At 45.6% G+C, this 61,325-nt stretch overlaps 7 protein-coding genes across 7 annotated transcripts; 3 read left to right on the top strand and 4 right to left on the bottom strand.

Moving 5' to 3' along the window:
* Nucleotides 1–6,702: 6,702 nt before the first annotated feature.
* Nucleotides 6,703–7,020, top strand: N7539_008598 (uncharacterized protein; the record flags this gene model as incomplete). Its single annotated transcript, XM_056938193.1, has 1 exon — nucleotides 6,703–7,020. The coding sequence occupies one exon, from the start codon at nucleotides 6,703–6,705 to the stop codon at nucleotides 7,018–7,020; it is 318 nt and encodes a 105-aa protein (XP_056786575.1).
* Nucleotides 7,021–9,511: 2,491 nt separating this feature from the next.
* N7539_008599 (uncharacterized protein) lies at nucleotides 9,512–9,910 on the bottom strand (the record flags this gene model as incomplete). The annotated part of the gene is made up of 1 exon (XM_056938194.1): nucleotides 9,512–9,910. One exon carries the CDS (start codon nucleotides 9,908–9,910, stop codon nucleotides 9,512–9,514), a length of 399 nt encoding a protein of 132 aa, XP_056786576.1.
* An 11,628-nt stretch (nucleotides 9,911–21,538) lies between these two features.
* On the bottom strand, nucleotides 21,539–23,090 carry N7539_008600 (glycoside hydrolase family 18 protein; the record flags this gene model as incomplete). Its single annotated transcript, XM_056938195.1, has 6 exons — nucleotides 21,539–21,631; nucleotides 21,689–22,224; nucleotides 22,284–22,377; nucleotides 22,426–22,485; nucleotides 22,540–22,914; nucleotides 22,983–23,090. 6 exons carry the CDS (start codon nucleotides 23,088–23,090, stop codon nucleotides 21,539–21,541), a joined length of 1,266 nt encoding a protein of 421 aa, XP_056786577.1.
* Nucleotides 23,091–31,017: 7,927 nt separating this feature from the next.
* On the top strand, nucleotides 31,018–32,169 carry N7539_008601 (Tryptophan synthase; the record flags this gene model as incomplete). The annotated part of the gene is made up of 1 exon (XM_056938196.1): nucleotides 31,018–32,169. One exon carries the CDS (start codon nucleotides 31,018–31,020, stop codon nucleotides 32,167–32,169), a length of 1,152 nt encoding a protein of 383 aa, XP_056786578.1.
* Nucleotides 32,170–35,034: 2,865 nt separating this feature from the next.
* Nucleotides 35,035–38,417, top strand: N7539_008602 (tetratricopeptide repeat protein; the record flags this gene model as incomplete). Its single annotated transcript, XM_056938197.1, is given in 5 exon segments — nucleotides 35,035–35,296; nucleotides 35,354–35,516; nucleotides 37,224–37,452; nucleotides 37,522–37,641; nucleotides 37,656–38,417. The coding sequence occupies 5 exon segments, from the start codon at nucleotides 35,035–35,037 to the stop codon at nucleotides 38,415–38,417; spliced, it is 1,536 nt and encodes a 511-aa protein (XP_056786579.1).
* A 5,410-nt stretch (nucleotides 38,418–43,827) lies between these two features.
* On the bottom strand, nucleotides 43,828–44,193 carry N7539_008603 (purine and uridine phosphorylase; the record flags this gene model as incomplete). The annotated part of the gene is made up of 1 exon (XM_056938198.1): nucleotides 43,828–44,193. One exon carries the CDS (start codon nucleotides 44,191–44,193, stop codon nucleotides 43,828–43,830), a length of 366 nt encoding a protein of 121 aa, XP_056786580.1.
* Nucleotides 44,194–50,687: 6,494 nt separating this feature from the next.
* On the bottom strand, nucleotides 50,688–51,465 carry N7539_008604 (uncharacterized protein; the record flags this gene model as incomplete). Its single annotated transcript, XM_056938199.1, has 3 exons — nucleotides 50,688–51,128; nucleotides 51,243–51,399; nucleotides 51,446–51,465. 3 exons carry the CDS (start codon nucleotides 51,463–51,465, stop codon nucleotides 50,688–50,690), a joined length of 618 nt encoding a protein of 205 aa, XP_056786581.1.
* Between the last annotated feature and the right edge of the window lie 9,860 nt (nucleotides 51,466–61,325).

Below are 61,325 nucleotides of genomic sequence, written 5' to 3' on the forward strand. Positions count from 1 at the left end.
GTGAGACTCTGCCTGGCTGTTTTTCGCTGTGCATGAAGCACTATTCTTGGCCTCAGTCGAATTCGGGTGCTGCCAGGTCCTATGGATTGTCGAAAATTTGAAATCCATTACATCCTATACTAGACTGTATAAAAGCAGATGCTTCATAAGAGAATGGCCGATACAGCAAGGTCTGACAGACCATGTGAGGACTAAGCCATTTGCCGAACACGATTGGGAGTAAAGTAGAGTGTGAGGCTTTGTCACTCCAGAAATTTGCTAATTCTATTTGAAAGAGATCTACCATCTGTTGTCATTTGGTGAATGAAGCCCAAAGATCGTCTGACCAAGTTCAAACATGCCCCTTTTCGATGCTGGGGTTCAATCGTTAACTTGATAAGTCATGACTGTCTACCCGACGGATTTCACTTTTATTTAGTAAACGACCATTATGGGCTTGCAGGTAGTGAAAAAGACTTCCGTGGGATCTGCAAGAAGTTTGTATTTTCTATCGATAGACTTCACTATGCCTGTGCAATTTAAAATGTTTCACAGATAATATGTAATACTATTGACGTGAATACCTTTGTGTTGTACGTAAAGTTCACACTTTAAAGTCTCTCGATCTGGTCAATTGGTTCTCTATCTCCGGAATTTACCTGTGAAGTTCACCCAAAGCACGGATGGACATGGCTCTTGGTCGTCATTGATGGGTACTTGTAACGACGAGGACCTGGAAGTGATTCCCTCGATGACTTGATCCCTTTCACGAACCAGTCAGGTAGTATGACTTGCGCCGTGACACATTCTTTGACGAGTCATGTCCTTTCTTTAACCTCCCCCGTGCCACTAGCCACTGGTGTTTCCTTGTCTTACAGATCGATCAACTCACCGAAGAAGTAACCATTGAATTCTAACGGAGCGATCGTAATCTTGGTGAAAGTTCTAGCCCGAGGCCTGGCCTAAATGTCCGCTAATTATGCTGTAAGCCCCGGCGGCTTGCCCTGTACCGGAAAATGCTCCCCTCAAAGCAAAAAGTCCATGTACCGCGCACGCTACTTTTACCAATACCGTCATCACTACGCAGAGACCAATTTATTGTCAGACTGTTAACAACGGCTCGATCGAGTCCGCGCTTGCTTTACATGTGGGTATTATCAATAAAGAAGATTGTGGAAAGACTGCAACAATACGCTATAATGGTGTAGCTAAAACGGGGAGTTCCGTGGAAAATGTCCGCACTGTGACGATACCCATCTCGATCTTTCCCGTGCTCTCTTTCAAGCTATGGGCGTGTCATTGGACAGCGGGGTGACACACGGCTTGACCTGGTACATCAACTAGCCAAACGGCAGATATTTGGACCTTTCGGAGAGCAATTGATGAGGCGCGATTGGTGTATGCTTGATATCTTGCGTTCTCCATAAGCAAAGATATTGAGTTTCCAGAGAAGAAACAGAGAAGTCTCCTTCAGTCTGCCTTGTTTTGTGTGCACGTATGATATTTTCTAACCCCTTTTTTGAAGGGGCATCCAGGGCTGAATGAAGATGATTCATTGTTGACACATCAGTTTAACATGGGAGTCAATCCAACGACGAAGAGACATTGAATCAATATTTCAGACGCCGTCGCCACGGACTAAGTAGTATTCCTCGGCAAGAACAAGCCCATAGCAGTGAAGTGCGAGCCTATAATAGTGCTCCAGTAGACCTTGCTAACGAGCCGAGCGGGCTAAACTTTTAAGCTCGCGCCCGCGCGCGAGCCGCGAATCAGAGATTTAAGCCTGTACTCGCGAGCTTGTGCAAGGTCTATGCTCCAGTACAAAAACCAGGAGAAGCTCGTCCGGTGTTGTGAGCATGGAAGGACTAAGCAGACTCAGGACGAGAGAGAGGATGGGACATGAGAGGATAGGAGACACGCGTGCCACGCCTACCACGTGTGCCACGCACACCACGCGCACCCTCTCAAAACTCAGGATGAACTGTAGCCTCTTCTCTTTTCTTTTTTCCTCTCCAGCCTTTGAGATTCTTGATACCACGCAGCCAAATTGAATGAAAGTTTATGAGTCCTTCTGAAGCTTTTCCATTGCAGCGTACAACATCCGGCGTCTCAATTTCTTTTATAGTTGATCGAAAGTTATTCACTGCAAATATCAATCCAGCTGTTGAAGTTACGCCCTCGACACCAAGCACGGGAGGGCAAGACCAGTACGCAAACGAAATACTGTAATATCGTGATTGGAATTTCTGATCCTGTATAATCGATGTATCCGATAAATATACCATGGAAGAGCCTGCGAGCTCTTTCAACCGAGCGTACATTGAATCGAAAGAGATCAAGGATGACGAAATTTGTTCATTGGCCCATAACTCACGGAGGATACCTTGACAATCATTTAATTGGTATGATAAACAGCAGCACTTAGAAATGCCTCTACGCCGTTCCATGCCATAACAGACACTTCTAGGATTCAAAACCCGAGTACTGAAACACCATCGACGTACTGGAACAGATAAACCATTCTCAAAAACACAGAGTATGAATCCCGTGGTTCAGAGTTCTACTTAGTGGCGAGTGTCTAGGGCGTCGCACTGATTGTGCGGCCCCGTCAAGTCTTATAATGATATTACATCTCTGGCTCGATACGTCATAGATATGACTTTTGAGTGGTGAGCTATATATTAGCTCTGGCATTCAGATCACCCTCTTGGTGATTTCATTACCCGGTGCAAGAACGGAGTAAGATCACCGCGAAGCTTATTGAGCTCCTTACACTAAGGTACATAATGACCACCGTCGTAGTAGTAGGCCTGTGCGTCTTCACAACTCTCTATGAGATCGATCGCCCGACCCGAGCAGATCACTGCATCTGAACGCCCGATCGTGTGAAGGGTGGGCGACATAACTTTCGACGAGTCGAAAGTCTCTGTAACTTGTGTGCTCCAGTCTGAATCCACTGAGGCATACCGCAAATTGAAGTTGCGGATGGTTGATGTAGGATTCGCTTGTTACCTCCGCGTCGATTAATCTCAACTGAAAAGACGTACCTAAGGAAATGGGTCGCGGTCAGAATTTGCTTTTTCAGACGGCTGTTCTAGTAGCGACGTAACAATCGCAGTCATAGCGGTACCAGAGGAGGATCCGACTATACCACTAAAAGGGCCCTTTACTTCTAGCGTTTACCGAGCGCATGCTAAGGAAACTTCTAGCCCTCGGATCTCATCAGATTCGGGGTCGCCATGCCCCCAAACCCAATGATCTATAACATGGGTGTCGCGGAAGACTTTCCAGGGCGCAGACAGGTAAACAAACTCCACTTCCTTCATTACACAGCGCCGGATCTCTTCCACCGTGAAGTAATTTAGATTCAAAGATCTTAGCAGACTGACCGTGTCCTACTCCTTCTGTTAGTCGATGAAACAAAATACTATCTTGGGTAATGTTCCTTGTCGTGGAGTATTAGAAGTTTCTGGTTCATTTTGGGTTTTCTAGCCTTTCGAGTCCAAATCTCTGGGGAAGTGCTTCTTCATGAGTGGGGGCAACGAACCAACCGGTTTATATGGCACTTGCCCCCAATTAGGCTGTATGTAATCGTAAGTAGTACAGGCACTCACTCATACTTCGTCAAAAGTAGTAGTTTCGCCCCGCCTGTCTTGTGGCTTAGGTCCGTGCTCCCACTTCCTCGCAGAGAAATTTTGTGGGCCACCCAATCAGCGTGCTGTTGACTGCGAAAGAAGGATGGCGGACCATCTTGACCGGGAAATTTGAGAGTTCCGTCCATTTTCCCAACCTGACGAGCGGGGTTATCACCTAGAGCGTTAGGTCACCGGGGTTAGAGGGTGGCCCTCCTTAAGGAATCCAACGCCGCTAGGACGGGAGCGTCTAGAGAATATCGATGCGCTTACAGAAATTCATCATGTCATTGATGAAGTTGGCGGTAGAAGATTGCGCGGAACAGATTCGAACGGGCAGTCTGGTTGTAAAAGACCACGAGCAAGGGTCTACCCACCGCTACCCGGGCGCAAAGGGACCATGGAAGACTGGTTTCTGTCTCGTCAAGGTCGCGGAAAGCGGGGCAGAACGTGATATATTATCAGGTAAAGTACCCGTATGCTTCAAAACTCAGCCCTCTATCTCATTGGAAGGAAGTAAGACATAATCTGCTGATTAGTCGTAGGGTGAAGTTGCTGATTCCGAAGTGGCAATTGCACTTAAATCTGGATTCACGACACACCGGTCGGAGCGCCCATTCGCCCGAAATGGATCTGGTACAAGTGTTACAAGTGTCGAGATAGGAGTGGAGACAAGAAGGGAGATCCTAAATAAGGGAAACCATGGGGACAGCAAAAGATCCCTCTCTCTTGGAGCTAGGACCCTGGAGACGGAACGTCAGTTGGTCCATCCCTCGCTCATGGGTCATATCACCACAACTAAAACAATTGGTCCCATGCTGGCTAGTAGGTCGAGTATGATCACCCGGTCGCCCCATCTGGTATCCGCCACCTGCGGATAGCAGCCCCGCTGCTACCTCCTTGTCGCCTTTTTCCTTTTCATCTTTTTAAGCCCCCAAAAAGGGCCATTCGAGTGGTATGGTTTCGGCTGCCCCGTGTGCTTCTTTTCACCTTTTTTTTTACTTTTAAATCTCGGGAAACCTGCGGTTCGCGGGATATTAAGAGACGAGAGATATCTCCAGAAATGAGCGACGTGGACTACCGGGTCACTCTCGATAAGGGGCGAAGATTCAGCCTCGGTATAAATGATAAACGGACAGATAGGTTGGCCAAAAGAACCGCGGCGGGGTACAAGTAATGTTGCAACGTGCAACTGTGAGAAAAGCCAAGCCCGTCGCATGCGTCCAAGTAGCTGTAACCGAGATGATGATCCACAACCTGGCCGCCCGTTGCCGGCAGATCACCAAAAGTTGTTTGCTTACCTAAGGGCCAAAGGGAGATGGCCAACTACCTCCGCTCCACACTTCAGTCTAGGCACCTACCTCTTGGGTGCCTTTGCCTCTGGGAGCTGGTCATGAAATCGAGCGAGGCCCACACATGTGTGATGGGCTGCAGCCCCACAGGCTTTCGGCGGCTATACGGGGGGCCAAAAGGGGGCCATTCCGCCTAATGCCCTTATGTAACGGCGCTAAAGATCACCAAATCTGACCGGCCAACATCCCAAACTCTGTGATCAAAAACGGCCCTCCCCTTCTCTTGTTCCTTGTCCGCGTTAGCCGTAATGCATTAGCAAGGATATTTCACGGGCAGAGACCTCCAGAGAAATGCGCTAGTCCAGGCTTCTATGTATGGCTTTTCAGCGCCATTCCCACCTCTACTAGTCAGGGGCCTCAGAGTCAAGGATTAGCGCCCAAAACCAGGAAATTTGATCTCGTTTACGTGGCCACAGGTGTACGAAAGTCAAGCCAGCGAGTCCTACAGGCAGGCAATTCATTGGATGTGATTTTTTATTTGTTTAAGTTTTGGCTATAGTTGTACAAGTAGTTTTAGTGAAAGTAGTACTAGGCCTGATACTCTCTCTTCCATATTATTCTATTAGTAGTTTGTGGAACTGGATAACCTGGCTCCCTTTTTCCCCTTTGAGTACGTCTTCATTCATATGAGACTGCAGAATTATCTGGGTGATCGCAGAGTCTTGAGTCTGTGGAATACTAGTCATTTTTGCACAGGGACGAAACGTACAGGAGAGACCTCCGAAAGATGATCGAATCGCCATTTATGAATCTTATCGGTGGCCAGGATCGGGTACATAAGTTAAGCCATGACCAAAAAGGAAGAGCTGTTTATGGACATAGAAGGGGAGCATAATTCAAAAACCTCACGTAGTCCAAAATGAGTTTTATGAATTAAAGCACATAGCCCGAAGATGAATTATGTTCATTGTGAAAGAAAGTCAGTCAAATTTAAAAATTGAAACATCTGTACTGAAAATTGGAACTGACTGATGTGACGATTGATCTCTTCGTACGCGACGTAACCGCTGTCTCGGCATGTTTGATGTTTACGAGTTGTACGCAACTGCGAATCTAGACGGCAGGGCGCCTAGGATGCTGTAGTTCTTGCTAGTGGGTGTTACGTGCCAGGGAGTTAAAAGTCAACTTGCGCATTCCACGAAGGTAAGAAAGAAAGCCTGAAGAGAAAAAAGACAGAGAAATCTAATCTGCAGAAGACAGTGAGGTGATGAGGCAACTGGAACATGCCCTCATCCCAACTTCCCTTGCCATGCAGTCGTTTAGTCGCGTGGTTATGGTACCCCTCTTGTTACTAATTTCCCTTGCAGAAGAAATCATAATCCGCCACTTCGTAACAGTGGGCTATAATCTCTACATTCACTATTTCCCCTCTGAAACGCCGAAGGCAAATGGCGGGACATCTGCTCTCCTTGATATCGTTGTAGAATGTCTATTTAACACACGACTTTTAACCTTAAAATTGGGCCCTGCTACGCTCTTTTCCATCGATTGACCTCGTTCACATATATAGCTGTTGCCTCAAGGGCGGAGAGAAGAAGATACGAGTTGAGCTTTGGTTTCTACAGTGTGACCAACAAATTAATGGAGTTGTGATTTTGAGAATATTGTGCGCATTTCATATAGCTTATTGAGATGGGCCTAAGAATAGTACGGATCTCGAAAGTCTATAAAAGAAGCCATAGTACCATTAAAACCCCATGAATCTCCAAATAGAAACATTCCTTCATCAATCTTCTAACATGCCAAGCTCTCGCTACGACCTCAGAAATTTGGGACCATCACCTTCTATAGCCCAAAGATCAAAGAGTAAAACGCCAAGCTCCGACATCATTGCGCAAAATGATGCAGACGAAACAATGTCAATGATTTCGCTTCAAGTGCTTCGCGAACTATCAAATACCCAAACCTTCTATGCTCTGAAAGACTTGCAAAGGTTCACGATAGCGTGTGGCGAGGCGACCAAGATCTTAAATGCAGCACTGGAAGAGTTGGCCTTCAAGCTTTCTGAAACCCTGGACTCGGCTAGTCTTATGAAACCGCTCCAAGAAATGGAATGAACGTCTTCGCCGATAGTTCTGTCGCCAGATGTATAAGGATCGCGTATTCTTACCGGACTACTTCCCTATTTCTTGATACCTGTTTGCATGGCATGTGATTCTGCCACTCACCACAGTCCATAGCTTAGGTAGAATCTCTCCCCCTCAGCAATCTCACTCCTCATCCTCCTCACACATCGATATTGCTGCCCCTACCGTAGCCGTATCTCATCAATACCGCTCGAGATAGTCTAGGAAGACGTTTTTAATTGCAAAACATATTACGTGAGACCTCTTGGTCACATGAGATTGACAAGACAGGGCTAGTATGCCAAAACGGAAGAAGAACATATTGTAATATAAGACCCTTTTCAAGAACTATACAGCGAGTTGGCGGCCTGCCTTACCACGATTTTAAATATGATCGCCGTACAAATTTGTTCTTCCCTTGCTCTTCGTCTTTCGTTTCCCTGTGCCTATTTGAAAATTGACCCGGCCCGTAGCTATAAGATTGAAGATGATCTAGTACCGTAGTGAAGTTATTTGATAAAGTGACGGTAAAAGTCTGACATAATTCCACGCAACTTGTCCGTCCCCAGCAAGCCACCGAGCCGGGCTTTAATGCTTCAGTAACAACAACGCAAGGCTTGTGCATTCCTAGATAGCCACTACAATGGCAAGCCATTTCCTGTTCCGAAATAACCCACGAGAACGTTTCAAATCAATAGTACATAGCGTTTGTATTGTTGTTTTGGTACGAAAAAAAAGATAAATGAGGTCTCTAGACAAGTAGGCTGCATAGCCTGTGTTGATCGAATGATTGAAGGGGGCGAAGCCGATGAGTTGAATCATAGTTGTGAGCAGTTCCGTGGGAAGTGTAGGTATATAGCGTTCCAGTGCATGAAACTTGTCTCGGCCTTTTGCTAGCCATGGTGAGCACCCTTTGCAATTAAACGATCCAGCAACGCTATATCGAATCTGAGAGAGGGAGTTGTCTATGGGTACAGTACTGTATTAGTATCCATTCGTTCCGCGGCAGGGATCCAGAAGAGTCCGAAACTCCTCCACGGCCCTCACACGGCCCGAGTACTGTACCGCACATGAGACCCGAAGTAATATTACTGCATTGCCATCAATACCCGATTGATGCCCATTTGAGATCAAACCCCCCCCCCGCCCTCAACATCTCCGCTGCCAAAACGAGTGTAAAAATCCTCTCAAACTTATAATCAAAACTTAAGTCTTCGCCAGTCGCGATGCCACGATATTTCATTCGTCCTTGGAATGAGCATGGCTTCAAACTCGACTCGCCACAGCAAAAACGATGTTAAGAAAAAATCTCGCGTTTCATCTCTATCTCATCAACCTAAACCAAGCACCCAGACGGGTTCGCTGTGGAGTATCCCTGTGGAGGGCGTTCTGCGGGGGTTTCCATACAGTACCTGTATACAGACAAAAACCCTTCACGATACACCCCATCATTAGTTCCTTCACAAAGGGAATGTGGCACGTAAACCTGAAGAGGATGGGTGTTTCCCACAGAGACAGAGAGACAGAGATCAAAATCCTTTCAAGCATCAGATCAGACACAACGCTCCAATGTCTATCATGACCTTGGGAATACCCCTGCAGAAAATGTTTGTACGGAGATACATACTGGTGTTGATGTAACCAGTGGTAATGGGTTCCGGTAGGTCTATAAACTGTATATTAAATGATCAATGCTTGATAATACGTCTTGGTCTCACCCGAATAAGGCATCATGCCTTAATGCCTTAATGCCTCACAGATACCTGCAATATAACTGCAGAAAGTCTCATGAAATTGGAGCAATACCATTGGAAATGTTTATGTCAACCTACTTCTTTCATTACTGTATACTAATCGGGCAAAAGTGAGATATGCCGGACTCCTGTGACGCCCGTGCGATTAGACTTTACTGGACTAAACATACACTTGACCAACAAACTACAGCTTATACCGGTAAGAGGCCACGCCTCTTTTTGGATACTACCACTGCTACTCTGTAGCTACTTGTTGCTCTCAGAAATAAGTTACTACAATATCGGATCCAAGATCCGTCCAGGGCTATCCGCAGCACCACGGGCTTTACGTTGGTCGGACCGAACTCAAGAGGAAGCTCGATCAAGCCCTTCAGCAAGCCGCCTTTCCCTTAAGCTTCTATACAGACCCTCGTGTTTTGAGAAATCAATAATTCAGATGTCTTCTTTCTTAATCAAACGCTGAAGCAAGATTCAGTTCAAGGTAAAGAAGCCACAAGTAGTTGACCAAAGACTAGAGTGATAAGGAAAAGAATACGGGGGAGATAGCAGCGGGGAAGAACAAGTGATCACTTGGGACGAGCTGCTGATGGATAAGACCAGGTCATAAAGCTGCAAGACAGAATCAAGGTTCCCTTCTCAGTTCTTGAAAAGGTATCAGCGCTTTGTACCACTATGTAAAGGATGAGATGACATTTCAAGTCAGAAAATTATGGATTGGCTTCTTCCATTTATCCCATCATATTGATTGAAAAGCGTTTGCCAGTCGTCAGGAGTGTAAAGTGTGCCAAGGTATCACTTGCTGGCTGTGAAATGGTGCATTCATTAAACCAAACATCTGTTTTCTCCTTCAAAAATTCAACAATGCGTGGGGCCAGCTCAGCCTCATCAAAGTTGACAGCAACAGTTGTCAAGTGGGCATCGCTATCGTCAAAGAAAAGACTTTGAGCGCCAGCAATACTACTGATCTCTCGCTGCCATATCTCGAGAGTGCTTCTCTTGATCCCCGGCGACACCCAGGCGAAATCGATAATACGTGACTCGTATCCACGAATGCACTTTGTCCGGAATCCGGACAATCTCTGTGCATCTGCGAGGTTTCGCTGTGCAGCTTCCAATAGTATTCCCATTCTTGATGAGGAATGTCGTGAAATTTTTCAAAAGATATTGACAGAAAAAGGATCCACCTTTCGGAGTCGTATGGCGCTATCGAGACCAGTGCCCAAGGAAAAGGAAAACGACTTCCTTTTGAAGCATTTCGAGAGGAACGATCGCCACCTTCTATCTTTTGAGGAGCGCTGAACATGCACAACTTTGACAATTGTTAGCTAACAAGTCGTTCTAATCATGCTTGGGTGACAAAATAAATCCATAAAGAAAGCCATGACAGGCATTTCTCGATACATGTTTGATCTATTTGATACAGAAGTCTCGTCAAGTAGCTCACTTTTGCTCTCGCCGCGTACATACACTTAACAGTGAACTTGGATCGGGTTGATTCTGTCATCCGGGGACGGTCACAACTCGGTTTTTATCGGACGCACTACATGCGCATGGCTGGCGGTCTAAATTTCTGGGATGCTGAGGTGGAACTACAACTCTTTCATTGCCTTTGGCAGCTAAGCGACACAAGTCTCACGGCATCTCTGATATCACGTTGAAAATCACCTATTGTGAAAGTTAGGAAATAGGCAAATACCGCAAGGGCCTAGGCTTAGGCCTTCGCTCCTATCTTCGCAACTCTCACGACTCGCAGAAGTCGACTCAGATCACATAATGCCAGCAGTCCTCGGCCAGGTTCCCCATCTATAGACCGGAAATCTTAGAAACGATTGAGTAGTAAAAACAAGAAAGAATAAGTTAGTAAGGGCCTGAACAAGTCAGCAAAGATATTTACCTGCCTATGCAATAAGTGTAGAAGTGATTGTCTTGTGATATACAGTAAACCCGAAGATATCTAGGAACGGTAAAGCACGGAATCAAATAATACTCTTTCGTTTGTTATGCTCTTTTTGCCGTTATGAGTTCCCTGGAAACTCAGTACGAAGACATTGTCAGCGAAAGTATCTGCCTTGTCGGCGGCTTTTTAGCGGTCATGATGCAAATTGCGCAGATAGCCAACGGAGTGGCTAGCCATAGCGCGTTCAGACATAACCTACGAGGAAGACACAACTGAGATCTCCAGACGGGTGGGCCGGGTTCATAGAATGATCCAAGGGGGCGGAGCGGATGGATCATACAGCGCGACTGACCCGGACTTACAAAAATGGGTGGCTAGGACCATATATTGGGAAATGATTGGGATGTACGAAAGAGCCTTTGGCAAACTCTCTTTGGAGGCGTCCGATTATGCATACCAGAGATTTACAAAGTTAGGAACTGTACTGGACATGAACTACTACATGTGGCCGAGTAGTAGGGCTGCTTTCTGCTCATGGTGGGATGAACAATGCGAGTCGCTGAAGTACTCTGAACAGTTCAATGTTCTTCAGAGCAATCTTCTCAAGGTACACAGGGTCATCGGATGGCCGGTCAAGCCCCTATTCGTTGTTGGAATGCCGTTCTTTCGAGCCTTTATAGTATCTAATCTACCATCAGTGGTCTGCGAGAGATTCGGGCTACGACCAACTGTTTGCTCGCGAATACTCAACGCTTTCACGGAATTCCTCATCCATTCGATATATTCCCGGTTGCCCTCAAGACTAAAACGCGGCCCATGCCGCTACATGATTGATGAGATACGACTACGGTAGGGGCAGTAGTATCGATGTGTGAGAGGGATGAGGAGTGAGATTGCTGAGGGGGAGAGATTCTACCTAAGCTATGGACTGTGGTGAGTGGCAGAATCACATGTCATGCAAACAATCATCAGTCAGCATTTGTCAGGAAATCGCTTGAAAGCACTGAAATCGGCATATTTTACCCACCGGCTTTATGAAAGTCGTGATGCTCGAGCATTTTCAACTCTACCAGATAGGTGCGGGCTAGACCAAGCCGTCTGAGATGCCATTCAAGGAGGTTGTGAACTGTCCAATTTAAACAGACATCGGTATGGCATAAGTCGCCCAGTACTTCTATAGCACCCTCCTATCTGCAAATCCCCCCCCCGTTCCCTCCCACCCGGTTTACACGTGCTTTGAACCTACCATGTTCTATTCTAGTGTCTGCATCATTTTCTCAGCTCTGTGAGGTTTAGTACACTCGAGGTAATTGTGTTTTACCGTTAACGCGCCACTTTTTATACCCTTTTCTCAGCAGTCACCGGGAAATTTGAATTATAGGACCAGGAAATCACGCTATTTGATTCGATTCATTTGTTGTCTTTGCATTCTTTGCGTTTTCCGGGGTGTGATACACCGCCCTTTCCGACCGTTACTTAAGTATAGAACCGTTCTCTTAAAAGCAAATGTTGTCACGGCGCAGGCCATATATGGTGATGGGATACGATTCACAGTCGAATCTTCCCTGCGTCGTCCAAGGGCAAGAACCATAAGGGCACCATGTGGAGATGGCGGGATTCGATACGCGGGATGTTGATGTATTATATATTGCGGGAACTGGTGGAGTCTCTACTAGAGCTTCAAGATTCAGTCTTTGAAATCAGACCCCATAGACTTGGACCCCCTAACAATCTCTCTACGAACGCCTACACCACTAAACAGCCAGCCAGGCAGCAGATCAAGCCAAAAGCGCCAAAACGCCTAGAACCGTGGTTCAGCTTTAAAAGCCAGCGTCAATGCTTAGAGATCTACTCAAGCAGCGCTTGAATAGCCCTCCGAGCCCATCGAAAGCGATCCTTGACCAGATTATTAAGGGCCACTCTATCGCGTTACACCATACCGCGCTACCAGCGCAAGAGAACGCTGATCTACGCGCTGCAATTGAGAAGGTTGTCAAGAAGCGCAAACGATCAACTAGGCAGATATCCTGCGATGAAGGCTTAACCGTTCAAGAGGGCCTACAGCTAGCTCAGCAGCTACATCAGTCAGTTGAAGCGGGTAAGGTAGTATCGCATACGCAAGACGAATTGTGTTACGGAAGCGTTCTGGGCGGACACTAACCAACAAGACTGTTGTACGCCAGTTAGGAAAAGCTTTAGAAGGACTCATAAACTCTTATTCAACTGTCTGCGTGGTGTTCAAGGATCTCAAGAGCTGGAGGGGAAAAAGAGAAAGAAGAAGAAGCTACAGTATATCCCAAGTTTTTGAGGTGGTGCGCGTGGTTAACGGTATCTCCCTTCCGATACTGATTTCTTCTGTAGAAGAAATCGAAGTTCGCAATCCGAGTCCGCTAACTCCCGTCAACTCGTAACAGTACGCGTGGCACACGTGGTGAGTGTGTCCCTGCCCTCCGAGACTGATTTCTTCCGCAGAAGAAATCCAAGGCCGTAATCCTCTCATTCAACAAAGACCATAAAGATCACTAATATCCGCAGTTGCGGATACTGCCCAGAGTCCGGTATATATAGCATGGTATCGCAGTATTGTTCGGCCACGCCGTAACAACTGTGGCCAATAACGATTAGTAGCCGAAATCGGCCTCGTACGCGCGAATTTGTTGACGGGATAAATAGCTTTCGTAGCCAACGTAGGCCAATCTCATCGGTAGTCCAGCCATTATTCGAGACCTCAAATCGCCAATCTTGCGGTAGATTATCAAAACAACCAGCGATTGCAACTTTGCCTTTAAAGATCACACACGGCGGCATCGAATAGCTATTAGCGCAAATTGCTTCGATTATAGTAACCCATTCGCGATTTCCTGGTTGTAGTATCGATCGCCGACCGTAGTATTCAGCTCGCGTAACCACCTTCTGTGTAGATATAGGACCTATTGCGAATCCTGTCTCATCAAAGTTGTACATATCCTCCGGTTGAATACCGTTCTCATCGATCACGCGTTGTACGGTCGCGAACCACGCTCGTAGCGATTTTGGGTCTTCGTTTCGAAGGTTTAGTGCACGCTGGTAATCGTAACGACTAGAAAAGTGTGTTCGAACCTCATCGCGCCGATGGATAAAGGCTGATGGCCAATTCCTGCCTACGGTAGGTGGTGGCTGGCTACCGCGAGCAGCAAGAAGGATACTAGCCATTTCTCGTACAGCAGCTGGCCTAGGGGCTGCTCCGCGTGTATCCATAGAGATAATCCAATCAACAAGCGAATCCTCTTCGTATTGAGTCAATTTATGGCCGGTAGGGCGCGAATCAACGCGTGAAACCACCCCTCTTGCGCGGTCGATAAGCGTTGATCTAGGTATCTCGTATAGGCTAGCTGCTGCGCGAAGAGATTTGATACGGCCATTTTGAGGTCCATTAAAGGACAATAAGATCTTGCCCTCCTGGTTGGCCAAATCCTGCGAAGATGCAGATCGAATTGGTGGCATGGTAGACGGTTGAAGATAATGTGTAGGTATGAAGACGGGATTTTGAAGAGGGTGGCCGAGACGGCCGGGAATTACGTAACGAAGTGCCGAAACGAGGCGGTGTGCCGGAACTTCGTATAGATAGATACCTTTATCACAGCGGGAGCAGCAAGTAAGTGTGAAGGGCTGTAGCAGAATTGATTCAATTGTACTAGGCCAACATGCTGTTTTCAACAATCTTAAGGAAGGAAAGAAAGAAAGAAGAAAGTATAGGAGTCGGTCGCGGTCCTCAATAGCGTCGATCTTATCTCGGGTAGGATCCACTAGGACCTCGCTCAGACCCCTTCTAACAAGGCGGTATCCGGAAGGCCATAGCATATGGTCAACCACCGGGCTCTGGCCCGTCACAGTAACAATATCAACATTCCGTATACTGATAGATCATGGATAATGATCTACCTCTCCAATTGAGTCATATGTACTTCAAAGTTAGTAATACAGCAAAATGATCATAGGTGACCGTACGAACAAACATTAAATAGAGTCGAATTTGACATTGCGGAACTATAATAATTTCTCGCTCGAGCCCCACAGGGGTCGAGAATGTCTGATTTTAAGAAGGAATATAATTTCAAATCAATGCTATTGAGTCAAGTCCTTATATTGATGGTCATAATATTGATGTTTTCCTTTCATGCTGTCTGAGAGCTTTGGCTCTGAACTTTGATCCGTGGTTCTTAACGCGACCGCACTGGTGCGCGTCCGTTACGACTGATGTTACAAGAGATTCTCAGAAGATGTCACAAAAAGATGTCACAACGAATAATGTGATGTTGGAAATTTGGCTCTCTCGGTCAACCATGGCTCGGGTTTTGTGGTGAGGCCTGCTATACTGCCTGGGCTACGCCCTCACCACCTGGGACCACCAACCTCAGTAGTCTAGCTTGGCTTCCTTCTTCCTCCTCTTCTTCTTCTAGTCAACGTCGAGTGTTTTCACCTTCCAGGGTTTTCCTTCGTAAGATCTTCAGTCAAATAAGGGTACCCTGGAGTCCCCTTCCACTCCATGTGTTCCTCGAGTTTCTTTCAACTCCAGTGCCTTTCTTTGAATTAGAGTCTGCGATATGGCGCCAGAGAAACTTTACCTTGATCGCTTGGTCATATTGGTGAATAGATTTCTGCATTCGCGGAAGCCCATTACCTCGTTCAGGTGTACGCTTATCTGGTTAATCAATACATATGGTAAAAATTATTTTCCGTATAGTATTGATACCATAGATCCCAGGAAATTCGTTTGACAGACTCAGGTTTGAGATATGGGCGTTCCTCCTTACGCTATCTTCGGAGACCCCCAACAGAGAGTAACCGTGCGATGGAATTTGTCTTGCACTTTTGACTCACGCCAGCGAGGAAATCATCATGCGAGACTCGAGGATCTTCGTAAATCTTCGGGAGCACGTTTTGGCGGGCATTATAGTTCAAGACCTTTAGGCGTCTAGCTCGATTCGAAGACTGTTCTTTATTGCGAATTCGCGATTCGAGGCAGGTATACCTGATAGTCGACAGTGGTATATCGGGGTATTTCTTATAAATTTGTCCATAGGACCACTTTCCCACCACTTTTAACGTGACGATTTGGAAACGCAGATTCACATCTAAATGGTGAACTCTGTACCTTGGCGGTGCGCTAGGAGGAGGAGTCATCGGCTTAGAGACAGTGAAGAGGGTTCGTTGGATATGAAGACCTTGAGTATTGGCTCCGCAAGCTTTAACATTTCCCTGATCACTTGACTTCTTCGTTGTTGACATGGTGACTAGCGTATTAGGGGTAGAAGGGGGGAGGTCTGTAACTGTGAAGTCGTTGACGGTGTAGGGTTTGAAGCGATAGGCGGATTTACCACTTGGGCATGTGATTTACAGAAGGAAAAAAGCAGAGCTGAACTAAGCAAGGTTTGAGACGTATGTAACGCATATGGAAAGTACCGAAATGAAGCGGCGTGCCGGATTTTTCTAGATACTTTTGTTCTAGCTGGGGCTTATCTCTGAAATATTATGATTGCGGTATACCCCAATGATCGGGAACGATAATCTGTCGTTCAAATTGGGTGATATCGACTTTCAAAACAGGTCCATCACAAGTGTTCGACTGCGCGAACAGACGTCGATGAGGATGAAATATAAACCGGCGAAAAATGGCATACTTCTCCATTCCGAGACCTGATAGCTACGTTCATGCTACTTATGGAAACATTGGCAGCATTGTATGGCTGATACTACCAATGACTAGGTCAAAGATCTAGTGAACAAGGCGCAGCCGATAACGCCCCCCAAAGCCCCGCGGGTGATGGGTCGTAGTACTCATATTATCTAGACCACTAATCCTCCTAGACTTTGACCATATTCATGGCAGTAAAGAACGGCCTTTCTGAAGGATCTTGATTTATTTTGACGAAAGACCCCGGCAAGATCCTGTAAACACTAAGTCCTAGTACTGTGTCTCTGGTCCGCTGACAGTCAGCTCTTCGCGGATGCAGATTTAAGGGTACATATGAGATTTCTTCCTATCGATCTTGATTTGGTTTTTTCATGCCGATGTGGCTGGAAGATTAATATTGTCGCACCCCTCTACTATTGAGGTCTTTCGAATACTTGAATCTTCCCAATGTATCATGAGCCAAGTATTAAATACATAAGATGTATCATAGATTAAATCTGAGTGTAAAAAGTAAAAAGGTGCCTTAAGGAATGAAATTCGGGGACTTACTTCCCAATTGGATTGGGAAACACAGAGTTTCCGCCTGGAAATTAGAAACTAATACAAGCTAACGGTAACTTGGTCAAGCCTCTTAGCCTGAAATACGCTCACTCCTTGATGTCTCTATCGGCCGCCTAAGAATGTTTCAAGGAAAAAACACGACCCTGATCGGAGTGAGTAGGAAAGACTATATCTTCGAACGATCGAGTTGTCTACATTCCCACACATCTGTCTCTGATCTTTCACGGAGGGTGACCAGCCGGATTTTGTTCCTGCGGACATGGAAAATACGGCTTCAGGAGATCAAAATGCGTCGTCCGAAAGCACTGGGGCTCTGTGGAGTAGTTCAAGCCACCCCCTGCCACTGGGCGGTACCGCGATCATTCGAACCAGTAATCTTTCTGCGGCTTCTAGATGGTCAAGTTGACAAGCAAGGAATTGCATGTGTTTGTCTATCATATCTTTTTAAGCCCTCGGGCTTTCTAAAAGAGCCTTGATCTTCCGGTGCGAGACGCCCATTTAGCGTTGCTTGAATTGGCGTGAAACAGCAGAGGTGAGACATATTTCCAACTCCGCTTTATTATGCTCGGTTATTGTCTATAGGCAAATTGTAAGGCCATAGGCGACCAGAAATGGCGATAACTACTCGGGATGGGCCAAAAGTGGCGGGTTTTACACAAATGGACACGACAATATAATTGGAAGGTGACAATATTTCAAGAAATGATAAGACTTTTATGGGCAATACAGTACCTTTTTTTCAGTATCATAAGTATTCTAGACTTTCTTGGAGCGAGTCAAGAGTTTGGGCTATTGTGAGACTTTCTACACGCTTACCATAGCTTCGCCTTCTCACCTCGTCGGCTTCAATGGATCCAGTTGTTTGAAACGGTCTGTAAGTTATTACATGGGATCATTTCATGACTAATTTGACAGAATCGCGATCTCTCCGTGGTTGATGCAGAGCATATGCTTCATATTTGGACAGCAATAACTAAATTGAAGGCTGAACTTCAAAGTGGAATTAAATATATCATAGTTCCATTTGCGACAAAAGAGGATATCTCGCATACTCATGAGTATGTAGACCGAACTAGAGGCGCGGAAGACCTGTAATCGCGGAAACTCATTTGGGAACATTAGACGATTTGAAAATGAAAGAGAATGAAGAACTGTGGTTCCAGAGTAACAAAGGCCCTATTTTATTGATGACATGGCCACCAGGCAAAGATTTTTGACCTTCACCAGGTTCGTCCCTCAGTGCCATTCTATCCGTTTTGCACGCGAGACAGAGTGCAGCATCCCTCCGCATCTACTTCACGGTGCTATTGCTCGTAGCTGAGCTGCTTTGAAACGCGCGAAGAAAGGGAATCGAATATAGACCATATCTTTATTAGAGAATTTTCCCTTATACTTTATTTTGTTGACTTTTCATTCTATCGACGTCATTGTCATTTGATTTACCAATTACTTAATATTTCGCGCTCCAATGTTTGATAATGGAAACCTCTTCGTGTGAATTCTGAGAGATGCGCAGTAAATTGTCTTATCGAGCTATGGCTTCAAGCCAAGATGTTGTTTGAGACAAAGCTGTAATCAGTTCGATGATATATAAGTGTCTGTATACCTCTTTTCAGATATACGTTTTGCAAAGGTTGTGTAAAGTAATACAATTGTTGTTTCGTTCCCAAGAATTGGCTGGGCTTAGCTGAGTTGCTCAGCACTTGTGAATAGTCATCGCAAACCTCAATCTTCCATGCATCCATGTGTTATTGGCTAAGGGAGCAGAATTGACGGGACTTAGCGTGACAGGGTTACTCGGAGAATGTGGAGTGTGCTCAGGGAGTCAGGTTGCGGGATCTTCTTTTATTGAATTAACCGGCTTCAAACCAAATTATAGCCGCATGTTCCTCCACTTTTGTGCACTGAAGCAACTGATAGCTGACATGGAGGGTGGAAAAATCATTCAATGTAATGTAGCATGTCTTCCAATCAAAAGAAAAGGAAACTTGCGTTGAATATCTCATCACAACACTCCCAAATCAGTAACCGTTTCATGGCTGTGAAATCATAGTATTCCCATTGACCCAATTAATTCCTAATATGAGCGTAGTCCTTGCTGCCGCTGGTATGATATCGTAACACTTGCAGCCGTAGTTCAAATTTACTTAGCTTTGCTATAAATCACGAGCAAGATACCGCACAAGAGTGGATCTCATTTTGCCTAAGTTCAGCTACCCTCGCCGTCCTGTTTTCGTAACCGCTTAATAAAGAGTAACAGACCAGGTTTCGAAGAATATGGCATATTGCGTGCTTGGATGACTCGCGATGTGTTTCTTGATTCTCGCTCTGAAGCTCGTCGAACGAATCTTTCGATGCGTATGCGAATCTCAAGTATAGTACAATCACGCGAAGATGTCGACTGATCGTTTTCTAGCCGCCGCCATTGGACCGAATCAGCCTTTTGGGATCTTCCAGACATTTTCGCCATATGAAGTTTCGAAGTGTCTCATACAGAATCAAAGGAGACATCAGCAAGAATTATACTGGCATTTCTCGAAGGCTTTCGAACAATCAACATTGCACACACCTCCTTCGGTGATCAGACACCAAGAGGTTGTGATTAGATCCAGTGTTTTGACCCGAGGCTGTGCCGAAGCTCGCATCATTATTCTTCTGAGAATCAGATACACTAGTAATCGATCAATCAGGTTTATTACCACACTGCGGTTGAATCTTTGATCATTGGTCACTGGTCAATAGACTAATAGCCGAGGGGTACATTGCGAACTTCTCAACTGCATCACTTACCACTGTAACAGCCACACCAGACCATATCACGATGAGATCTAGACCATTACAGAGCATATTTGATTGTCTGCCATTGCGAACAGCTTTAATCATTTCTATACCATATCATGAAAGGCGATATCCACGGACTAAGCCTCGCTGACCCGACTGCTTGCTCTATCTGGTTCGATAACTTCGTTGTATGGATGTCTCTAGGATGTTGATCGACCGAGTTCACATTACCGGAGTCTTTGACCAAACAAACCTAAGAGCAAGAATAGAGACTCATTGAGTTTGAACTATATCGTACGCGCTTGAAATCTCGTCAACACTCAAGACAGCAAGCAGACTTACTGCGGCGATTCTTGGTATCTTCACGTGAACGAAGACACTGGAGATTAATCTGGCGACCTGCCTTCACCGGGGATATTCCAGAGACCTATACTGGGGCATTCACTAACATTAGCAGGCCCTAACGTCTCTCGCCTACGCCGCTTGCTCATAGTCTATGATCGATTTCTTGTATTCAATTCGCTACACTAGTGAAGATATACTACACAGTACACAGTACACACTATACCTTTTGTATTACAAGAACTCTGGAAAGACGGGCTGCTCGAAGCATCAGCTATAGATATGTCCACCTTTGTTCTAGAAAGTGAGACTTCGTTTCTAAAGCACGCATCTTTCTTTGACACTGTACAAAATTCTCGTTATATGGATCTATTAAGTCAACCACCCCTTCATGTACGAGTATTCCTAGGGTGAGACTTCCTCCTCCTCGGAAGGAACTGTGGAGTGAAGCAACTGCTATAATTAATCTGTTGACTGCCGGCGCAATTCTTGATGTTCTACGCCGCCTGTAACAAAAGCGGGCAGCAGGAGAGTCGAGTGGAGACTGGAGACTGGAGAGTAGGCAAGGTCACGTGGTTTTACTAAATTCACATGATTTTACCCATGAAAGAACAAATCAGCGGCCGAAGATCCAGCCGGAGGTGAAATTTGGCTCCTGGGGACATAGTTAAGGGGCGTTTTAAGATAAAAGAGAGTGACCCAGGTCAGGTGGTTCTACCCGAAGATTAGTACACAAACCACGGCCAATCAGACAGCAAGGATTCTGCCGGAAGTGAAATTTGGCGCCATTATTATAGCGTCGCTTCGCTCCGCAATTAGACTTTCGTCTATCGCGTGAGGCTACACATGCAGACATACGGGGTTTTCATACTCTAGCACCAAATAATTGACTCAACAATGCCATCGCCGCTGAGCTACCTCGTCTTGACGCAGCTATACAGACCGCAATGTGGATCTCAAGGCCAAGTACTGTTACGTGGTCGACGGCCCAATCTCACTCAAGCCAGACTCACGCCATTTTGTGAGGACATGATCGTAGGTTGGCCGAGAGAAAATCCACGAACCGGGGTTTTCACTTCTCCCGGGGTATGAGGTTATTGCAATCATACTCTACGATATACATGCCCCTCGCGTGGCTGATTGTAGATGGAGAAGGGTAGAGATTCCCTCACAAATTGAGCTTAGATAGTAGTTATGTATTCTCCGATTCATCAGTCTCTGTTTCAAAAGTGGAAAATAAATACGAATCAACCCCCGTGCTTTATCAGCGGTCCATACCTCATAATGTAAATGGTTACGCTAGATCTACGCAGGGGAAGCAAAGAGAGAGGAATGATTAACTCGGTCTGGAAGTAGGCTCGTTTTGGAGCTTCTCTCGGTAAATTTCTGCCATGGCGCATGGCATGTACTGATAGATGAAAAACAAATGAGATTGTTAAAGACATCAATGCCGCTACTCTGACTTTCGAGATTTACGAGCTGGCTGGGTACGTGGGGGACCTAGGTCCGAAGATTGTCGTACGGTGATTCTGGGTAGCTTAGCTGGTTTTCAACGTGCTCTAGAGCGTCCACGCCTCCAAATTTGTTGATCACCTAGAGATATTAGTAATGCCATAGATAGCACATTTCACGGTAGTAGAGAATGCCCACCGAAGCTATCAGACTTTCAGAGCCCTCTTTGTCACTGCTGGCTTCCCACCACATTCCGCCGCCTAGGCCCTTTCTGATCACATAGTCCGCTTTCTGTGTGGCTGTTTTTGGTGTATCGTAGCTCACCATCATTTTAGTCAACGGATCGTAGCTATAGCTGGCTATCGGTTGCTCGAGATCATGAACCGTCGAGCCGGCCAAAGGAAGGGCTTTATAGTCCCACGCTCCCTTCTCCCAGCTCCCGTCACCCACGCCTTGGTAAGGGTGACCAGGCCCATCTGTATGCATGAACGAACGGCCGAAGAGCGGCATGCCCAAAACGATGCTTTCTGCCGAGATGCCTCGTGAAATATAGTACTCAATAGCCTGATCAGTATTATAAGGTGTACTTGAAGCAATCTCTGTTGATGTGTAAACATTCGCGGTGTGACCTGCTACCGGACTCCAACTTCCGGAATAGTCGTATGCCATCAGGTTCCAGAAATCAACGTATTTACTCATGTCAGAAATATAAAGGGCTTGGTAATTTTTAGCCCCTAGTGTATGATCGAGCGGTCAGTGAAGTCTTTGAAGAGCGGGTGGCTGCCTTACTTACCAGCTGGACATGCAACTGTGATCAGAAAGCGATAATGGTTGGCTTTTAAACTTGCATACTGATCCAGACTCTGCATATTCGGCTCAGCACTCGTCTGGGTTGTTTATTTGCGGTTGCAGTCAGGGCAGGGAACTCTACTCACCGAACGGAGTTCCTTGAGTGCGGCAACGAGGTTTAAAGCTTCATCGCTCGTTTCTGGGTACTGAATATCGTTAGAACATGAATTCTTTATGGCTTGGCCTCGGAGGTGCCATACTTCCCAGTCGACATCAATACCGTCAAATCCGTATTTTTTCACAATATCCGTGCAGGATGATGCAAAAGTCGCCCGACCGCTTGCAGTACTAAGTGCTTTTTTGAAGTTCGATGAATAGGTCCACCCGCCAACGGACAGCAAGACTTTGAGATTACGATTTTTCTTCTTCAAAAGGTAGAGCTGTTTTACACAGCCGTAGACATTTATTCCAAGATCGTTCCAGGAATCAGTTGAGAAATGCATTTCAACATCAGCGTATTTATCGGAAAGATATACCCCTCCGGTATTTGGATCGATGTTGGCGAACGCGTATAGGACGTGTGTCATCTGATCCGTCTGGAGATCTTGGGGGTTGAACTTTCTTCCGTATACAGACTAGATGGACACGTTAGCAAGGAACCTCCGGGAACTCTGCTCAACACCACCCAACAGGGAAAAATAACCCAGTTCGTGTAATACGCCACCGACCGGTATGTCTTGCAGGACTGTGAAATGGCATTGATATGAACGGTAACAAAGCAGCTCAAGATGAAATAGAAGAAAAAGCGCATCTTGTCAACGTCAAGAAAGTGTCGAGAGCGATACTGAAGGTGTGAAACAAGAAAGATCTCAGGATCTTGCATGTTTTATTCCACGACGTCGCTATATTTAGAAAAATTCAGGAAGGGATAATCGGTGCAAGCGTATTGGGTGATGCCTGATCAGAAAGCCTGGATCCATGTTGAGCCTAGCCGAGAGTTTGATGTTATCTTGATAACTGTATTAACAACGACCAAACTAAATGACTACAGGGTCCCTACTTACGCGTTCGACTTGTAAACTCCTTCCTGGCAAGTATCGGAAATGTCTCGAGAGGCTGTACCGGACAAGACGACCCACCCCTGCGTCACGTGAAGCGATGAAATCCCGGGGACCGATGCCAATCGGGCATCTGCGAGCTCTAATTCCTGATGGTGCGCTAAGCGTGGTTGAATGCTCCCCTGATTCAACGATAATTTTGGCAGGCGACTGAAAGAAAGCGACATTGAAGACCTCGTCTGTCAAAATCTCGTAATCGGCTGGTACATCAATGCTTAATCCGGTCGGTACGCTGGTCATTGCACATATTGCGCTCTTTTTCGTAGTCCGCCACCAGCAAACAAGGCCATCCTTTTTTACCGAGTTGTTGGAAATCTCAGAGAAACCGGCTTTATGCGCGCTGATAAACGGCTGTAACATATCCAGCCACCTTTCATGCGGCCTGGTCCGTGTCCGTTTCCAAGGTTGGGAAACGGGGATTGTATTACAACGGCGGTGTTGTACGCCAGTTAGGAAAAGCTTCAGAAGGACTCATAAACTCTCATTCAAACTGTCTGCGTGGTGTTCAAGGATCTCAAGAGCTGGAGGGGAAAAAGGGAAGGAAGAAGAAGCTACAGTACATCCCAAGTTTTTGAGGTGGTGCGCGTGGTTAACGGTATCTCCCTTGGTGCGCGTGGTTAGCGGTATCTCCCCTCCGATACTGATTTCTTCTGCAGAAGAAATCCAAGTTCGCAATCCAAGTCCGCTAACTCCCCCGCAACCCAAGTCCGCTAACCCCCGCTAACTCGTAACATGGCCGAACAATACTGCGATACCATACTATATATACCGGACTCTGGGCAGTATCCGCAACTGCGGATAGTTTGTTACGGAAGCGTTCTGGGCGGACACTAACCAACAAGACCATAAAAGATCACTAATATCCGCAGTTCGGCATGGCCAAGCCGAGATGTGGCGCTAACTGCGATTCAATCTCACCTCGCGATGTCGCTCTCTTCGCGGTTTGGGCGACAAATGAATAATATGGCGCGGAATAGAATACGGTGTTACAGCAGGACGTGACGGTCGGTACTCAAGGAGGGCCCTTCAATCTCGGGATGACGCCTTGGGTGGCAGCGATGCGGACCACCAACCCGCGACTGCAAACGCTTAGCTCCTACCAAATGGGCATAAAAGTTCTTGAATGGACTCCCAGACAACTGCACTTATTATTATTGACATACTTTGTGTCATCTAGCGACGTTCTAACGGACCCAATGAAAATCAAAAGGCGATTTCAGCGGTGGCGAAAGGTTTCGCGATCAAGCTCGCAGGAGTCTTTCTGGCTAATTGCCGTTTTTCGACTGATTTTTCTTACCGAAAAGTTGATAGTAGATCGAAGATCACTTTCCGATATACCGGATTGGTTAATGAAAGAGATAAACTCGTTGAGAAAATCATTTTCAGGTCCTCGTCCTTGCGAGTAGACATTAATGACTACGTAAATAATGTTTCAGAAAAATTAGCAAAATTCTGGTAATGACAAAGCCTAGTACTCAACTTCACTCCTTGATCATGCTCAGAAGATGGCGCAGCCCTCGCAAAGTCTATCAGACCTTGCTGTATTGGGCATCTTTTATGAAGTATCTGTAATCATACAGTCTACTATAGGATGCAATGGGTATCAGGTTTTCGACGAACCAAGATGGGACCTGACTGCATTAATGATGTCAAAAATAGTACTTAAGGGACTATTATGACAAATGCAGAGTCGCAAAGTGTTTCCTGGAGCGACAAAATTTGGATGAATTCTGATTCTATTAGAGTGGATGTGAAAAGAACAGAATCGAAATGTTCACTCACTCGATGACGTCTTGACCCCGTGACCTTTTCAATGTTTAGTCAAAAATCTAAATGATGGTTTACTCCCCGCGGTATTCGGCCGAATTCTGAAGGTTATGTAAACTCGACCTGATCACTGAAGAGATACCTAAAGCAACTGATTACTACGCAAGTAGCTTTACGTCACAATTCTCAGCGTTGAAACATCAGTGAGGTGTCGCGGTATTCAAGCACTACAGGCGGCCGGTAAAGTATTCAGGTATCTTGAAGTTGCATGTGCTATTAAAAATACATACCACTGAAATCTGATGCGAGGTGAATTTTCATGCAAAAAATGCTAAATATAGATCGGATTCAACTCAGCTTTATATTTGACTTGTCATATCAGTAATTTTTTCAATTGAGACAATTTTGAGAATAAATTGATTTCTATCATTACTCACAATATCAGCTTGACATAACAGGTGTAATATCAAAAAGATTCAAACCATGTCGGGATCATAGGATTGCATGAGAATTTAAACATGCAGTGATGGCAAACTGGAGTGTAATATCAAAGTACGTAAGTTGATGAAATTTTTACCACAAAGGCTGTGTTAGCTCGCTGTGCGAAGGTGATGGACTAGCTGAATAGGAAAATTTGACACTCTTTGCCGTCTAATGGGCAGGATAGCGTTACATATAAAAAAAGTACGGTGGTGAGATACGAGAAATAGAAAAAAAAAACGAACAGCAGTGGGTCCAGCTTAGAGGTATGTGTGACAAGGGATCTCAATGTCCTATTCGGGGCACGTGTCTCTTTACTGACGTTGAACCGTACACCGGGTCATATTTTTTGAAGGTGTAGAGGACACATCAATCTATAAGTATAATGAGTGGACGAACGCTCGAGAAGGCACATTGCTGTCTCCTTTTGGTGTGAATGCACCCGAGCGCAAATGGTAGTAAGGATGGATCCCATCAATGCTCCCATCGAGCACGGAATATATGGTGGGTCAACATATTCACAGATCTAGTTCAGCTTTGACTTTGTTATCAGATTGTATCTCGGCCTTTAAATTTTTGCAAGACTTTAAACGCTGGTCCTACGTCAAGAGATGCAGTGAAGACTGGCGGTTTTGGAAAGCACTATCGAGTATATCAAGATCGAGAACCTGGGGCAATAGTTTGAAAGCCCGACAACGACTCTCCAAGGCTCTACGACTAGCCATACGTTCTCAGAGAGGCCGAGATGATGAAACGGTCTTCGAAGAGCTAGCATGGGCAATGAATGAAGTGGAATACTGGACTGGTACGAAGGACTTGCAAATTTGATACTTCTATTGCTCACTATGTACAGTGTACAGATTCCCGACCCCGTCACCTTTGTGAGGGGATGAAACTCTGCTGATATTGACAAACAATGCGCTTTTTTGTGTATCCACTAATCCTGTCTATCAGTACAAAGGAGAGAGTAATCTTATTTAGTTTTGAATGTATTAAAAGAATCTTGCCATATGAATTTCACTCGCTGCTTGGCCATGGAATCGAATACCAGACGGATTTTGTGCATGGAAACAGTGATTATCTACGTCTTTCGGGAATCATAGAAAATCAGCATGATGTCATAAACCAGCTATAGCAATCAACATAGCAACTTGTGGGTTTCACTGATGCTACTGAAATCAACGGCAATAGAAGGGACATACGCGCTATTCAGTCCCATATGTATCAGTTGAGTTTTCACAACAACTCTAACCACGGGAATAATAGTCATGGAGTCACAAACACATTCTAGATACGTGCAATCTGAGTGAATATATAGTTCACTTTCAATTCACTTCCTCTCCCAGATGAATACAGTCCTTTGTAAAGGAATCCTTCGGTAATTGACTCAAACCCGACGATAGTCAGAGATATTTTGTTGCCATTGCAGACGCCGAAGACCAGATTGTCAAGAGTGTTTGTATGACATGTGATTCTGCCACTCGCCACGGCCAATAGCTTAGGTAGAATCTCTCCCCCACAGCAATCTCACTCCTCATCCCTCTCACACATCGATACTGCTGCCCCTACCGTAGCCGTATCTCATCAAAGAGCCTCAAACCTATCAAGTTATCGGTCTTTGAAGGTCGTGGTGAGCTGCGATTACACAGAAACAAGTCTGCATGAAATGAGCGTAGACATCCCACAAGTGAGGCAAGTTTTTCTCGCAAGTACTGACTACAATTTCGATAAAGAGACTTTGCGCCTGTTGTGAGCCTGGAAGTTGTGCCTCTTGGGGCTTAATTGACCTTCCGAAGCTCCCAACTCCCCCTTCCGTCGCTCTGAGCGTTTTCGGGCTCAGTTTTTCCTAGTTTTCCTCCTCTAGCGCATATTACGAATGTCGATAAATTCACTCATCAAGATTCAAGAGTGGCCCATGTAAATTACTTATAGTATCGCATATCCCTGATTGCTTCAAATCTAAGAATTTGGCCCAATCTAGTATAATTAATCAACCTTTAGAATCGAATTGCCGCCGAACCATAAACCTCTCATAGGATTTTTTTATCGTTCGAGATAAGAAGCCATCAATAATTGCAAATTGGAGTGGAACGAGAAGTTGCTCCTCATGTAAGTGCTTGATGTTTTATTCCTGTGCTCTCATTGGCTGAATGTGGCAGAATTGAACCCCCCCCCCACAAAATCACATCACGTGATGCCTCCTAGACCTTGCTAAAGCTCGCGAGCGCGGGCTTGAATCTCTAAATATTATAATATGGCTCGAAGCCCGCGACCCCGCGAGCTCTAAGCTCACGGTTTTAGCGCTCGCGGGTACGAGCTTAGGAAACCGGCTTGCGCCTACACGCGAGTACCCGCAAGCTTTACGCTCGGTAATACGATCACCACGTGATCGATCCTCATTACTACAAGTCCTGCCCGCTAGGCTCGTTCGACGAGCCTTGTTGAGTCATTGTCAAGGTCTAAATTCTTATGTCTCCCAGATGTTTGCTTCTGTCTCAACCACGTGATCAGTCTTGATCTCCGATCATATCACGTGATCCCTCTGTCGGGTGACTCGCGCGAGCGTCTTTACAATATGAACTCGCATCATAGATTTGCGGTTTAATTTACGTTAAAGGGTGTCTACGGGGGTCTATTGATGTAATCGGTAAATATCATAGTTCCCTACTACAACTTGTACTTCATGTCCCGCAAATTAAAAGGGAGGGCCAGCCGCAGCAGCGGCAGCACAGTTGTATAGAATGGAAAGTAACGCCAGTCAAGTCTTGAGCAATATCTCCCATCTCCCCGCGAACTAGAGAGTAGAGATCCGGCAAGAACCACTTTGGCTGAGCTCGCACGTCATCGATCGATACGAGGGGGACGCCAGTTGGTCACTTCAGACAACATTAGAAAAAGAGACTGGTCTCTATTCAGTATATGAAGCTCAAGGGAATCTTGTATCTTAAGTTCACTGCGCATATAATTAGGGGATAGTCAATTAGCTCACTTAGAAACCCCTGTCCCGCTGGCCATATTCTGAAGGTCTATTCCTATCTGTCGCGCCGATGCTTTCGAAGCAACATATTGGGTATCCGATGCTTCCGATGCCACAGCAACATGGCATTGAATTGATCTTGAAGAAAGTCAACTTCCTCCTGGAATTTGGAGACAACACTTTGATAATCTTGAAAATGCAATTTTTCCAGTAGGCCATCGATAAGCGAGCATAATATGGAGATATACGATAAGTAAATCTGCTCCTTATACATAGATTTTTGCGTCCATTTCAGAAATCGCCGCTTTGACAGCTGTCGAAGTGATTCCTTTGAATCTGCAACATATTGCTTGTAAAGCAATTTTAAATGCGAGAAATTGCGATAACAAACCATTGAGTCGGAACAGTAATCCAGCATCTCATTTAATGGTTTCTGTGCTTTATCCCTCAGAAACGCAAGATAAGGGACCTCCCCCCTTGTACCAATCCTGACATCATCAGGTCTAATGAGCTGATTTTTCACTAGGCACGTCAGTCTAAGTGCAGCGAAGGCAGACGAAGCAACGTGATACGATGGAATAGTATCTCTATTGGCTCCTTTCAACACGATCATGTTTGATGTATAATAGTCCTCTTTGATACGGGTCCACGATGAGGGATTGCGAACAAACCCAACAGGACGAGCAGTGATTTTATTCATTGGTCTCATTGTCATTGTCCTGTTGATGGTACCACTCAGCCGTACTTTAATAGCAAGAATAGATTGAAAGACACAACTGCTCTATAGATTCTCCAGCATCCTTTTTAACACCGTCCTTGCTTATTTCTTCTGTCTCAAGAGAGTGAATTGGGAAGGCCGTTTCGAAGTCTCATTACCAAAAACTCACCGACCCACGCAACATCATCTCATCCACTAAACCAAAATACAGTCGCACGTGATCGTCAAGCCCTCCTTATTATCTGAGGCAGTGACCTTGAATGGAACTCTGTAGCTACAAGACCACAATTTGTTTATGCTTCTGTTCCACCACTCGCAACCCACGGCGTGGATGGATGTCGACAAGTTTGGCAATACATTGAGGGGATTCTGATTTTCCCATACGATACTGATCTGTTGCCGATTTGTCATTTCATTAAAAAATCTAGGAGTGAATTCTCGGTCGCAGAATGGTATTAATGTCAATTCGGTGACTTTCTCAAGTCTGCTATATTGTTTGAGAAATCCAACAAAGGCTGATAATGCCTCCGGCCTCTTTCCCATTTCGCGACTTGGAACATGGCTGTATCGTCAGAAGATAGAATTCGAGGTAAGCTGTGATATCAACCCGTATTAATTTGGCGCATAAGACCCAAAATACAAAATGAAGTCGGAACAGGAAAGTCTTGACTAGGAAAAGGAGGTCTTTGCTAAAAATGACTCATTTGCGCAAGTCGGCGGCTGGTAGATACCCGTGGTAAGAAAATCCGACATCCTAAACGTTGGCCATAGCATTAATCAGTGCTCGCCCCGTGATACTAAAGAACAAGCGATGGAAAGACGAGCTAGTAACTAAACACTATGTCCGTGTCATTGTGCGACTGAGAAGAAGTGTTATCGCAAATGCTTACTATATCTGCAGTGTCAGCTCGATGCTGGCGTAAATACTGTAAATATATAATATCTCACTAAACGTTCTCGAGACACTAAGTACGACGCAGCCTTTGATATCTACAAAGATAATGCCAACAAGTAAGCCAAAGTGCCGAGTGTGTAGATGACAATAGATCTCGTAACATTGACCAAAGTATACAAAGCTTTGTGATATGATTGAATTGAGCGCAAGGTTTTTCGTTTGTATTCATGTACAGTAGTAGTTACTTATAAAAATTAGACCCCTTCGACTTGGTGCAAAGACATTACAAAGGTAGCACAAGGACCGAACCTCTGTCATCTTGTCCAGCAATAGCCCTCAAAAAGACCACAGCCCCAGAGATCAGTTCACTGGGATCCTGGCGACGTACGCACCGCCCGCGAACATGACGCCCGCGAACATAACCCAACCTACGAGAAGTATGTTGTAGCGGTATAGAGACTTGTGTTCTCCGAACTTTGTCGACTCGCTAACGTCAAAATCATAATAGTTGAAAGTTTTGGGCCTATGAGCTATGTAAATCAGAAAAGGCCTCAACCATATACGGCAGTCTCTGGCCCTCACTATATTCGAACAGGAACAACATCCGCTTCGCCGTCAAAGATCCCTTTTTGGGTAGTCGATGGTCCCGCCGTCCACACCAAAATAGCGCACAGCAAATACAACATGAACGATAGCTTCACAGGCAGCAACGCAAGATCATCTCCAGCGTCAAATACAAAGTATGCGGGATCAACTTCTCGGCATCTCACCCAGATACCAAATATGTCATCTGTGCTTCAAAAGTATTACGTATCTCCAGGCAGCCCTCCATTAGGCGGTCGCTATGTACCAGAATTGATGATTGGCTTCTTGGAAAGGATCACGATAGCTTTCGAGAGCGCGATGGGTGACAATGCCTTCTGGAAAGAGGTCAATGGACTGATACGATTGAGTTCCCCCCAATGTTCCCCCCTATATCAAGCTAGAAAAATCACGGATCACATAGGGGGGGCCACACTTTGGATGAAGCGCGAAGACCTGGAGCATTTTGGTTCTCACAAAGCCTGGAATATTACCGGGCAGCTCTCCCTCGCCAAGAGGATGGGCTGTAAGGAAGTCGTGACGGACTGTGCCTCGACCAAACATGGGAAATTCACCGCGTTAATGTGCGCGCATCTCAATTTGAAGTGCGTTGTGATTATTGGGGCCGATGACGCTGAGAAACAAGAGAATGGCATTCATGAAATAGAAAAGCTCGGCGCCACTGTCCTGAGGGCGCGATGTCTATATGGTGCTGCCACGCTACGCACTGCAATCGCCGAGGCTTTCCGATATGCGGCTCTCTACTATGATACTGTGTACTACTTGATGGGGGGCGTTTCGGGTCCCCATCCTATTCCTGGAATGACGGCGACTTTTCAACAGCGTCTTGGCGCCGAAGTCGCGAAACAATTCCAGGTCGAGTCTAAAGATCAACCAGATGCACTAGTGGCCGCCGTCGGTACTGGTACCGGTGCAGTTGGCCTCTTTCGACCGTTCATCGACAGCGCAGGAGTAAGACTCGTCGGAGTCGAAAGTGCGGGAGCATCACCACTGACTAAAGGCCAAGTGGGTGTTCTTCATGGTGCAAAAACACTAGTATTACAAAATGACGAAGGCCAAATTCTCGACTCTAATTGCATTTCCCCCGATCTAAACATCACCGTCGTCGGTCCAGAGGTCGCCAACTGGAAAATCAATGGTCGAGTCGAGATATATACCGCAACCGACGAAGATGCGCGCAGAGGATTGGAGATCTTATCTGAGTACGAGGACATAAAAGCCGGCTTGGATTGCAGTCATGCAGTGATCAAGGCGATGGAGATAGCCAAAGAATTGGGCCCAGGGAAGCATGTCATTCTTTTGGTGACCGGTGATGATGAAATTGACATATAGACTAATTGTCTTTAACCTGGGCTCTCCGAGAGTATCCGATGGAAAGCTTGAACTGAATTCGTCTATCAATCCCCCGTCCTGAAACCGTGATATTTGCATTATTGGATATTAATTCTAATCTGTTGCATTCTCATCTGACATTTTTAAGATGTTCATGATCTGGGGAAATTACATATCAAGGTCAAACTTACCGCAGTAAAATCTATCTCAAATGACCTTGAGAGCACCCCGAGGGTTGATATCGAGGAAATCAAGTCTGCGATCCAGAGTTTGGCCGCGTAGGATCGTTCTACCGGGACTTCCGGGTGGCGTTTATTCAAAATGGGGTAAAAAAACTGGAACCTCAAAGACACCAGAATAGTCTACGAGTCTTGGCTGGTTAGTCGTGAAGTTGAGTTATAGAAGAAATTCTAGACATAATGATCCGATTGAGTTAGAAATTTGTTGCAATGACCATAAATGCTCAGAGGCATAAACAATCAGTGCTATAGGGTGACTCATGAGACCTAGACGCTATCAGGTACGAGCTGATTTTGATATTACCGTGTAAGAGCTTGAAGTCCTCTGAAAAATCTGAACTTGGACGATGTTCCATAGTTCATTGACAGACAGACGACTGACTGTCATACACAATCTACATGTGTGACTGGAGTGGTGGTCTCCACACAATGATGCTCAATTACAAGAAAGAGATCCGTTTTATAGGTAAGTGCTCCAAGCTTTAAGCTGAATAATTGGTGAGACTAAAACCTCGAGAGGTTTGACAAGTGAAAATAGGACAGATAGCGATACTATAATATTAGAGAGACTTACTTGGTTTTACCATATAGGATACTTGTCCCGAGCACCGCGCAAAGGTGCAAGTCTTGTTCGAGTGACGTACACAGGACCCGTACGCCTGAGTTCGATGGGGATTCATTCATCAGAACAGTAAAAGCCATTGGCGAATTCGTCTTTCCAAATAAGTTACTGACATAGCTCTGTGTCTGGCTCTATGTACAAAACTGGATCACGCCATTCGAGTCTCGTTCTGTTTGAGGAGCCACGATTTCGTCTGGACCAACACAATGGTCCACAAATACGATTCTAGCGGGACGCGGCGCGGCGGAATGTATGTTGCAGGCACATTCAAAGCAATTGAGAAAATAAAGACGCGACCGCGAGTCTGTGAGTCCGCGAGGCCTGGACTACAAATCATGGGTCCATTGAGGTACAGGCCTCTTGCTACCCTATCGTAACCCACATAAGTCACCCAAATTGCTTGCCTCAACTAGGACAAACAATCAGTATGATTATCTTGTATTATTCAATAAAACATTAGTAAGCAAACATCCCATTTCCGCCTTCACTTTGGTGAAATCGGGTATTTGGCCAACTACTGTCGCTCTGGTTGTAAGCTTCTATGCGTCAATCACCGTTCTCACGTAAATCCTAGATTTGAAATCAGTACTCTCTCGGCACTGAACTCAGAACGGTAAATGAGACTGTGCGGTGCGATCTGAGGGTCTGCTCAAATACGAGCACTCTGACAGTCTCCCAGCGCCGTTGGTGAGTTACATTCCCATTCCAACTCTTGAAGGAAAATCACCTCTGGCTACGGCTCGACGTTGCGCTTCTTTAATGGTAAATTACAAAGTTTTGATGTCCAGAGGTGCAGGTACTGTATCAACCGGTCATTGGTGTGGTGCTCGAAATTGAATTGTACTAAAAAATGCAGAATGGACACGGGCACATTCGGCTGGATTTTCCGTGGTCGACTGCTTCGCATCCCATTGAACTCTAGGTTCATATTGTGGACTTCGCGATTGTTGCCCCCGTACTTACTGCTACTCAGTAAAGTGCAGTTGTTGGTGCCACTGTAGACTCTTGATGGAGGGGTTCCGGTTCTCAATGTTGCTGGACCATGATACTTGTGGTATCCGGCCGAAGACTCATAGGTCACTTGGCGTGGTCTGCGCCCGTTAAACGCTGCAAATGAAAACGTCGCCGAACGATCACTATTGATCTTATGTCGCTTGTTCTCCTCAGACTCTGCAGCCAATGATACAGCCGTGATCTCGCTCTAGGCACTGGCTTGGGGTGAAACCTCGTTGAATGATCAGTCTTCCCACTTGCTTCCTCGCACCCTTTGGACTCCGTAAACTGCTTCAGCTGCGCGACTTCATCGTATTTTTTCCAGCCCGCTACGAGATTCTCATATTCATCTTCAGCTGCTCCTTTGCATTCTAGGTTTTTATCTAGGTGACATAGACATGCTTTCCGCTCATCAGCTATGGTAGATCAAAAGACTCATCACAAAGAACTTACCTAACCTCCTACAGCCATTCTCGAAATCGGCTTGACCAGTACACACTTAAACTCTCTTTGTTGGCCCCACTGCCAAGGCGGCCTTAGCGCAGATCATTTATTGAGCAGGCTGTATTGAACCGAGGGGCGCACTAAAATGCGCCCGTGTATGTTACAGTAATATGATCCAAGATTACATTACGCGTATGAAAGAAAGCCTATAAAATTCTATGGAATTCTGTGGTGGGTCTTTCTGTAAATCATGTGGGGAAGGCCAGCTGGCACCAAATAACGATGATCTGCTGGGGGATCTTTTTCTCCTTCTCCTTCTGTGCAGGGTGTGCTAGTCATCACTTGCGAGGGTGTCTCTTTGGCCCAGAGAACCTCAACAAGTGATATTAGCAGCCAATGACCATCCTGACAAGTTGGCGGTTGTTTGCTAGCGAACAGCCCACTCAACGGCTCTTGATGGTGTAAGCCTCAACTAACAATCACTCACCCTTAGTCTGTCGTTACAGTAGGCCCAAGAAAATAGCTCAAAGTTCTGTCTACCATGATGAGCATGGCATTTAACGAAGCATGTCGCTTGAATCGTGGGGCGATATATCACAATATGCACTAATACCCGGTTATACACAAACACCTGGCTATGCCTCAACGCCCGCCAACCTCCGTTGGTCACCCGCCTCCCCGTCCAATATAGGCAGCATCAACGTCGATCCTATCTCCCCTATCTATTATACCTCTCCAAAACAAACTGCTTCCCAAAAGAATAATCTTCCGTTACTCCAGTTCGGTGATTGGGAGGAACGTCGAATATATAACGAGGATCCACCGACTTGTATCCACTAATTAATCGAGTGGAAGGTTACTCTTAATAATAGGACGGTGGCGAAAGATACAGAACAAGATCTGGTTCTAGCCCCTCGATTTCACTGGAGGCTCTTTTTGCAACCAAAGCTCAAGGAACTATTTACACGAAAATATCTATATCGAAAACTTGAATCGGATAACATATCTGTTGTCGTATCCGCTACTCGGCAGAAAGGCCTTACTCTAAGGTTTAATAGAACCGATATTGATTAGACCTCTATAGAAAAATAGCTTTTGGATTAGGGAGACTTTTTTCTTGCTGGTAAAGAACTGAGACTGGCTGTCTCATTTAATTACGTGGAGAACACTTCGAGCTTAAAAATAAGTAGTACGACGACTGATAAACGAGGCACTGTGTCTGCTACCTAGCGGATGCTTTAAGAGCGAGACCGACAGATCCATACTGAGGAAGCAGCTTCGGGAGAGTCCCCTGCCTAGAAAGATATATATGCTTTAATGCGTTGTTCTGGGTCCTATAAACTAGGGCCGCACTGCTGGTGTTAGGGGGTCTGTATCGCAGGACAGAGAACCTGTTGGCTAGGCAGAGAGTCCAAGTCTATAGGGTCTGATTTCAAAGACTGAATCTTGGAGTCCGGGTAGACTCCATTAGTTCCCACAATATATACATAGAGGTTCTGCGTACCGAGTCCCTATAGCCCCACATGGAGCGCCTTGGGGTTGTTACCCTAAAGCGACTCGGGGTCGATGCAACAGTGAATCGCCTTGAGTCATCGCGTATGACTTGCGCCGTGACAGCTGGTATGATTCTTATGGAAAAAAGTACTATAAGCTCTACCGGGATCAGCTAGAGATTTTGGTTAAGTATATGTGAAGGGCTGTAGCAGAATTGATTCAATTGTACTAGGCAAACATGCTGTTTACAACAATCTTGAGGAAGAAGAGACAGGGATCCGTCGCGGTCCTTAGGAGTATCGGTCCCGTTTCGGATAGAATCCTCTAGAACCTCGTGATGGAATCGCTCGGAATTCTTCTGCCAAGACAATATCCGAAGGCCATGGCACATGGTTTACCACCGGGCTCTGGCCCGTCACACTATATACATAGCGGTGGGGTTTTGCAGTCGTATGAAGATGTGCCTGGTTGTTACGGCGTGGCCGAACAATACTGCGATACCATACTATATATATATAGCGGACTCTGGGCAGTATCCGCAACTGCGGATATAAGTTATCTTTTATGGTCTTGTTGGTTGGTGTCCGCCCAGAACGCTTCCGTAACACTGGTATTATTCGCGAGCAAATCTATAGAGCAGAGAGATAACGGCTCGATAGACCGCGGGCTAATAATCGATCTACCGCCGAGATAAGCCGCCCTCCTATTACTATTACAAATATACCTCCATCACAAGCCCTATAAGCACCCGGATTGTTAATATCTGTACTTCTAGAGAAGAATACTGCTTCTTCTGTCGACTTTCCTGCTATTCATATTTCAGGCCTTCTCGATATTGGCGTGAGAGAATATAGCAGCTGGCAACAGTCACGTTTGGGTGATAAGGAATTAAAAGCCGAGGTTAGAAGGGCCTGCTGTCACGGCGCAAGTCATACGTGATGACTCAAGGCGATTCACTGTTGCATCGACCCCGAGTCGCCTTAGGGTAACAACCCCAAGGCGCTCCATGTGGGGCTATAGGGACTCGGTACGCGGAACCTCTATGTATATATTGTGGGAACTAGTGGAGTCTACCCGGACTCCAAGATTCAGTCTTTGAAATCAGACCCTATAGACTTGGACTCTCTGCCTAGCCAACAGGTTCTCTGTCCTGCGATACAGACCTCTTAACAGTTAAATTAGCTAGCGTTAGAGCGAAACTCGCGCTGGCTAATTATTTTTGACAACATCGATCAATACTCCCCCGTTAACAACACTACTAGCGATGCGTATGTTATCGGAGAATTCTTCCCTACTGCCGATCATGGCTCCATTCTTCTTACATCTCGGCTCCAAAGGTTGACTAAGCTAGGGAAGTCTTTTCAGCTCAACATATTGGACTCCAAGGAAACAACCCAACTACTCTTGCAAAGCGCATATTTGCCAGCTAGAGATGCTGTTGGCCAACTTGAGAGCAATACAGGTACCAAGTTCTTGAACCCGCAGATGCGAGTATGATACTAACATTAACATATATCCTTGCTCCTGCTAGTCGTCTAGATGGACTTCCATTAGCAATAGTCATCGCCGGGGCGTTTATGCGTGAAACTGGAGCCAGTATTACTGAGTACTTGCAGTATTACAATGAATCTTGGTCCGGTCTTCAGTTGTAATCGAATCCTGAACGCCAGTACCAACAGGGTAATTTGCTGCAGACATGGATGATCTCATACCATGAGATCCAGAAGCGAGACCCGCACGCAGCGAAGTTGCTCCTTTTATCGGCTCACTTCGATAATCGAGATATCTGGTATGAATTGATAAAAAGCAGCTGCCATAGCTCAGACGCCCCCGTTTGGCTTGAAAGGACAAGATCGAGCGGACTTCCGTTTAATACCGGTGTCAAGAATCTCATCGGCTTCTCGCTGCGAGAGACTAAGGAACAAGTCGGGAGCTATACGAGACACCCAGTGGTGCAAGACTGGTGCATTCATCTTTCTAGCACAGAAAAGAATGCGGATTCGACCCTGCTCAATGAACTGGCACTAATAGCTGTTGGATACAATGTCCCAAGTTCAAGTGACAGGAATTATTCCGTGCTACAGCAATGGCTTATTCCACACGCAAATCATGTACACCATGGGGACTGGTCAAGTGGCAACATTGGTATTGCGGTATGGAAAGTATTTAATGATCTAGAGTATCTCTATTTTGATAAGGGGAAGCTAAAAGAGGCAGAGGAGATGTATCAGCGAGCACTGGCAGGCTACGAGAAGGCTCTCGGTCCCGATCATACGTCCACGTTTGATACAGTCAACAACCTTGGGAATCTCTACAAAGATCAGGGGAAGCTGAAAGAGGCAGAGGAGATACACCAGCGAGCACGGGCAGATAGTGAGAAGGCTGCTTATGTTCATGTTAAGAGGGCCCGGGGGGCTGTAGAGAGATTGACTAGACGGGTTAAACATCGCAGATAGAATATGTTGGCTAGCTTCATAACCTGCAGAAAATGAACACTTACTGCCTTATTTTCTATACAATACTCCGTAGTGAGTTCAATCAAGAACAAAGTACTTATCGCGGTTACATGGCACTATGAATTGTTCCATGGAATATTACACTTTTCGTGTTTTGTGTAATTTAGGACGCTGGATACTGGAATAAAACGGGCTGCATTTTACTACACCGCTCAATTTAACGCGGAGTGCTCAATAATAAATCTGCGCTGTCTTGGCCGTGGGGCCGGGAAAGACTTTGTCAGTTTGTATCGGTCAAGCCAATTTCGAGAACGACTGTATAATTTTTTTGGACGTTTTGATATGTATATGTCTTTTACATTCAAAGTCTCCCGAAAATCGACTTGCATTTCCATCACTGCAAGAGCCTGTGTGTGAAATCTCCCAGAGAACGCAAAACAAAAAGTTTGACGAGTTTATGCCTTTTTTGAAACCTTGTGTAGACAGGTCATGTTTCGACATTCATTCGCTCCCGACGTTTCGGAGTCTACGATCGATTTCGAAATTTAGAAGCCTGTGCGAACAAGATACAGACATATGGCTGTGTGATGAGGCACAACGTATACACTGTAGTTCTTCAATTATCCCGTTTCGTCGAATTGCTTTATCTCTACGAGTCGTAAGATATGTGTACCAAATTCACGTTAGGTCGATCTTGGCGCCAGGACAAGTACTGTACAAAGTCATGGTTTGCGGTGAATGTTACAGGGTCAGCATCGCAGGTCAGATAACCTGTTGGTGAGGCAGAGGGTCCATTGAAAGTCTATCGGATCTGATTTCAAGGACTGAACCTCGGGGTCCTAGTGAGACTTCACTAGTCCCTATAATACATACAGTCAGATTCCGAGTACCGAGCCGAGCCTTTACATCTCTTCATGGTGTTCTTAGGGTTCTTGCCCTAAGACGACGCTTGGTAGATTTGACCGCGAATTGCATCCCATCACCATGTGTGGCCTGCGCCGTGACAGTGGTGTCAACATCAGGCAACATGCATCCGCAATCAAACAGCAAAGTAAGCTGATAGGGCAATCAATACATTCATCAAAGTTCTTAACATACTAAGCACCAATCCAATCTGAGTTGTCCTGTATCTATATGCAGGTGCAAGTAATGGCAGAGTCGTAGCTTCATACACCAATTTAGCCCAAGAAATCGGCGCGTGCAAATTACGGCGATCATACAAGACGGCACTAGGTGACATGATGAGAATGAACACTGGAACGGCCCGCTGGTCCGTTGACGAGGCGAATTCTCCTTCAATCCCTTTCAAGGAACCTATTCTCCGACTCGACATTGCTTAATTTTTCGAATTCGAAAAGTTTCAAACTTCCTGGATTCAGGTACTGGAATGACCCATTCGCCAGTGCGGGGCTTGAATTCAAATTGTACTCCCAAAAACTGCGAAATTGACATGGGTCTACTATTGAATGCACATTCGGCCGCATTTTCCGAAGTCGACTGCAAGTTCGTTGCGATAGGTGATGATGTGGCTGGCAGCGAATCCGGATCATGATCGCCTCGACACGGTGTCACCTTTTCTCTGCCTCGATTGTCGATTGGTATCTGACCGTGAGGTGAACTCCATGTATTTTTAGGAGGTATATAGCTTCGCATCCTATAATGCCATGGGTTCATCATGGGGCCTTTGAAAACATTGCTTCCGTTCCTATTCCTGTTACTTAGCAAAGTGTAATCAGTTTTACTGTAGACTCTTGGTGGATGGGTGCCGGTTCTCCCCTCTGCTGAATAATTATACTTGTGGAATCTGGTCGGGGATTGTCTGCGCCTGCTAGATGCTGCAAATGAGAACTTCGGCGACGACGCTGCAGCCGGCGATTTTGCCTTACGCACTGACTCGGGCTGAACCTCCGTTGGATGATTGGTCTTCCCATGTTTTTTGCTTTCTTTGGGCTCTGTTAATTGCTTCTTCCCCAAGAATTCATTATATCTATCCCAGGCGTCTGCCACAAGCGCGAACTCCAAGGTAGCTTCTTCCTCACGTCCTCGGTTCCTATCTGGGTGTAATTGAGAGGCTTTCCGCAAATCAGCTACGGTAGACTACAAGGCTTATCACACGCAGCTTACCTAAAGCCCTGTATTTCCTTTTGACGTCGCCATATGGATCGGTGACTTTCGCGTTCAAAATCTCCCAAAATGTTCTCGTCTCCATGGCTACGAGAATCTGCGTGTGAAATCTTCAAAAGAACGCAGAACAAGAACTATAATGAATTTATGCCTTCTTTGAAACCTTATCTGGTCAGGTCATTTTCGGCATTCACTCGCTCTCCACGGCTAGAAGTCTACAATCGATTTCGGAACTCCGCGGCCTGTGCTAACAAGATACGGACATTTAGCTGTGTGATGAGACAAAACGTATACACTGTATTTTTTAGATCATTTAATTTTGTCAAACTGCTTTATCTCTACGAGTCCTAAGGTATGGGTCCAAAATTCACGTAAAGTCAATCTTGACGCCAGGACAAGTACAGAATAGAATCATGATCTACGGTCAATGTCAACAGTAGGTAATAATTTCTCGCGATTAGACAGCAGAGCAAGCTCCCAAATCGAGTAGTACGTTTATCCAGCCTCTTAGATTACTGAACACCAATTCAAGTTATACCGTATGCAAGCTTAGTTCTATGCAATGGCAGAGTCGTAACTTCTTACCCCAATTCAGCCCTAAGAAATCACAGCGCGCAAATTGAGGCGATGATACAAGAAAGACTATCGACAAGTGGCGATTCAAGTTTTACTGATTTTAGACAGGAGGGCACACAAGCATGCATCCAGCCAACCGGACGAAGAGACCAAATTCCAACCTCTAGTATATTTCACACTTGCTTTGAGCCGTTTGCATCAGACGAGCTCCCAAAGAGAGGGAGAGGATGGAGGCCACTGGCAAGAATTCAGTATCGTCGATGACGATTACCTTCTGGTAGGGCCGGCGCGCTTCGTCAAGCATGACTGTGACCCGAACTGCATCTTAGGTTTTTTGCCACTACACAAGGACTTTGAATTAGAAGATTGTGATTTCTTCGGAGGCAGGAAGTAATCACGGGCTTTGACGAATACTATTCAGACGACTAATTTGGAGATGGGGATACTTACTCTCGGTGTGAGACTTGCAATAAAAAATGCCCTTTTACTTGACTCACCCTGCTAGAGCGATCGCGTATTCTCGGAAATTATTATTCGCCCTTCATGATCTTTGTTTTCCACAAATGCCTCACACGTGACCGGCTAGAGCCTCCCTACACAAGCGACAATACGGTGACTTGTTAACTGTGTCATGATAACAATGATCAAGTCGATTCTGGATTATATATAATATACCAAAATAAATGTCAACGCACTTCCAAGGCATTTCATTGAATTTGAGGATTGAATCAAACTGTATACAATAAGATACGATCAATGTTTACTTCGGTAGAGGTTGTTTGACATGATTTATCAATATTTGCCATCTTTGTACCGTATAGGATGAATCTAAGTATATGATATCGGTCGTATTACAGCATACGGGCAGACTGGTAGTAACTAATGACTTCGGGTTGTTTTTGAGCTCTTTCGACTTACAACACATTTTGATTTTACTGCTCGTATATCACCCCCGAAGCCCGACCTAGGCTTAAGTATTATTGTGAGAGGCTTGCTGTATACATGTTACAGCCAGCAGTAGGTAAAGGCAATGTAAACCTCGGTAATTTCGAGATAGTACCGGCCACCGCGAGAGCTGACTATAGCATTAGGTACAGTATTAAATAACGCAGCCTAGGGATCTCAAATACAGTGAAAAGAATCGGTTGAAAGAAATTTTCGACTGAATTGAAAAGAATTCCTGAATGCCTCAGGCATCAACCCGTCGGCTAATAAGAAGCCTTAAATTTTGTAGTATAAAGATATCGGCCGTATTATCTTTACTTAGGATTTTGACCAGTGAAATAAGGTTCTTCTTTATCTAATCCCTTATTGAATAGTATCTAGTAGAAATCTACTATAACTTTAGACTTATTTTTGAATAATTTAAGCTTTTAATAGTATTATCCGTGTGAAGGGCGTGGCAGAATTGATTCAATTGTACTAGGCCAACATGCTGTTTACAACAATCTTGAGGAAGGAAAGAAGAAAGGATAGGAGCCGGTCGCGGTCCTCAACAGCGTCGATCCTATCTCGGGTAGGAACCCGCTCAGACCCCTTCTACCGAGGCGGTATCCGGAAGGCTATAGCATATGGTCAACCACCGGGCTCTGGCCCGTCACAACCCGAGCTATAAAATGTTTTAAGAAGTCTATTCTTATTAAAGTTACTATTATAATTTAAAGGTTTAATTAATATTAACTCAGAAGTAATATTTATAATTTAAAATCCCTCTTTTACTATAGTTTGAATTATATAGTATTCCGCTATATAAGTTAAGTCTATTATAATTGTGAGGACAATTCCCAAAGGGGAATAGTCCGAGAGGGGGACTGGGTCGTATACGAGTTATGAGAAGAGACGGTTAGGATTAGGTAGTGATACGTGGGGGAAAGGATATCTTATGAGCTACAGAGTGCGTCAACGTATGTATCGGCAGAAGACAACTCTGACTCTTGAATCCCTCTAAACTATCCTCCTCGGATCATTTATCTTGGGGGGAATCTGCGAGTCCTTCGAAGTCATGACGTTCTTGACTTACGGCAGGCTAGAGCCCACGTGACCCATCCTGGGTGTCCTCACGTTCAGTTTGCCAAGTCCCCGACCGAGCGTACCCGAGCTCCTAGCACTCAATGAGACTGCACTGATTTCTCTTCTTACAATAATCTCTTATCTCTTAGAATTTGTAGTAGCCAATTATATCGAGTGTTGTGAACATGACAGGACTGAACGGACTCAGGACGAGAGAGAGCATTGGACATGGGAGGATAAGAGACACGTGTGCTACGCCTACCACGTGTGCCACACACACCACGCGCACCGTCTCAAAACTCAGGATGAACTGTAGCCTCTTCTCTTTTCTTTCTTTCCTCTCTCGAGACTGGGCGTCCTTGACCACTTTGTTCTCGAATGCGATCAGGCAATGATGTACCCTCACTTCGCTTTGGGTCCGTGCTTCCTTTGCCTTCTGTGGTAGCTGCCTATTCTCCTCATTTGCCGGGGTAATTGCCCATGAACCAAGAAGATATGCAATCATTCTGATAACCACCTGCCATAGGCTAGACAGAAAAGAGCTCTTGGCCAAAGTTTGACGTCCCCTCTTCGAAACCAACAATGGGTCTTCCAAGCCCTCGCGCCTGGTATATTTTGGCTCCAGTCGTTGGAATCTCTGTTCCACATCATCCAGGTACTCATTTATCTTCGATCCGAACATCTCGTGATTACTTTTCAGCTAGTTCGACGCAATAAGAAGCGCGTTTGGAGGTCGGTTCAGCGAGCCTATGTGGACAAACTGCCCACCACGTTCCAGCTTCCCCACATCCCCTTGTACAACACCGTGATAGTCCGCAACAGGCTGGCTCACCACCACATTACCCAGATTGACCTTCGACGGAATTCCGCCGCCAATCCCTACCATAACTCCGAACCTGATCGACTGGAACGTGTTTATCATTGAGGTCGCAACGGTCGCGGCAGGGTTGGTTCCCATATTCGGTAGGCAGGCTATGACGACGTTGTGGCCGCATACTGAGCCAAGGGTGTATGGATTATGATCATTGCGAGGGGTCGGAAGAGGTTCGTGCTCTTCATCTAGCATAGCTCTGGCTGCTGTCTGTTCTTTTGGAAGAGCGCATACCTAACCGATGGTATAGGCATCGTGTCGGGGTCGCTTTTGGCATGGGAATTTTTCGGGACCAGCTTTGTTTTGTGCTGGCACTGATTGCTCAGGCTGAGATAGGGGGTTCTCAGCCATATACATGGGAATCACTCGACCAGGCGGATTGTTTAGACGCGCTAAATAGTACTCAATATCTCACCCAAGCACTCTCTCTTCTCCCAGAACCAAAGGCCTTGGCAGATTTGCTCCGAAGAGAGAGGTCGTAAAGTGAATAGTTGATGGATACTGTAGGCGCACCTCACGGAGTATTTGTTTTTGAAAATAATTGTGGCTCATACTTCCATGTGGGGGCGGGTAGTGAGGGGCGTTCCTAGGAACGAGTCGACCCGACCCAAACAGTCAGATCGAAGGGAGCCCTGGTACCATATGCAACCAATATTTTCCAAAAAAAAACGTTTGAACCTTATCACTTGAAGAGATCTCTCATTAATTCAAATGCAGAATTCGAGAACCACCAAATCACAGTTGGTGACTAACATAGCTGAATGCGATGTGCTATCTGTTTAACCGCTCTTTTCTGAGGCCCGCAGCTTTGAGAGGACCTTTAAGACGGTGCCACTCAGCTCCCCGGAACCTGAGCCCGCCAAGTCACGTGCACGCACTTCCTATCCAGGATGCCCCAGATCTTCGCCCCGAAATCATTTCATTTGCTCACTGGGCAAAAGGGGACAGCAAGGAGGGCAGATGAATCCGCTCCCTTTCCCCTCTGCAGACTTTCATGGTTTCCTCGCCAATTCTCTCTTTACCACCGTCCAGATCCACCCTTCTCCCGTCTCTCCACAATATGGCTCCAAGTCTCCCTCACCCAAAGCTTGAAATGATTCGAGACATGATATCGAGCAAATCACTAACAACCACAGAAATGGCCAAAGCCGCTGAATGTAGTAAACGTGCAATTATTAATATCAGCAATAACCCTCGCTGGTTCGGAAGCATCAAAGCTCCGCAAAGGCGTGTCGATCGCAGACGAACCGTTACCCCTTCGACGCTAGAAGCCTTGCATGACCATCTTCCCAAAAAGTCCGGCTTGCATATGGACGAGATGGCCATCTTTCTTTGGGATGAGTTTCGTATACAAGTCGCAAATTCGAGCCTTATACGGGCTCTCGCTTCGGTAGGTTAGTCGCAGGAAGGGGCTACTGAGGAGAATATTCGTCCGATAGAAGGTTTAAAAGGTTCATTTACCAAGCTACAAGTGGATAGGAGGAAATAGAAGACGCTTGATGAGATGAGCTTTATGAAGTACGGACTGATAGTGGGGTTTTCTATAAAGTGGTGCTTATTGGCCTACAGTAGCTGGTAATTCTGGTTTTGAGCAACATGGGTTCGAACCCAGCTATTCTCAGTTTCTAACTAATTTTTGAGTGACAGAAATATCAGTCATCAAACCACTTGTTGCACCATTCACTTACTGTGTATAGCACATCTTTTTTTGTTGGATGGCAGGGCGTGGTATAAGCGAGAGTTGACTGTAACGCCACTACGCCCAAAATTCCTACCTCCTAACACACTGTAGAGTCAGAAAGACCTCGGCGTGAGAAAAATCGCTGTCAAACTTGTCCGGCATTTCCAGGGGTATCTCCAGCACCTTGGCTAATTTGAGCGGTTGGTCTCGTCACTTTTGCCCGTCCATTTATTTCACGCAGGAAGCGGCGGGCTATTCCAATTTGAATTCCTCGCTGAACAAAGAAACCAGCGTCTGGATCCTCAAGAATCAGTTCAAGATCGAGATGATTCTTCAACGTCACCTGGCAAACGTTTCTGAAATCTGTTTTATTTTCCTCATCGGTGGCGCGTGATTCTAGCCATTTGCAGTACTCACGTACCGCTGCTTCCCGAGGACCCGGGATTACCAGAGGCTGATCAGGCAGATGTCTAGGTAAAGATGAAATGACTGTGGATGTACACCCAGGTTGTGCTGGCAGAACATTGATAATTGTTGGAGGGTACGGTTGTGGTCCAGTCGATGCCACATCAGCCTTTTTCAACTTTCTTCCTATCTGACTTTCCAGAACCAGGTCTCAACGGATATCGCTAGGGAATTAATCATGACAATCAAGGCTCCCACCACCATCAACATGCTCAATAAGTCTTTCTATGTGTGGGGCTCTCAGTTTGTAGTGTTCTTTGTCCGTTGGGACCCCCAAGCACCAATTAGACATGAGCTTTGGCTAGCCACTGTGTTGGGTATCTAGCGATGCACAAAACGTGCATTGTTTTTACTGAAGTATGGAAAACCGACTCTGTGGCTTGCTTGGAAGGGGATGGCCGAGTTGCGTGGAATTATGTCAGTCTTTTACTGCTACTTTATCGAACACCTTGCCTACGGTGCTAGATCACTTTTAATGTCATAACTAGGGGCTGCTTGTATGTTCAAAGAGATGCAGAAAACCGGAAGACGAAGAGAACGGGAAGAAGAACTTTAATGCCGATCATATTTAAAATCATATGATTAGGCAGGTCGCCAAATCATTGTGTAGTTGTTAACAATGACCCCATTCTTCGATCTGGTCTTTTTCCCCTTTTTGGCGTACCCGACATTTTCTTGTTAATGTAATGTGACCAAGAGGCTTATCGCAATATGGTTTGAAGCTCATAACCTCTTTCTATCCCGAGCGGTATAAGGGAACAGGGAAGGAGCTCGGTAAGGATACGCCATTTTTATATATGTGGCGACTGGAATATTTGCAAAGACGTTCATTCCATTTCTTGTTGCGGTTTCATAGGACTGGTTGAGTCCAGAGTTACAGAAAGCTTAAAGGCTGACTCATCCAGTGCTGCACTTAGAATCTTGATTGCCTCGCCACACGCTGTGGTAAACCTTTTCAGGTCTTTCAGCGCATAAAAGATCTGGGTATTTGATAGTTCACGAAGTGCTTGAACCGAAATCATTGACATTGCTTCGTCTTCATCACTGTGTGCAATGATGTTGGTGCTTGGCGTATTACTGTTTGTTCTTTGAGCTATAGGAGGAGGTGATGACCTCAAATCGATCTTTTTCTGAGGTCGTAGCGAGAGCTCGGCATGGTATAAGATAGATGGGAGACTGATTCTACTTGGAGATGCAAGGGTTTTCAATGGTACTATGTCTATTATATACGTTTTCTCCATCTTTAATCCTGTTAGGCCCACCCATCCATATAGTCAACAGTATCCCAGGGTAGTGACGCAAAGCATAGCTCAAACAAGCTATATGGCACGTGCACAATACTATCAAAATCATAGCGCGATTGATTTGTTTTTTACAGGATAGAAGACCGAACGTCAACTGGTATTACCTTCCCTCCTCCTAGGAACAACTCCTTATGTGAACAAGGTCGACCAATGGAATCGAGCGTATCTGGAGGTGTGTTACTCAGCACCAATTGTCAAAATAAATGTTTCAATTTCCAAATTTGACTATTTTTCGTCAAATGAACACAATCAATCTTTTGGCCTGTCCTTTGATTCAGGCGACTCACCTTGGACTGTGTGAGGTCTTTGAACTATGGTCCCATTATATGTCCATAAAACAGCTTTTCTCTCTTTTTTTGGATCATGGCTTGAATTATGTTCCCAATCCTGGCCACGGTACCGATTCATAGATGGTGGTTCGTTCATCATCTGGAGGCCTCTTCTGTACACTCTCCCCTGTTGAAAGATGACTAATATTCCACAAATCCTAGACTTTGCGATCTCTCGTATAACCCTACAATCCCATCTGAGTGAAGACTTACTCAAATAAGACGAACGGAGCAAGGTTATCGTGTTATACCATATACAAATACAACAATCTAAAAGAGACCCTGGTGGCTTTGCAGACTGCATCGAGACTGGGTAGCAGCGGGATCAGGGGATTTAAATATATCAAGGAGCTGCTGAAATACTTAATTCTCCAGGATCAAGATTTTGTTGCCACCACGTTACTAAAGCTGGAAAAATTCAAGAAAGATGTCATCTTCTTTTTTTCCGTTCTCAGGATTCGATAAGATTGAAGGACGTTTTATCTCAATATTTTATATGCGAGGGTCACAATGTTAAAAAAGAATTCAGCATCATTGGGTGTAGATGTGAGCATACAAGATTCCACGGCTACCCAGGCTGCTTTGAGGATGATTTCCCTGATCTTGCCTTGTCGGCATTTGATCTTGCCGCGCTCTTACAAAAGACGGACCTGGTTCGAGGAAATGCTGAAACCATCCACATCACGGGCCTTTCGGTCTTGAGAAAGCGCGTGACCTGAAGTCGGTTGTGATCAAGATAATGGAAATTGCTGCTTCTTTCGGGAATTTAATGATGTTTAAAAGTCTTTTCGGTTATGTGAAGAAGAAATATTTGTTAGATGAGTTGGGGCCCAGCGGACTCTTCTACGCAATTGCTCAAGGACGGGATGAGATCGTTGATTTTTGGCTCCAAAAAAGGCAACCAAATTCCTTCCAGGGGGTCAATTCATAATTTGGCACCTCACTTTGTTTTGCATGAGCTCGCAGAAATGAAAAGATGTATTGCACTCTTCGGAGGATCGGCGCGAATGTTAATTGTGGTAATCCTCTTTGGTACGCCGTTGGTCATCTGCGATCTACCATGGTAACTGAACTCCTCGAAGATGGGGCGATCTTCAATATAGATTTCTTTGAGCATAACAATGTTTATAATTATGATACGCAGGAAAGCCGGAAGGTCTGCTCGATAATCTTCGAATACGGTAATGAACGCCTAGATGATCCTCTCTGGCTGTACGTTTCGGGGGCTCTAGATCTGTTTCAAGTCCAAGGCTTTCGTAAGATTGACGAAAGTCTTCAGAGTATTAGAGGGCTACTGGAAGACGTAACACCGATCAAAAGAGGGAGAAAGAAATGGTGAGATTGAATCTGGTGAGAGGTTCAATCTAAACTACTGGCTGGTGGTGCGCGTGGGTGTGCGTCACGCTGGTGCGGCCATGCCATCTCAACACAGAATAAGAAAGAACTTTCAGGGCTGCGGGGCTTCAACGTAAATCCAGAGTTGGACGCTCATGGCTTGCTGTACAATGCTTTGAGTTGGGAATTAAACATTGAACTTTACCTTCACCTTTTGAAAGCGCACTGCCCATACATATTGGGAGGAGATATTCTTTTTCGTTTGGTCAACTTGTTGATAAAAAAAATCAGCCCGTAAAGGATGAGGCATATGAACTCGGGGAATATATACACCAAGATCAACAAATGTTCAATAACATCGAAATAACGCGCGAAGACCTTCGTTCACCTTTTATCCAAGTCTGCAAATATCTCCCTAAATTGGCATACATGATGCTGGAAAGTTTGCGGTATGACTATCTCTTCGGGGATACGGGGATCGGTAAATGCCTATCAGACGAATTGAAATATCCTATACAAGATGCAGATCATTTGTGCACCATATACGCTGAACTTTGAAACCGTGACGTAGGCTGGCATTTAGAAAGTTGTGATGAGAGAGCTGGTCGAGCAACATAGCTCATGTAGACACAGCTCCTCACGATGTTAGCCCTGTGACAAGCCAACAGACGCATTCTCCCAACAACATTGAGCATACTTATTTTCATATCGATTTCGACATGTATACTTTCTCATTTGTCCTCCTAATCTTTGCCCTACTGATTGTAATGAAAGCATGTGGGTGGTAGGATGACAGAACATAACAGGGATGAATCGTTCAACTCCGATTGTGAAATAATCGCAATCGCTTACTCGATCAATTTCCCATGAAGGATCAAAACGCCAAGGGACCCCGACGTATCACACTGGCTTACTTCTCTATTTAACAAAAGATGTTCCTTGGCTTAAGAAATTGAACTCTTGTGATCTTATATCGAAAGTATGATTATAGAAAGACCCAGAAATGTAGAAAATCTTGTATCGCAGAAATCGCCGTTGACTATTAATGCTACATCAATTGAATGAATCTATCTATCTTTGTTTTTCACTTCTCAGTGTTGAAAATTGGTCAAGAAGCTTTGAAAGGATGAAACGCCCGGTATCGTTACTTTTATTGTAGTCTATGATCTTTACACTCGGATGATGTGTTATTCTCGGATGCCCTAATTTTGTAGCATACAAACGAGTCCTGCTCAGCGAGCTGTGAGCTCTCGCGGACTTCATCGATCCCGAGACAGGATGTAAGTATGGTTGTATACTCTGAATCACCTGCGAACTCAAACAGCTCGAGTGTTATTCAACAGATTCCACCCTGCTCAATTTTTGCATAGTTTTCCAAGCATCTACGGCAAAGTCTCCACCTTCCGCTAGTAGTGCCTTGAAAGCGACGTTGTTGGCAATCCGCTCTGAAATGGAGGTTATGTAACGCACTACTAGAGCCCGTAAATTATCGTCATCTCCGTCAGCCCTGGTAGGTCCAGTTTCTAAGTAAACGAATCGAACGAAGTCCATGAGTCCGGCAACTGCAGAAGGGTATTATGTGAATGTTTTGAGTGTGGCATGTAATTTCGGAAGAACGAGACTACGCAGAGACACTATGTCATATGTATCTGCTAGCACGTAGAGTCGAGCTTGATCAACAAAGACTGGGGTAAAGTCTTCCCAGGGGCCGGAATGACGAGGTGCTGTCAACTTGCACCTTGGACACTCGCGCATGCCAAGCGAACCAGGATGAGGATTGATAGAGGTATCGCGTAATTGCCGAATGCTCACGCTTTGCTTTTTGTCGGCTATTTCAGATTCGCCGGACAGGATGACGTTGGTGGGAGGCTCAGAATTAGGAACCTCTCCGAGGGGTTTCCGCTCATTTTCTGCTGTAGCAGCAGACTCGAAACTAAATTCATCTTCTTCTTCCACCCAGAAAGTACCAGTTGAATAGTCGTTGCTGACTTTCTTTGTCTCAGCAACCTCCAAGACCTGTTTTGAGGGTAGTGGTGGCGGTGAGTATGCCTCGAAAATTTGAGGCGATGGCGGCGTATAGTCTCCTCAAGAGGCGAAATCACACAATCTTATGAAGGTATTCAAATCGACCTTGGACCACTCGATACACTTCCTTTTGGCATCAATCACCACATTGTTGATGAGAGTTTCCAAAGGCTTGGAGAGCTTAGCTAGAGCAGCAGAATCCACGGTGATTTGGTCATGAGCCGGACCAACTTGAAAGGTGACTGTGGCCGACAAAATAGAGCTATATCCGTTAGAAACGATTGTGGATATTTCGTTCGTCTACTTACCATTCAAAGTGGCCCTCCATTGAGATGGCAGACTTGGCCACGAGAAACTGATGATGTGTGCAGTGCTCAGGTTTCTGTATAGAGGGTCAGTCGGCCTTATGATAAAGATGTAGCAGCAATACTACTTTGTGAAAGAGGGTGTTCAAGTCCCGCCCGACGAATTCATGGAAGTAGTAAGGGCCTGAAAGCGACTGCGTGGATACGGGGTACCACCCAATGACCACATTGAACACAGAGGGAATGTCAACGACGTGTCCTCAGCGACGATCACAGTTCGAAATCCAGAACAGTCGAGCAGTACATTAGGGGTGAATTGCAAGCCCTGATTGGCTAATGATACCGACATTCTTCTTCTTTCTCACACTTGTTTAGCCTACCACTCCCATTACTACTACTACTGGTAAAACCAAAGGTAATTTTTGACAATAGAAAAAGATTGCCTGCCTGTAGGGCCCGCTGGCTTGACTCTCCTACACTTTTGGCCACGTAAACGAGATCAGATTTCCTGGTTTGGGGCGCTAATCCTTGACCCTGAGGCCCCGGGCTAGTAGAGGTGGGATTGACGCTAAAGAGCCATACATAGAAGCCTGGACTAGCCCATTTCTCTGGAGGTCTCTGTTTGTGAAACTACCCCTGCTAGTGAATTACGAGCTAACGCGGACAAGAGACAATAGAATTGGAGGGCCGGTTTTGATCACGGAGTTTTGGATGTTGGCCGGACAGATTTGGTGCCGTGATCTTCAGCGCCGTTACATAAGGGCATTAGGCGGTATGGCTCCCTTTTGTCCCGTTCCCTCCAGCTACTCAGCTACACAGCCTTTTGACATATGTCATATGTCACACGAACATGATAGCATGTTAAAATTAGTGAGTACAGTACAATACTGCTGATCGCGCAGACTAAGAGACATTATGGAAGTGGTGATCGCGCGTATGTCGTGGCAATGTGGCAGGCCATGGCCATGGCCCCCCGTATAGCCGCCGAAAGCCTATCACACATGTGTGGGCCCTCGCTCGATCAGCCCCAAGAGGCAAAGGCACCCTAGAGGTAGGTACCTGGACGGAAGTGTGGAGCGGGGGAAGCTGGCCTCCATCTCTGATCTTTAGGTAAGCAAACAACTCAAGTGAAATTGGTTGGTATTCTGCCGGCAACGGGAAGCCGGAATGCCAGATAGTGGATCTCGGTTACAGCTGCGTCTGATTACAGCTACTCAGACGCAGGCGACAGGCTTGGCTTTTCTTTCAGTTGCACGATAATGCAATATTACTCGGACCTCGCCGCGGTTTTTTCGACTACCTATTCTTCCATTTATCATTTATATCGAGGCTGAATCTCCGCCCCTTATCGAGAGTGATCCGGTAGTCTATGTGGCTCATTTCGGGAGATATCTCTCGTCTCAAGATATCCCACAAACCGCAGGTTTCCCGAGAGTAAAAAGGTAAAAAGAAGCACCACGGGGCAGTCGAAAGTGGATACCGCTCGGAATAGCCCTATTGGGGGCTTGAAAAGATGAAAAGGAAAAAAAGCGATAAGGAGGTAGCAGCCTCGCTACTATCCGCAGGTTGACGGAGAGCAGATTGGGCGGCCGGGTGATCACACTCGGCCTACCAGCCAGCATTGGTCTATTTGGTTTAGTTATGGTGATATAACCCATAGGTGAGGGATGGGTCAAACTTTCGTTCCGACAGTTCCGTCTCCAGGGTCCTAGCTCCAAGAGAAAGGGATCTTTTGCTGCTCCCCGGTTTCCCTCAATTAAGATCTCCCTTCTTGTTCCCAATTTCCGGTACTATCACGACACTTGTACCAGATCCATTTCGGGCGAATGGGCGCTCCGACCTATGTGGTATGAATCCAGTTTTTAAGTGTAATTACCACTTCGAAATAAGCTAATTCTCCCTTAGACTAACCGGCAGATTATGTCTTACTTCCTTTCCATGAGATTCAGGGCGACCGACCTAGTCTGAGTTCTGGACCATACGGTACTTTCCCTGATATTATGTCACGATTTGCCCTGCTTTCCGCGACCTCGACGAGACAGAAACCAGTCTTCTATGGTCCCTTCGCGCCCGGGTAGCGGTGGGTAGAGTGTAGACCCTCTGCTTGTGGTCTTCTGTACACTAGACTGCCCGTTCAAATCGAGTTCGGGCAATTTTCTAGCCTGTTTGCGTTATGTGCTCATCATAGTTTAGAAGTTTTAGTGTGGAATAAAGTCACGTGATGAGCTCAGCGTGACCGGATTTCCCGCATCAGCTATGGCTTTCAAGTGTCCTGGTGACTAATCTAAGTTGATTGGCTGCCAGCGTTTCTTTCTCTCGTACTAACCTTCATTACGGGAAAGTGCCGACAGGTTGAGGAAGGCCTCTGTCTACTGGGTGGATGTTACGTTCGATTCTAGATACTACCCTAGGCCAGATGGCTGTCTTAAGCCACCAGGGCTGATATAAAATGGCACGGCACACCAATACTTTAGCTGCGAGATCAACGGTCATATTTTGACCATGAACACGCATTTGAACAGTCCTTGCCTGTTTGCAAACCTTAGCCACTCATACGAACATTACAATACAGCGAAAAATGATCCAATTTTGACAAAATTCGAAGACGAGATTATTTCGTTGCAATTAGACTCAATCTTTCATGTTATCTTATCAAGGTTGTTCGAAGAAAGGGGAATTCACTGACGTAAGACAGTCGGTGTCAAAGTCTCAAAGAACCTTCCGCGAAGTCGATAGTCGCATAATGAAGAGCAACGCACTTGGCGAATGAATCGGGGAGGACAGACTTTGTAGTGCATCCTTTTCTTTACATCTTACAATACTTATTTTCGTCTCACAACAACAGAGTTAAAGCTCAGCCGATAGCATCTAGACCCACGATTACTGGCAACGATCCTCACAGTAGGCATGCTTTTTGGATCTTTTCAATTAGATCTCATGCCTCGGCGTGGAAAGCTTGACAAGATGAACTCGCTGGTCAAAGATCTGGCGGCCTCCCTGGAAGCTCAAGGCATTTACTAAGAAGCCTGCTTGAAGGAGTTCTTGACATAAGGTTCTGATCAATTATATCACTTGTTTTAATGGCTATCATGATTGGACTTGAACATTCGGGGCTTCGGCACTTTTGATCTGCAAAGTCCGTTTGAACCTCGGGTTGTTGCTTACTAGCAGGCTCGTCGCATTAATCAATCCGAACGTTCAACTTGCTTAAATTCATTTTCTGCCAATTATTAGGATTCCCCCGTAGAACCATATAGGGTCGGTGACGTTGGTATGGTTTTTAAATTGAGCGTCAGGAACTGCCGGCGAGGCTTTCAACCGACGTCTACACCGCGGCAGTCTAGAGTCTAGACAGAAATGATTGACTCCAAGCGCGAAGATTATAGCTCATACCGTGATCATCGTTGATTCATCAAGGACAGGTTCAGATCCCGCCCGTCTGAGTGGATCAAAATTCCCTATTCGTTGATGATGAGGGGTCGGTGATCAATATCATCGTGAGTTACACACTGGAAAGGGAGTTGTGAAAAAGGAGGGAATAAATGATTTTTAGTCTGATCGAGTGGAATTTGTTGATATGGACAAGAGTCCATTCGGCGACTTCTATTTCCAAACAGTGAGCTTTCATAGCAACGAATTTTTCGTAGAGCCGCTTGTCTAGAATCATTCCAGCTCTCACTTATCATCTCTGAGCTATTGCTATAGTTTTCGCCCGAGCCAACTAGATTTAAAGGGGTTGGCTCTGATTGTACAAGAGGGCAAGGGCTTGCGACTCCCAAAGGCGCACGCCACGGGTGGAATTGCACGACATCCAAGGAGACGAGAGTGCTAATGCTACTGTGAAGGGCTGTAGCAGAATTAATTCAATTAAACTAGGCCAACATGCTGTCTACAACAATCTTGAGGAAAGAAAGAAGAGACAGGGGTCGGTCGCGGTCCTTAAGAGTGTCGATCCCATTTCGGATAGAATCGCTCAGAATCCTTCTACCAAGACGCTATCCGAAGGCCAGGGCACATGGTTTACCACCGGGCTCTGGCCCGTCACAGCTACAGTATCAAGGCGCTACCGGCGGGTTATCCAGAAAACGAGAAGGAGAACGATTGCTCACGACTTTCGTGAATCTGGTTGGTAAGCTATGCCAATTTCAGTGCTTTCAAGCGACGTTCTGACAAATACTGACTGATGATGTAGCGGCATGGGGCGCGTCTTAGCCGGGAGGGCAACCGTGGATATATCGAACGGATGAGGAATTTCGTGACAGCATTGAGTATTCGCGAGCAAACAGTTGGTCGCAGCCCAAATCTCTCACAGACCACTGATGGTAGATTTGATACCATAAAGGCTTGAAAAAACGGCATTCCGACAACGAATAGGGGTTTGACCGGCCATCCGATGACTCTGTGTACCTTGAGAAGATTGCTCTGAAGAACACTGAATTGCTCAGAGTATTTCAGCGACGCACATTGTTCATCCCACCATGAGCAGAAAGCAGCCCTACTACTTGGCCACATATCGTGTTCCATGTCTAGTGCTGTTCCTAACTTTGAAAATCTCCGGTATGCATAATCGGACGCCTCCGGAGATAGTTTGCCAAAGGCTCTTTCGTACATGCCAATCATCCCCCAATATAGGGTCCCAGCCACCCATTTCTGTAAGTCTGGGTCAGTCGCGCTATACGATCCATCCGCTCCGCCCCTTTGGACCGTTCTATGGACACGGCCCACCCGTCTGGAGATCTCGGTTATATCTTCTTCCGTACCAAGAAGAACGATGTAAACGTAGGTCAGCATTGATTTGACACGCTCTCGTAGGTTATGTCTGAACGCGCTATGGCTAGCCACTCCGTTGGCTATCTGGGGATGCGCAATTTGCATCATGACCGCTAAAAAGCCGCCAACAAGGCAGATACTTTCGCTAACAATGTCTTCAAACTGGGTTTCTAGGGAACTCATAACGGCAAGCAGAGCATGACAAACAGAAGAGTATTATTTGATTCTTTGCTTTATATACTGTTCCTGGATGTCTTCTGGTTTATATTGATAATCTCAGTAGGTGCACGGGCCAACAGGTTGAAGTAAGGTATGAACGAAAGCTCACGTCGCCCGTGCTCTGACGAACTGGAACATCTCGTAGGCTTATGGTCATAAAGAGATTTTTTTCTTTGCCGCACTGATACGCCTGGCCCGGCACAGGCGCCATACGCGGCGACGCACTCATTAGTCCAGAACCTGGGCTCGGAATACGTTTATCATTCAAGGGTTGCTTCCAAAGTATTTGTCCCGCTTATGGGGCAGATTGAAATCGCGAATACCTAAAAAAAGCAGTCTTGATAAAGGAACGATGCAGTGATCATTGACCGTGAATACCCGGAAGACCATGCACCGTGGAAACATAGTTTACGAACCCCTCCAAACGAGCGTGGTAAATGTAGATTTCAGCACTTCACTACCGCAAGATTCAAAGCTAATATGTCCATGGATTGGCTATACATCCTACCTGTCCGAAGCTATCAGTCTATAGATTCTTTGTGGTGCATGTAGAGATGTCTGAATTCAGGCTGACTCCAGAGAATGTGCTTATAGACCTAATTACCAATCACTGCCGAACCCGATAATATTCACCTGCAGGATGACTCTGCGACTTTAAGGCAAAGTACAAAGAGCTAGAAATAAAGTGTGAAGGCTTTGTAGAAGTACCTAGGAAACGAGCAGCGGACTGAACTTAGGACGAGCCCAAGTAGAGGCCGGTAAAATGTTCACAACCACCACACAATTCGAATCGCAACATGACAGATTGTGATATCACTCTCTAGGATGGATTTCAAATAGGCCACTTCTGCGTCCTACAAGGCTTTCAGTCACGTCTCGTAATTATAGCCCAAGAACATATATAAAGGTTGTCGGTCTTGAGAAATATTTGCTCCGACGACAGTGGGCAATTTGCTTTGTGTTGGTAGTAAATAGCTTGACTAGTACTATGCTTATGGCTCTTGTAAGGACAATCCCCAAAAGGGAACAGCCCGAGGGAGGACTGGGTCGAATACAGGTGTAAGAAGAGACGGTAATAATTAGATGGAGATGCGAGATGGGAAAGATATCTTCATGATTACGGAGCAAGTCAATATAGGCATGGGTGAGTAACAACTCTGACTCTCGATTCCCTACGGACTGTCTTTCTCTGATAATTTATTCTGGGGGAATCTGCGAGTCCTTCGTTCAGTCGTGACGTCCTTGATTTGCGCTGGCTGCGGCCACTACGCACCACGTGACTCATCCTGGGTGTCCTCAGGTCAAGCTTCCCAAGTCCCCGACCGAGCTTACCCGAGCACTCAATATTTAATGAGACTGCACTGATTTCTCTTCTTACAGCTCTTGCCTTTTAGCGTTAAAAGTCTCCTTTTAGGGAACCCTTTATTAAAATACGCGTGCGTTACCCGGTGACAATCATTTTGTTTTTTTGGGTCGCAGAATTTGCTGTAACAGTAGGTTTAGCGGTGCGACCACAGTAGTAAACCCAAATTAAAACCAAAAAAATGTTGAGAACATGAGAAGACTACGGACTTGGATTTCTTCTGCAGAAGAAATCAGTCTCGGAGGGCAGGGACACCCACCACGTGTGCCACGCGTACTGTTACGAGTTGACGGGAGTTAGCGGACTTGGATTGCGAACTTGGATTTCTTCTGCAGAAGAAATCAGTATCGGAGGGGAGATACCGTTAACCACGCGCACCACCTTGAAAACCTGGGATGTACTGTAGCTTCTTCTTCTTCTTCCTCTTTTTCCCCTCCAGCTCTTGAGATCCTTGGCCCCCACGCAGACAGTTTGAATAAAAAGTTTATGAGTCCTTCTAAAGCTTTTTCTAACTGGCGTACAACATATATTAGCATTTTGCGGCCCTCATATCCTTATGTCTCCACCTCAGCAACCGCTTCCCTTCCGCACCCACTCAATTCTAGAATACTCTCAAACCAAACAACTAATAAGTATACAGTAGGCGAGTTCTCGGTAATAAAGGTATTTCCCTACTTTTCAATGCTACTTATCAGCCAAACGACTTCGAGATTGCCTTAATACGCTGATCTCACGGAAAGTTCATTGCCAGAATTGCGTCTGTGTGGCCTAAGATCTGTCCTAAAACTAGTAGAGCTAGCTCCGAGCATTAGGTACCTTATTAACGCAAGATGACTAATGAATCACCCCGTGCCTTCTAATTTGGGGGAAGAAATAATAATTCCTCAGATTTGACAACGTGCATCAGGATAACATCCACAAAAAATATAATCTTCTCAAATTGATATTTAGGAGGATTCGACGTTCCCTCACTATATCTCGACACTGATGGAATTGTTTATCTGGTGAGATACGTAAAAGTAGTCTAACGTCCGCCCGTATGAGAGACCTGTTCCTTAAGAAACAACGCCAGTCTGTAGCTTCAGCTTGGTGTCTGAGGTATGCATCGACTCTTCCAAACAATCACGGCCTAGGGGTGATGTGCTGCTGGTTTTGAGGTTGGACTTCCAATTAACGCATCATAGACGCAATTGAGGCCGATGTGGAAATAGTCGTATTAAGGACAACCTGATGAGATACGGCTACGGTAGGGGCAGCAGTATCGATGTGTGAGAGGGATGAGGAGTGAGATTGCTGAGGGGGAGAGGTTCTACCTAAGCTATGGACTGTGGGCAGTGGCAGAATGGCAGAATCACATGCCATGTAAACAGAACCGAATTTCGGCGAAGCAACACCGCCCATGCGGGGGCTAGGTTTACCCCCGGCAAAGCGACGGTCTGAGTGAGCGTTGAAATCACTATAGGCCTACTATAATCCTGCCGGGGCCGAAGAGAGATTCATAATCAGAGAGTGGTGACGTGTAAAATCGTAATATAAGTAGCACTTTTTAGACGCGAAATAATGATATGGTGTAACGGGCCAGAGCCCGGTGGTTAACCATATGCCATGGCTTTCCGGATACCGCCTTAGCAGAAGGGGGTCCGAGCGAGGTTCTAGTGGATCCTACCCGAGGACGCTCTTAAGGACTGTGACCGACTCCTACCCCTTCTTCCTTCTTTCCTTAAGATTGTTGCAAACAGCATGTTGGCCTAGTACAATTGAATCAATTCTGCTACAGCCCTTCACATATGGAACTTTAATACCTGGGGTATGGTAGTTCACTTAGAGTGCGTCTTCCCTTCTCGTCGGTATTACTATGAATCGAAGATGATTTCAAATGATTTTCGAGCTAATTTCTGAGCTCTACTGAGGAATCAGATGTTTTGGGCCAACCCACGGGGGTCACCTTATGCCCTTTTCCCTCTGCCTATCGTGCGAGTCTGTTCGCACTGGCATTGTTCTTCTTTCCTGGGTTTTGCTATATGATACGAATTAGCATAATAACACTAGTGTACTTTTTGAAGGGATAAAAGCGTAGGGAACGAGAGAAGAAAGGAACTTAGACGAAAGAGCAACAGATGAGAACATTTACTTCATTTCAATAGGAAGTTTTCCTTGTCCGCCGCTCATAATCAATGAGAGAGCGCGTCTATAGCAGCATAAAAGACCGATTCCTATATTCTCTCAAGACCTGAATTAGCGTGTCTTGTCAGGTCTCGGTTCATGGTTGCCAAGACGAGGCACATTCCATAATCAATCCCCACGGTATATATGCGTGCGGAGAAAATGGGGCAGCTACACGAAAAACGAAAAGATCTCTCGTGCAACAGCAGGAAAATTCGAATCTTCCATTTCTTAAAGAAGGATGGGAAGGTCGAAGAGATAGAATATGCTTAAACAGAAAATTCGAAGATTTCAAAGTCTTCAACTTACAGCCACCTCTTCTAGGGCGACTGATACTGATGCAGTATTATATGCAATAGCTAATCGCTGATTATTAGGCGGCTACGCAGAGGATCGAGGACCAAACAAAAAAAATGGGTAGGGCGGGGAGCGGGGTAATAGAGGCGTGTCTCTAACCTGGATCCCGAATTCGGGGGTCTCCTCTACGTCGCCGATATCAATTATTTCCTTATATCGATTACAGTGCCCGCAAATCAAGTCTAGTGATCTCGGTCAATGAGCTCACTTTACCGAGCTAAGTAGCGAGGGTCTATCGGCAATAACTGCAATATTTCAAGTAAGAATAGAGATATCGTTGAAATGTATTCCTTATACTAGTATCAACACATTAAGGGAAGAGATATATTTTAAGTAAGAGACTAGTCGTTAAACTAAGACTCCGGGCGTACCATGTACATAGTAAATACAGATCCCGGAGCCTCATGGATCAAGGCTGTCTTAAATACCTATCCTCAAAATCTTGAATTCTCTGTGGTGATAGGAGTCGCAAACTTTTCTCACTCAGCCAGAACTTGCCTATCATATTGAAGTTTAATATTGGGGGAGTTCTGCTTCTCTTCCGTAAATAATGGGAGCGGCGCATGCTAATGGTATTGAATATTAGTATGATACCGCCTAATATAACAAACGTGTTGGGAACAGTAGTGAAAATATTTTGTGTTGCGTTGTGTGACATCGCAGCTCGCACAGCTAATGTCCGTAGATGTTCCTGCGGTACATATGTCGATACTCGCCTGTAAAACTGGTTTAATTCTTTATAGTGACAGAGAAATCTACGAAGTACCACACAAGAAGCAAAGATCGCTTTTGTGGCCTAAAAAAGCCTAGGGTTAGCGTAAACGTGATCCTGTCTCGAGAATTCGAAGTATATCTGAACATAGTGCGTCAAAGATCGGGCTGGTGCCTCGTGGGGATTGTAGGAATGAGAGCCAGGTAGATCAGTTATTACACAAGATGCACTGTAAGGCTGTAAGGCTCAGACTTATAGGAGGCTAACAGATAAGATAAGTATTTTCATGACGAGACAAT

This window comes from Penicillium diatomitis, assembly GCF_028827545.1.
Source record: "Penicillium diatomitis strain IBT 30728 chromosome Unknown utg000013l_segment0_segment0, whole genome shotgun sequence".
Classification (NCBI taxonomy): domain Eukaryota; kingdom Fungi; phylum Ascomycota; class Eurotiomycetes; order Eurotiales; family Aspergillaceae; genus Penicillium; species Penicillium diatomitis.